At 42.4% G+C, this 72,089-nt stretch overlaps 1 long non-coding RNA gene across 2 annotated transcripts; it reads left to right on the top strand.

The window, feature by feature from the left end:
• The first annotated feature begins 39,066 nt into the window (after positions 1 to 39,066).
• On the top strand, positions 39,067 to 60,963 carry LOC100976243 (uncharacterized). 2 transcript variants are annotated; one of them, XR_003025665.3, is made up of 4 exons: positions 39,067 to 39,809; positions 48,345 to 48,619; positions 57,470 to 57,624; positions 58,067 to 60,963. It is a non-coding gene; the product is annotated as an uncharacterized LOC100976243 (long non-coding RNA). The 2 variants fall into 2 exon arrangements; XR_004666303.3 differs by lacking the exon at positions 58,067 to 60,963 and having other exon boundaries at positions 57,470 to 58,037.
• The last annotated feature ends 11,126 nt before the right edge of the window (positions 60,964 to 72,089 follow it).

Below are 72,089 nucleotides of genomic sequence, written 5' to 3'. Positions count from 1 at the left end.
CAGAAAAGGGTTAATTGCCGCTTACCTGGAGTTCTGAGTGAATTTTACTCTCTGGTGTCAAACTCCATTTCCATTCACCTCGCCCTTATTCTAATGACATAGAACTGGACAAATAGGAAAGAGCACCCATAGCACAATTTCTGCTGATGAATATTTCAGCAGGTACCTCTTGGCTAAAAGTCGAGATGAAAGCCTGGCTCCAGGCAAATTAAGAGGGGAAGAAAGACTTGTAAGTACATAAGGCTTTGGAGAAATGCCCCAGTGCTGAGACCTCGACAGGAATCCTGCAATTGAAAACCAAGAGATCACAGCCCAGAGTACTCTCCATGTCTCCTCCTGGGCTTGAGTGGGGGATCCGGAGGAGTCAAGCTGCTCTCAGAGGTGGAGCACCGGCCACTCCAAGAACACTCAGCATCAGCATGCGAGGCGCAGGGACCAGAGTGCCCATCCATCTGTAAATGTACAGCCCCTATTAAAGCATAGCTTCATGAGGAAAAGGTAGGGCTGGGTGACCTGTGGCCAGATCCTGATACAAGAACACTTTCACATTCTCTCCTCTTTTTCCCTTTCCTTTCCTTTTCCTTCCCTTCCTTCCTTCCTTCCTTCCTTCCTTCCTTCCTTCCTTCCTCCCTCCCTCGCTCCCTCCCCTCCCTTCCCCGCCTTCCTTCCTTCCTTCTCTCTTTTTCTTTCTTTCTTTCTTTCTTTCTTTCTTTCTTTCTTTCTTTCTTTCTTTCTTTCTTTCTTTCCTTCTTTCTTTCTTTCTTCTTTCTCTCTCTCTCTTTCTATCTCTTTCTCTTTCTTCTTTTATTGAGGGGGTGGTGGTGGGTGGCTGAACTGAATCAAGTCAGGCTGGGACCAGCTATGTGCACAACTACTTTCCCATCTTCCTACAAAGCCTATTGGGGAAGAATTTTAGGATGCTGTGTCTGGTTGGCCTTTGCCCTCTTGGGTGTAACAATAACTTATTGGGATTCTATGACCAGGAAAAAGATTATATAAACATTCTGAGCTAAACCCAGATGAAGCTAGATGCAACTATTTTAGACATCTTGGAATTGGATGGATTTTAAAAAAGCAATCAGGGAAGAAAATGGAGGCTTAGTGAATTGCACAAGGAAAAGCACTGACTGGTAGGTGCCTGGGCAAGCTTGGACAGGTGGGAAAGTGGGGAGAGGACTGGGAGTTAAGAGCATGGGCTTTGGTCCTAGCCCTGGCCCTGATCTTAGGTAGGTCACTTTTCTTTCCTGCTATGGGCCTCAGTTTCTTCAATTCTAAAAAAAAAAAAAAAAAGCAATTGTCTAAGATCAGGTAAAATGCCTTAAAGTCCTAATTGGTTGCATATTCATCTATTGATCTTTAGGAGACCTCCTGCAGCTCAGAAGTGATAAGAATAGAAAAAGGCCCTCTATAAACAAGACATCTTTTTGCAGATGAGGGTCTTGTCAGTTACACTACAGATATGCGATCTCATAGGAACCTAATGAAGCATTGGTTCTAATGGAAAAAATGACCTTTAATAGTGAAACTTGACAGGAAGCTGAGGTGGGAGGATTACTTGAGGCCAGGAGTTCAAGAGCAGCCTACACAACATAGCAAGGCCACATCTAAAAAAGTAAAAGAAAAAGGTTTCCTGGTGTGGTAGTGTGCACCTGTAGTCTCAACTGAGTCGGTCACATAGGAGAGATTAAGTAAATGCCTGCAAAACAAATAAATGGAAAAGCAAATTTGTGAATGAATGAAAGAATTACTAAGAATGCATGAAATCCTATGGTAGAAGACACTTGATTAGGGAAAATACAACAAAGCAGTGGCAGTGACAAGATTAGAATTCAGAACCAGCCTAAGAATTGTTGAGATAGTATTGCTAAGCTAAACCTTTCAAGAGAAGCTTTGAATTTAAGGCAAATGCTAACCAATGGAATTATACAGTGATAACTCACCTTGGGAAAAAAATTAATTTTCATGTGAGCTAATAAAGCTGATTGCATTTAGATGGACTTTTAATGGAGAAGCCTAAAGGGGTAAAACATCTCTGACTATTTATTCTTAACAAAAGTCAAAAATTAAAATACAATTTTCACTGGTACGTTGCTAAGGCCAAATCAACTGGAAGTAGGTATTTAAGGGTTTACTCTTTAATTTTAATGTGTTGAAGGCAGTCTAGTGGAGGTAGTTACACATTGGAGAGTGAAATTGGCAAACCCCATTAGTCACACAACAAAACAGCCGTGAATATGGTTTCTCCAAAGACTTTCTCCAAATGCCTCTCCCTCAAAACCGGGCCTCTATCCAACTTCAAACAGGGAGTCCCAGCTGCCTCTCTTTGTTTCCAGACAAGCACTGTCCATGAGTTTCTGATGGATACACCCTGACCTCCTTTCCCCAGGGCTAGGAAGAAAACACTTAATTCCTTAGTCCCAAAGCATCACCTTTCTCTTTAAAGTGTGCCATTGGAAACAGAGCCTGTGGCTCAAAGAAAACTTGCAAATCTTCCAAGGTAATATGGCTTGACAGTGGCAAGCCATAGTTCTTGATGATGGCTTGGAATATGGACTTGAATATTAGCTTTAGACAACTGTAGGGGAATTCAAAGCTTGCTCACAGCCATGCTTCCTCAAGATGGAATTTGAACAAAGGATGGTATTGAGCAATACTAGAGCAACCAACCAGTCTCTCTAGGAAGGGCTCACACCCTTAGTGAAATCATTGCTGGATCTTAGAGGCCTAGCACTGTCCCCTGGCTTCTGGCTTCTCAGTGGACAGGAGAGTCGCCTACAGTAGGTGGTCTGCCTCAAGAGGATCTTCCCCAGCAGAATGTGAAATTCAGTGAAGCAAGAGGAAGCCTGACTGGGTCATGTATGTATCATGAGGGTCCACTCAGAGCCTAGTAGCAGTGAGATGATGAGAAGATGGATAGGTGAGTGAATGGATACATTAATTCATTCATCTTTTCTTTAGAAATAAAGGGCATAATGGGCCGGGCATGGGGTGGCTCATGTCTGTAATCCCAGCACTTTGGGAGGCCGAGGCAAGCAGATTGCCTGGTCTCAGGAGTTTGAAACCAGCCTGGGCAACATGGTGAAACTCTGTCTCTACTAAAACACAAAAAATCAGCTGAGCGTGGTGGCACATGCCTGTAGTCCCAGCTACTTGGGAGGCTGGAGGCACAAGAATTGCTTGAACCTGGGATGTGGAGGTTTCAATGAGCTGAGATCAAGCCACTGCACTCTAGTCTGAAGGCTCTGTCTCCAATGAAACAAAACAAAACAAAACAAAATACCAAAAAAAAGAGAGAGAATACGCTTTTTTTTTGTCTGACAGACAAGGGTGCAAAACTAGTGTTTAAAACCATGCTCTGCTGAGTACCTGAGATTATTGATCTACAGATTTTCATCTGTAAAATGAAAATTGATGAAATGCTATGGTGTTACTCCCAAATTAATGCCTGTCACATATGAAAGAAAGAGAAGACAGAAGGAAAGAGAAGAGAAAGAAAGAAAGAAAGAAAGAAAGAAAGAAAGAAAGAAAGAAAGAAAGAAAGAGAAAGAAAGAAAAGAAGGAAGAAAGGAAGGAAGAAAGGAAGGAGGGAGGGAGGCAGGCAAGGAGGGAGGGAGGCAAGGAGGGAGGGAGAGAGGGAGGGAGGGAGGAAAGGAGGGAGGAAGAAAATCAGTTAGCTTTTTGCACCTCTTTTTAATTTTCCAGTCTTCACTGTCAGGACTCTATCACCTATTTACCTACCCAACAAGTCCCACCACTAACTATGGGATTTTGGGTGAGCCATTTAATATTTCTGAACTAAATTATTTTAAAATGAGGAAGGGAGCCAAGTATGGTGGTATATGCCCATTGTCCCAGCTACTAGGGAGGCTGAGGTGGGAGGATTGCTTGAACCCAGGAGTTTGAGGCTGTAATGTGCTATGATCTCACCAGTGAATAGCTACTGTACTCCATCCTGGGCAACATAGTGAGACCCTATCTCTTAATTTTTTTTTTTTTTTAATGAGAAAGGTGATGACTGTCTCCAGCGAATTTTAAGGAATACTTGAATTCTATAAAATTCTGTAAATTCAGTAAAATGCTATTTGACTCTGAACGATTGATTTGGTATTGATTTGTCTTGGTGTAACCTAAAACAAATCTGGGATTTCTATAGAGGCTTGAGGTCATGATAGAAGTTCTTAGTTTCCTTCAGGAAAGTTGAAATCTCTAATATGATAAGCTTATATTAATTAACTAGGGAAACCATTAGCAAACACAGTAAATAACCAAATACCAAATGCTAAGTTCAGGGTTTAATTGCCCCACCTGTATTCACAGAAAGAGCAATCCATAAAAATACAAAGGGGTGGAGTTTGAGTTTGGGTTTAGAAGAACCTGCCAGGCAGCTGGTAAAAATTGCCTTTCTAGGCTGCGCGCGGTGGCTCACGCCTGTAATCCCAGCACTTTGGGAGGCCGAGGCGGGCGGATCACGAGGTCAGGAGATCGAGACCATCCTGGCTAACACGGTGAAACCCCGTCTCTACTAAAAATACAAAAAATTAGCCGGGCGTGGTAGCGGGCGCCTGTAGTCCCAGCTACTCGGGAGGCTGAGGCAGGAGAATGGCGTGAACCCGGGAGGCGGAGCTTGCAGTGAGCCGAGATCGCGCCACTGCACTCCAGCCTGGGCGACAGAGCGAGACTCCGTCTCAAAAAAAAAAAAAAAAAAAAAAAAAAAAATTGCCTTTCTAGGTGAATAAATGAATTAAATAAATAAAAGAAGTTTTGGCACCCCAATGACAAATAAACCACGGGAGGGTTAACATAGTTGGAGAAGGAAAATATGAATGATTATAATGATTGTGTCAAATACAGCCATGAGATAAACAATTGCACAAACAAAAAAATGGATACCACATGAGTATCACCCCATGCCTGACTGCCATTTCTACTTCTGCAATTTCAAGTTGAAACATTTAACCTCCATTTAAGACTGAGAACACCAAAAGTGGGTGGGGAGAGGGGAACGTTGATTTGCATGAATTCTATGGCCAGTGAGTGCTGGGAGGCAGTCTAGAATTTGTATCTCCTGACTACCATTAAAATCTTCTCTCCCATTTATTATTACCTTTTATCTGCGCTCCTGAGCAATGCTATGCAAAAAACATGGGGTTTTACATGTAGGAAGGTTATGTTTGTGTCATGGGTCTGCTACTTACCAGGGTTGCAGAACATGGGCAAATCACATACTTCTCCTCTTCAACTAAAACATGGGGGTTGTGATAATGCCTATCTTTGTGTTATAAATGATTCCTCAGCTAAAAGGGGAATTCCTTGGCTTGCATAACCAAACACAAAGAGCAGAGACCACAACAGCCTGGATCCCAGAGTCAGATGGGAAAATCCCTGCCCATCTCTCATGCCACCTCTCTCTGTGTTTCAGCTTCGATTTTATCAAACTGGATTTCTCCAAAAGTCTGGAACTTTGGAGGCTGGCAGCTTTAGGCTTGCAGCTTTTTCAACTCTATTAGCATAAAGCATTTTTAATTATTTTTTTTTGCCCATTTTTAATTAAGAAACCCCAGGTCAGGGCACTGATTGACTTGACTGAGGTCAAATGCTCTCCACTGGGACCTAGAGATGAGGTAGTCTGATTAGACCACCATAGCAGATACTCCCGGATGCCTGCTCCAAGTCCATTCCCCTCCTGATTCTGACATCCTGACAAAGACTGCCTCTCATGAAATAAGATGGAAACGTCAGACTCTTGTTATCTCACATTCCCTTGTAGTTGGGGGTAGCTATGTGTCTCCCTCTGGGCAGTGATGAGTAAGCAGAGTCCAGTGGAAGAACTCCCTAGGGAGATTTTCTTTCCACATAAAAGGAGAGAGGCATTAGAGAGAGAGAGAGAAAGACAGAGAGAGTGAACCTATCTCTTGCTACTTTTGCACATTGTAAGAGGATGTGATACAAGGAACAACTGCAGCCTCCTTGAGAGCATGAGGGACCATCACGTCTACACGGTGCATACAGCCTACCAGAGAACAATGAAGTCCTCAGTGACCTTGATAAGCAGCTGAATCAGCCCTGGACCTGCCTACATCCGGATGTCTTGTCAGATGAGAAAATTCCTGTTAAAAGAGAAAACTAAATCCTATTGTAATCCCTTCTATTAGCTCGGACCCTCTCCCTCTTACAATCATTTCTCATTGGTCCCCTTTCTTCTTCTCCCACTGAGGTTGTACTACAGGGATCCTTGGCATGAGGGGCCTTAGGGGCATCATGGACAGAGAACAAAGCATCCCTGGTTTCCAGGCTGCAAAACAACACAGGGGGCGGGGCTGCACCTGGTTGGTGGGCGGAGCCTCTCAGTACCTGCCTGGAGGCCACAGGACCCTGTCCATGGGTTTGACTGGAGGTGACTCCCAAGGTGGACATCACTTTTTTCCTTTGACACTTTAAACCATCATCTGACTGTCCCCCAATTCCAACAGAACTGATACAGCTGGCATTTCAGTTCAGCACTTGGTATTTCTTGTCTCATTTAGAGTAACAAACTCTATTTGATATTATTCACCCAAAAGACAAAATGGGAAAATGAAGACGTGCCACACCTGGTGACATTGGAATAGAGATGTTGTGGAGTGATAGCAACAAGGCCACTAAGCTGGGGCTCTCTCTGCTCCTGGCTCTCGTCATTTTTGAATGGAAAATATTTAAAATTAGCTCAACTTCTAAATACACTTCATAATCTTTAAAATAAGGAGAACAGTTCCTACTTTATAGAATTTCTGCCAAAACAAAATTAGCTACATATAAAAAAATTTATAAACTAATTTATAAATCTAAATGTTCATAACAAGTACTATGACAAGAACAAAGGATAAGAGGACTTTTATCATCTATGTAAACTTCATGACTCAGTTTCTCCATCTTTCAGAAGGGGCCCTCTCTAAGAAGACTTTAAAATCTACCTGCTTCCTAAAAAAAATCACTTAGTGCATATAGTGTTTGCCCAGAAGGCCACTTCCTGTGACGTCTGTGTAATTTAAAAGAAAGAACTGCAAAAGCACTGTCTAAATATAAGGGGCTATTAATATTTCAGAATATAACAATAATAAGGAATGGCTCACAACAGTACAGATTTAACTCGCCAGTCCCCAGGAAATGAAAGGAGAAGAATGCCCATGTGTGTGTGTCTGTGTGTACTCACCCATCCATGTAAACATTTTTAAAACTCCAGTATCTAAAAAATAGAGTAGTAAATTTAGCAAATATTTCTCTTCTCTTCTTCTAGGTTTTTTTTTTTTTTTTTTTGAATTGAAATTGAGTCTTGCCCTGTCACCCAGGCTGGAGTGCAGTGGTGTGATCTTGGCTCACTGCAACCTCTGCCTCTTGAGTTCAAGTGATTCTCCAGCATCAGCCTCCTGAGTAACTGGGACTACAGGCGCGCACCACCACACCTGGCTAATTTTTGTATTTTTACTAGAGATGGGGTATCACCATGTTGGCCAGAGTGGTCTCGAACTCCTGACCTCAGGTGATCTGCCTGCCTCAGCCTCCCAAAGTGCTGGGATTACAGGTGTGAGCCACCACACCCGGCTTTTCTTCTAGTTTTAAACCTTCTTTTAGATTATTTTGACTTAAAAAAATTTTTTTTCCCTCCATTCCCAGGACCAGTGCATAAACATTTTGGTTTAACCCTAGATCTTGACTGTGAAAACAGCAGGAGGGAACGATCAACACTTTTAGTAAAAGATAGTGATGGTAAGTCCAGGCTTGAAATCATCATTAAATGACAAGACCCTGGGAGAAGGAGATAATTCAGTACCTTGCACGGAATAATCACTGTTTTTGTTTGTTGTTGCTATTGTTTATTATTATTATTATTGTTAACTCAAAAGTGACATAGGCGTGAATTATGGTGAAATATCTCACCCAGATAAAGCAAAAGAAGAATAAAGAAAATTTAAAAATGGAAGGCTAAAAATTCATTGAGTTGCTATTTTAAAAAATTGTTTCTTAAACAACTGCTTAATATTTGAAAAAAATAATGTGAATCAAAGCTGAAATTAGAAACCTGGATGTTCCCCTAGCAGAGGTTGCTGGATCACTTTCTCATGGTAAGACAAGGCTCATAAATGTGGAAAAGGGGGAATGACATTTGAGATTCACTCAACCTGGTCCCCTTTTCTTAGAGAGAAAGGGAGAGGAAAAATCAAAAGCCACCCTTAGAGGAGAAGAAAATTAGCAAAGTCCTTGCTAAATGTTAGTTATTGGAGCTGGACAAATTTCCCCTATTAGATAATGTAATTATTCCCCACACTATATTTAATTATCAGGTGTACAGATAAACTGACATTTTTATTCCTCTTTTAAATATTGAGAATTAATTGAAGGAAAATGCACTCTAAAATGTGGATAATTAAACAAATATGCTATGAAACAAGGCCATGTGAAATTTTATTTTATGTATAAATTAAATGTAGACCCAAAGGGGATGCAGTCTTATTATACCGTTGGCTCCTCTATTAGCATTTCAATAGAGAGCCTTTGCTTCCTGGTTTTGAGGAACACAAGTGGAGATAGGCAGCACCTGCCAGAGGTTCATACAAAAGAACACTTAAAAGTTGGCTGGGCATGATGGCTCATGCCTGTAATCCCAACACTTTGGCAGGCCGAGGCAGGCAGATCACCTGAGGTCAGGAGTTCGAGACCAGCCTGACTAACATGGTGAAAACCTGTCTCTACTAAAAATACATAAATTAGCAGGCATGGTGGTGGACACCTGTAATCCCAACTACTCAGGAGACTGAGATGGGAGAATCACTTGAACCCGGGAGGCAGAGGTTGCAGTGAGCCGAGATCGTGCCGTTGCACTCCAGCCTGGGCAACAAGAGTGAAACTCTGTCTCAACAAAAAAAAAAAAAAAAAAAAAGTTTGTATGCTTCCTGGATAGAAAAAAATATGTATTCCATGTATATTGGCACTTGTGTAGCTTTCTGCTAGCTAGGGAAAGTGAACCTCAGTTTGAGTTGGAGAATCAACACTATGTGGCATTACCTGATCCTTGAAGTGAGTCATTTTAGCTGAGACAGGATGTCGAGAACATTTGGTCTGCCACTCTTGCTCAACGGATGATGAAACTCTAGTCCAGGGAGCAATGATTGGCTTCTGGTCATAAAACTGAGCACTCTATGTGTCCTTTTTCATCTTTTGCCCATTATCTGTTTGACTGAATTTAGGTAGAGGCATAGAGTATGTCAATCAGGTGTGGTCAATAATAATTTAATCAACTTTACTAAGCACATATATTGTGCAAAGGCATGAACTAGGCAGAAAAAAAAACTAGGCGGAGGGATTTGTGCTGCCCCATAGTAGCCCATGACCACCCTAGGCCTAGGCAGCCTCTGCATTTCATATGAGAGTTCACTCTTGTCCACAACATAACCAGAAGAGCTCTAATGCTGGGACATTCCATCTTCAAAATTGATTCATTTTGAGTCTTTGAGGTTTCCTTGACATTCAGTTACCTGCTTTCACATGCAAATATTATTAAGGAGTAACACACTTAAAAATTCTTATATCTTAGTAGGGATTTGGTTGGAAAGAGAAACCAGAATGTCACCTACCATGGCCAAGAACTTTTCAACATTAGGTACTGCCCAAAGTTAGAATTGCCTAGTAAAAAGGCCAAGACTAGAATTAAAGACCCATGCTCCCTCATTTGGTCAGCAGTATTTGTTTATTTTCTGCTTTTCTCTGAAACCACCTTGCATTACCCCATTGTCTATATTAGACTGAGAAGAAGAACCTTTATATGGAAGGAAGGAAATTCTCCAAATTTTTAGCACTTACTAATGCCACATAAGATATTCTAAATAAACCTATTCTAAATCACTGTATTAAAATGAGATTCATTTTAATTTGAGCAATGCTATTCACCATTAAGACTGTTATTTAAAATAAGTTATTAATTGCTCTTTGGTTCACGCTGTCAGAACTCAAGATGAACCAAGATGACAGGGTCAGAATGCTTTGGGTGAATTTGGAAGGTTTTTGCCAGGTGGAATAAGGGGTGAGGATTTCCAGGTCAGCTAAGGCAGCTGTAAATTGATAACGGATTTGCACTGAAGACAAGGAGGGGAGCTAAAGTGGTGTTGAGATTTACCAGGATACTTGTAATTGAGAAGAGGAAAAAGATCAAATACCAAGCTAGCATCCTAAACAGGCCCACTGAGGATGTGTGGATTGGATGGAAACAAGAGGATCAGGGGCAGGGGAATGAGATGAGACTGTATCAGTCCCTAGCTACAGGCATGACGAGATGTGAGTTGGAGATGGATGTGGTGGTTTGAAAGATGTTCAGACAATTTAATCTACTGCTATAGGTGGCCCAGAGCTAGAAAGAAAGCATCTAAGCCTAAAATCAGGAGACCTGAATTGTCTACACTGGGTCCCTTGACTCAGCTGGACTATACTGTCCCTGAAGAGATGTATATAGCAAAAAAAAAAAAAAGAAAAGAAAAGAAAAAAAATGTAGTTTGGAAAGAAATAGCAACACAAGGCAATTGAAAAGGAATTGGGTTTCAAATATTTCAGGACAGCCATAAGCACTCTCATAAAAGATCAGGCTTCTACTGCATTTCCCACCGAGTTATTCAGACGGGAGACCTGCTTTGAAATTTCTCTGTGAATTCTCGGAACCCTAATGCACAGCTTGAACCCCAAAGCAGCAGATGTTTTGAAATAGTGTAAATGTGCAAAGAATGACTTTCAAGAATCCAATAAAATGTTGGTAGAGAGGTTAAGATGACTTTCAAGAATCCAATAAAATGTTGGTAGAGAGGTTAAGAATAACACTACTAAAAATGCAAACAACAAGCATGATTCGCATATAGACATCATTTATACACTCATGTACAAAAGGATCCATTTTTATTACTAAGTTATATCAGGCCCTTTTCCGAATTTTCTCATAATTTAACATTCAATTTATTTTACTACCCACATCACAGATAATTCATGGATAGAGTCTTGAAAATTTGATATGATTCGTTTCACTTCCAAGTAACATAAGGCCTTCTGCCTAATTTTCCCATATTTTTACATTCAATTTATTTTACTATCCACATCACGGATGGTGGTGGATAGAACCTTGAAAACTCAATTTGATTCAAAAAGTAGTGAACATGAAATTGGACATGAATGACAATGTCATTACACATTCATTCGACAAACATTTATGGACTATTACTCTTGTTTTCCATAACATGGTAGTATAGGAATTAGAAATGAATTTGAAATAGACTGCACAAAAGAGCCTATAATTTAGTAGAAATAATGCAATGTATATACAATGTAAATATGCAGGTAAAAACATAAATCTTCTTTGAAGCCTATGCTACATTAGGCACTTAATCTTAACAAGGTCTCTAGAAGCTAGATATTATCATGCCCATTTTCCTGATGAAAGCTCTACGTGTCCTTTAGCTCATTAGGTATCTGAGGTCAGATTAAGCAACAAGATCATTATTTAAACCAGATCAATGTGATACAATATCTGCAGTCTTTTAGTTGTACCACACTACTTTCCTTATTTTTTTTTTGACAACTAAAAATTGTATGTATTGACAAGGTACCACATGATGTTTTGACACACGTATACATTGTGGAATGATTAAATGAAGCTAATTAACAGATCCATCACCTCACTTACTTATCTTTTTGTGGTGAGAACATTTAGGATCTACTCTCTTAACAATTTTCAAGTATACAAAAAATTATTAGTAACTGTGGTCACTATGTTGTAGGTCTCCAGATCTGATTCATTCTGTCTAACTGAAATTTTGTACACGTTAACCGACCTCTCCCCTTAGTTACACCATACTACTTTCTTTTTCCTTTATTTCTTTTCTTTTTTTATTTTTTGAGATGGAGTCTTGCTCTGTTGCCCAGGGTGGAGTGCAATGGTGCAATCTTGGTCACTTCAAACTCCGCCTCCTAAGTTCAGGCGATTCTCCCGCCTCAGCCTCCCGAGTAGCTAGGATTACAGGAGTGTGCCACCCCACACGGCTAATGTATTTTTTTTTTCTTTTTAGTAGAGACTGGGTTTCCCCATGTTGGTCAAGCTGGTCTCGAACTCCCAACCTCAGGTGATCCACCTGCCTCGGCCTCCCAAAATGCTGGGATTGCAGGTGTGAGCCACCGCACCATACTACTTTCTAACGAATTATGGAACAAGTTAGAAATCCATCAGTGTTGGAGACAAAGGTACAGAACTGGGGAAGACAAAGCTTCTAGTTGGAGCAGCCCAGAAGGCAACTTAAAGGAGGTATTACTGGTATCTGATCCAGGCTTTGAAAGCTGATGAATTGGAAAGTGTGTGTGGAGGTATGCATCTGCCAATGCAAGTGTGTGTTATTTGTATACGTGTGTTACGACTAGTCATTCATTACAAAAACTGGACCAGACCAGGTGTGGTGGCTCATGCCGGTATTCCTAGCACTTTGGGAGGCTGAGGGGTGTATTGCCTGAGCTCAGGAGTTCAAGACCAGCCTGGGCAACATGGTGAAGCCCCTTCTCTACTAAAAATACAAAAAAATTAGCCTGGCATGGTGACACATGCCTGTAATTTCATCTACTCAGGAGGCCAAGGTATGAGATTCGCTTGAACGTGGGAGGCAGAAGTTGCAGTGAGCTGAGATTCTGCCACTGCACTCCAGCCTGGGTGACAGAACGAGGCCCTGTCTCAAAAAACAAACAAACAAAAACTGGACCAAAATTTTTTTTTTTTCCTTTTCAAAAAAAATTTTTTTATACTTTAAGTTGTAGGGTACATGTGCACAACATGCAGGTTTGTTACATATGTATACATGTGCCATGTTGGTGTGCTGCACCCACTAACTCGTCATTTACATTAGGTATATCTCCTAATGCTATCCCTCCCCCCTCCCCCCACCCCGCAACAGTCCCCGGTGTGTGATGTTCCCCTTCCTGTGTCCAAGTGTTCTCATTGTTCAATTCCCGCCTATGAGTGAGACCATGTGGTGTTTGGTTTTTTGTCCTTGCAATAGTTTGCTGAGAATGATGGTTTCCAGCTTCATCCATGTCCCTACAAAGGACATGAACTCATCCTTTATTTATGGCTGCATAGTATTCCATGGTGTATATGTGCGACATTTTCTTAATCCAGTCTATCACTGATGGACATTTGGATTGGTTCCAAGTCTTTGCTATTGTGAATAGTGCCGCAATGAACATACGTGTGCATGTGTCTTTATAGCAGCATGATTTATAATCCTTTGGGTATATACCCAGTAATGGGATGGCTGGGTCACATGGTATTTCTAGTTCAAGATCCCTGAGGAATCGCCACACTGTCTTCCACAATGGTTGAACTAGTTTACAGTCCCACCAACAGTGTAAAAGTGTTCCTATTTCTCCACATCCTCTCCAGCACCTGTTGTTTCCTGACTTTTTAATGATTGCCATTCTAAATGGTGTGATATGGTATCACATTGTGGTTTGATTTGCATATCTCTGATGGCCAGTGATGATGAGCATTTTTTCCTGCGTCTATTGGCTGCATAAATGTCTTCTTTTGAGAAGTGTCTGTTCATATCCTTTGCCCACTTTTTGATGGGGTTGTTTGTTTTTTTCTTGTAAGTTTGTTTGAGTTCTTTGTAGATTCTGGATATTAGCCCTTTGTCAGATGAGTAGATTGCAAAAATTTTCTCCCATTCTGTAGGTTGCCTGTTCACTCTGATGGTAGCTTCTTTTGCTGTGCAGAAGCTCTTTAGTTTAATTAGATCCCATTTGTCAATTTTGGCTTTTGTTGCCATTGCTTTTGGTGTTTTAGTCATGAAGTCCTTGCCCATGCCTATGTCCTGAATGGTATTGCCTAGGTTTTCTTCTAGGGTTTTTTTTTTTTTTTTTTTGGTTTTAGGTCTAACATTTAAGTCTTTAATCCATCTTGAATTAATTTTTGTATAAGATGTAAGGAAGGGATCCAGTTTCAGCTTTCTACATATGGATAGCCAGTTTTCCCAGCACCATTTATGAAATAGGGAATCCTTTCTCCATTTCTTATTTTTGTCAGGTTTGTCAAAGATCAGATGGTTGTAGATGTGTGGTATTATTTCTGAGGGCTCTGTTCTGTTCCATTGGTCTATATCTCTGTGTTAGTACCAGTACCATGCTGCTTTGGTTGCTCTAGCCTTGTAGTATAGTTTGAAGTCAGGTAGCGTGATGCCTCCAGCTTTGTTCTTTTGGCTTAGGATTGTCTTGGCAATGTGGGCTCTGTTTTGATTCCATATGAACTTTAAAGTAGTTTTTTACAATTCTGTGAAGAAAGTCATTGGTAGCTTGATGGGGATGGCATTGAATCTATAAATTACCTTGGGCAGTATGGCCATTTTCATGATATTGATTCTTCCTGTCCATGAGCATGGAATGTTCTTCCATTTGTTTGTATCCTCTTTTATTTCGTTGAGCAGTGGTTTGTAGTTCTCCTTGAAGAGGTCCTTCACATCCCTTGTAAGTTGGATTCCTAGGTATTTTATTCTCTTTGAAGCAATTGTGAATGGGAGTTCACTCATGATTTGGCTCTCTGTTTGTCTGTTATTGGTGTATAAGAATGCTTGTGATTTTTGCACATTGATTTTGTACCTTGAGACCTTGCTGAAGTTGCTTATCAGCTTAAGGAGATTTTGAGCTGAGACGATTGGGTTTTCTAAATATACAATCATGTCATCTGCAAACAGGGACAATTTAACTTCCTATTTTCCTAATTGAATACCCTTTATTTGTTTCTTCTGCCTGATTGCCCTGGCCAGAGCTTCCAACACTATGTTGAATAGGAGTGGTGAGAGAGGGCATCCCTGTCTTCAAAAGCTAGCAGAAGGCAAGAAACAGCTAAGATCAGAGCAGAAATGAAGGAGATAGAGACACAAAAAACCCTTCAAAAAAATCAATGAATCCAGGAGCTGGTTTTTTGAAATGATCAACAAAATTGATAGACTGTTAGCAAGACTAATAAAGAAGAAAAGAAAGAAGAATCAAATAGAAGCAATAAAAAATGATAACAGGGATATCACCACCGATCCCACAGAAATACAAACTACCATCAGAGAATAGTATAAACACCTCTACACAAATAAACTAGGAAATCTAGAAGAAATGGATAAATTCCTCACATACACCCTCCCAAGACTAAACCAGGAAGAAGTTGAATCCCCAAATAGACCAATAGCAGGCTCTGAAATTGAGAAAATAATTAATAGCTTACCAACCAAAAAAAATCCAGGACCAGATGGATTCAGAGCCAAATTCTACCAGAGGTACAAGTTGGAGCTGGTAAGATTCCTTCTGAAAATATTCCAATCAATAGAAAAAGAGAGATTCCTCCCTAACTCATTTTATGAGGCCAGCATCATCCTGATACCAAAGCCTGGCAGAGACACAACAAAAAAAGAGAATTTTAGACCAATGTCCCTGATGAATATCGATGCAAAAGTCCTCAATAAAATACTGGCAAACCGAATCCAGAAGCACATCAAAAAGCTTATCCACCATGATCAAGTGGGCTTCATCCCTGGGATGCGAGGCTGGTTCAACATATGCAAATCAATAAACGTAATCCAGCATATAAACAGAACCAAAAAAAAAAAAACCACATGATTATCTCAATAGATGCAGAAAAGGCCTTTGACAAAATTCAACCGCCCTTCATGCTAAAAACTCTCAATAAATTTGGTATTGATGGGACGTATCTCAAAATAATAAGAGCTATCTATGACAAATCCACAGCCAATATCATACTGAATGGGCAAAAACTGAAAGCATTCCCTTTGAAAACTGGACCAATATTTAACTCCTTCCACAGAAAATGTCATTCCTGGCCTTTAGGCTTTTTTTTCTCACACTACATGGTACCTTCCTGGAGCTTTTCTTGATATTCTAGATGCCCTGTATCTTCTTGGAGAGATAGGAAAAATAACTACACAGATGAGGAAGTTTGGAAGGAAAGCAGATGACTTTATCAAATGAAAATATCCCCATGTTTCTTATCTGGGTGGTGAACAACAAGGGTTTGATGGGAGGTCCACTTTGAGAGGTCATTTGGGTTACTGTGGTCGGAGGGGCTGTAACCCACATATTTCCCAAAAAATACAGAAAATGGTGGGAGAAATAATAATGCTTTAGCACTGTGGGAACTTTAAAACATCTCTTTTTGACCTGGAATGAGGTCATAGCTTTGCCCAGGTCCCACTTGATACAGGACTTTATCTATGTTACCTGTCAAGGCTGCAGGCCATTGAATTTCTACCTCCTATCATGAAGAGTCCTGGATATCTTCCCCAAATTGTGAATATGCTCTGGCCTAAAGCAATGAATGAGTCAATGAATAAATGAATGAATGAATATGACATTTCTATTAGCTCCTTTCTTGGGTATCTGTGGATGAGTCACGTTGCTCTGATTTGCCTGGGAAATAAGACTTTAATATCCTGAATATTGTACACTCTTATTATTAAAATGTCACCTAGATTTAAAAAAAAAATCTGCCCTTGCCATTTTCTTACCTTGCTATTTAAGTGTTGTTCTTATCAGGAAAGCATTTGGTGAATGTGAAAAACAATAATCATGGCACATGAATGACAACTTGACTTGATAATGATTAATACCCTCAGCATGCTTATCTTCCTTTTCTTCATATAACTGTGTTCTCCACATTGGGTTCCTGAGGTATGGGAGTCCCCTCAGTAGGAAAATATTTCCTAAAATCAACCTGATAATCCATTCCGTTTTTGGTTGCAGGATGGTAGCTTGTATATTTCAAGGTGGGGAGGGAGGGAGAGAGACTTCATCATGTCCACAGATTTTAGCAATAACTAAACATATGCATTTGCTTGTGATTCCTCAGAGCCTGGTTTTCTTCTACAAAGGATACAAATGCACAACTCTCTTTTCCAACTAAAGGAAGCTGTTTTAAGAAAAATACGTGTTGAGATGCTTAAATAAGTCCATGTTTTACTTCTGAATGTTCACGCCCAAGAACAAAAGAAAGAAGAAGAAAGGACAAGAATCACACCAAGCAGTATCACAACCCCTGCTTACAGATCCATAATTGAGACTGCTCTGCCAGGGAACAAAAATTTATCACCCGTCCCCAAGATGGTCACACACAGGATATTGAACACAGGGTAGAATTTCTGAAAAATCAATCCTGAGCCTGAATTCACAGCATATGTGAAGTTGAGAGAATTCCTGTTTTAGCCTTTTCTTTCCTCCCTCCTTCCTTTCCTTTCTTCTTTCTTTCCTTGTTTCTTTCTTTCTGGAAGACGAATGCTCTGTGGTCTTTAAATTTGTGCCTGTTTTTTCTCCAGTCCAGCAAAATTTGAGGATTGCCTGGGGCTCTCTGGGACAGGAAGATGTAATGTTGACTTTAATGAACAGATGGTATCCGGAGGAAAAAAATCTATCAGGGTTTTAAGTGTCAGAGTTTCATAGAGAATTTGCCTGTGAGGTGTCTAGGAACCTGGACAGGAGAACATGTCTTGACCTCATGGGAAGAGGGGTGGGATCTGGCTTGAGGAGTGGGCTCTAATTTGAGGGTATATATATATATATATATATATATATATATATTCAAATTATTTGAATAAAACAGTCATATTTTCAAAAAGGAGATATAGCACAGTACTCAGCAGTAGAGACAGGACCATCCTAGCCAAATATAAATTCTTATAATACTTTTGACATTTGTTTTCAGGGAGGTAAGGAATGGAAGCCCCTTTCCTATTGATAATTACACACACACACAATTTATTTCATCGTTATTGTTATCATCATTATCAGTAGCTTCTTAGCTGTTTGAACCCAGTTATGTAACCTCTGTTAGCCTCAGTTTCCTATTCTATAAAATTGGGATCGGGAACACCCACCCTACCCTTGCAGAGGTGCTGTGAGTATTAAATGAACAGAAGTACTGGGTCTACCTCTTGGAGGCTCTCAGTCCATTACAAGCTTACTTGCCAGGCTCTGAACAGATCTCTGAGCATGTTCGCTGCTATGACCTTGCCTCTGGTGCTCCAAGTAGAAGCACCATTTCAAGGGCATATTAAACACTCCGTGTGTGTTTGTTCAATAGTTCTCTGCCTTTGATTTCCACCCATAGACTTTCAGAAAGGCCCCATTTACTGACATTTAATTTTTCTGGAGTTTCTGCTTAAACTGAAGGTCCTCATTCCTTATTGATACACTCTAAGTCTTACTGGGGAGAGCTCCAAAACACTGTTGTTCCACAGTCAAAATGCTTCTAAATACAGCATCATCTACAGAATTTTTTTAGATATTCAATGAGTAAAGAAACATTCTCTTCAGCTGTGCTTTCTTTCTGTTTTAGTACATTCATTCTTTTATAACAAAAATATCAGGAACTGGGTGGATTATAAAGAACAATCATGTATTTCTCACAGTTATGAAGGCTGGGAAATCCAAAATCAAGGCATGAGCAGATTTGAGGCATGGGTCTGTTGAGGGCCCACTTCATCTCAGATGACAAATTCTCTCTTTGTCTTCACATAGTGGAGAAAACAAAGCCCCTCAGTCTTCTTTTATAAGAGCATTAATACTACTCAAGAGGGCTCCACCCTTGTGATCTATAGGTTGATGCAAAAACGATTGCAGTTTTTGCCATTAAAAATAATAAAAAGTAATGACAAAACCACAATTGCTTTTGCACCAACCTATAATTACCTCCCAAAAGCTCTACCTCCTAATATCATTTCTTAAGGGATTAGAATTTCAACATACACATTTTGGGGGCACAGAAACATCCAGACTATATTCCTCTCCTACCCCTATCATGCAGAGAGAGCATGCTCTTGTATCCTGAAACTTCACAAAAATCAAATACATCAATCAGCACAAGTTTAGGGAGACCCAGCTTTCTGGTCAACCCCATGGTAGTGACAAAGAAAGAGCCTTCTTAGAGTCAAAATTGCCCAGAATCACTTTGTCTGGAATTCTTGGGTGATGGGCTGTGATGTGCTGATTTTTTCTCGCATTCTTCGTGGATCCAGTTGTCACTGTTTGTTTGGAGTGTGTGCTATGTACCAGACACTTTGCTACAGAGCTTTCTTCCTTGGAGCCCCAAATATTTTATGTTATCATTTTTGATAAAAACAACTTTTTAGAACATTCCACTATGTCTTCTGTTTTTCGAAAATGAGTTTTCTGAATGTGATCTCATCTTTATGATTCAGGGATAGTCTTATTAACACAGTTAACAAACAGCACATCCTATAAGAAAAAAATGTCATGGGAACTTCTGTTTGTCCTAATTACTAAATGGTACAAGATTGCATTTCGTGAAAAATCTGTTTTTCATCGTTTTCTGCCTTATCCACTTCCTGACAAGGCCTTATGACCACCCATGTTTCTGCCTGCTTGTCTACCCATAATACTTTTTCTATTTTTCTATTTTTTTCCATAGGCTTGAGATTTAGAAAACCATGTAGGGAAGATGGTAGTCAAAAACACTGATGGAATAGAACTGGCATCCTTATTGGAAGACTTACTAGTTATGAGACTGGGCACATAATCTCACATCTCTGATCTTCATTGGGAAGATCACTTTAAATTGGGAAATTCATCAAACCCATCTTTTAGCATGGTTGGAAAGATTAGCTATGCTGTTTGCAAAACCCTGGACCAGCGGCCACAATGCTGCCTCTGTTGGAGTACCCAGGATCATTCCTCCCTTGCCTATGGTAGCCCCTGCCTTGGATGCCTAGGTTCATCTCCTGCTGTCCACACCATGATGATAATAATAATAGGGGAGTGTTACCGAAGCTATGTATGCTATATTCATTACATTCTTTAACCCTCACAGGGATGTAGCAATGTTGGCATTGCAGTGCTTGTTTTGCAGTTAAGAGCACCAGAACCAGAAGGTTAAATAACTTGCTGAGGTTACATAGATAGTAAGAGACTCAATCACATGCTTCTGACACCCAAACCATGAACCAATTCACTGCACTGAACTTCCTCTCTGGGAATAAGACAGGTTTGCAGAGCTCAAAGTAAGGGATCATCCAAATATAACTCTATCTGTCCCAGAAAGAAGCCAGCTCCTCGGGACATTGACTACCTTTGGCAGACTGTTGCATTTGAGGTGATCAAAGATTCAGGCATTGAGAGAAGACAGATTTGTTCTTTATTATATGTGAGCTGAGTGCTTAGGGACTGGGACCTGCCTCATGTTTCAGGGATCTAGCTTGCTGTCTTCCTGCAGAGTGCCAGAGATAATGTATTTAAGAGATGCCGGACTGATCAGGTGAGAATTTATGTAAGCTGAAACCATTAGGTGGCTTAATTAAATCAGGGCATTTAACTCATTAGCCTCCTGCTCCTGGGACTAATAAATTTGAATCCAGTGGTGCTAATCACAAAAGAAGCCAAGTCCAGCATGTCCCCTCTTAGTGGAGAGAGGAAACACAGCAGGAGAAAGGTAGTAGCAAATTCAGAAAAAGGATGACTGGCACCATCAGCAGAGTGTGTTGAGCATTCTGAGACCTAACTGGGAGTCAGGGAAACGTGGGAGAGAAAGATGAGTTTGGTGACTAAAAGGAACTCCAAATTTCACTTGGTTATCCCCCAAAATATTCACTTGGGATTACCACATGCAAGCCATCAGAAAAACCCATGTCTGGTGCATAACATCTTGTCATAATCCTTACTAATATACTTGGTATCTCACAGTTATGATAGCTGTGACAGAAACTTCTTGCGGCTGAGTCTCACTCTCCTGCTTACAAGTGAAATATGTGCATTGTCTTCCAATTGCCCAAGCTCACACATCTTACTTGCCAGGCTTTGGATGTGAATAGTGTCTCATTATTCTCCACCTGCATCACCAAAATAGCTTACAAACCCATGTCTCTTTCTTTCTTGTCACTATTTCTTCCCCAACATAATGGCCAGGTTTACATTTTAAAAATAGAGATTTTGATGCCATCTCTCAGCCTGAAATCCTTCAGTAGCTTCCCATTATCTTCAAGATCAAGTTCAAATTCGTTAACAGGCCCAACTAAGCCTTTCTCTAAGTTTCATTTCCCACCCCCATCATCTCTACTCCTTTTCTCCCAGGGAGGACAGGGTACTTATAAACAGTATGGAATGATTTGCATTTTCCCAAACATTCCACAAGCCTATACCTTGGCATATTCTATTACATTTAGAATGTCCTTTAGAATTTCACTTTGAATTTCTTTCCACCCAGGGAATACTTCTTCACATCTCTCAGTCGATGGTTGGGGCAGCTCTATCAAGCTCTCTTTGATACCTTTGGGCTTCAAAAGCCATGCCTTATTAGGGTTTATGATGCATGCTTCCAAAAACCTTTTCCTCTCTCCCAGGTACTCACCTCTTTATGTGTCTGTCTTCTCCTCTAGACACTCAATTTTTTGAGGTCAGGAATTATATATTCATAATCACAATAAGATGCTTGGCGTGTCGTGTTAGCATAGGCCTGGATGGTGTCCACAGCTTCCTGAAGGTGGGGTGACATTGGCTGGAATTGTGTGATTCTGAATGGGGACCAAGCTGTCAGCCTGAGCAGATGGGGAGCTTGCAGAGGCCATTGGAAAAGGAAAGAATGCTGAAGAGAAGTTAACACCAGGGCAGGAAACATGGGGTGAGGAGAACAGGTTCAAAGGAAGGTTTTATAGCCTTTTGCTACACAGTGTTTAATGAAAAACATTTCTGTATCTTCTGATGGCATTTTCAGTAAAATAAGCACTTCTTTCAAAATGTATAAGTTGGCTCTTCCGGGGAGGATGTGATAAGTATTTTCATATGGCTTCAAGGTCTACCTCAGGGCACTCACTGGAATCCCTATTGTTGTTATGACAATGGCCATGGTCTTTAGCGAGCTTTCATGAGCATTTCGCATGTGCCAGCACATGCTAGACACTAACTTGCACTGTTTCAGGGGCAGTAGCCCCTGGGAAGAGGTATTATTAGTAATATACTTTTATGGTGAGGAACGTGACAGGAAGATAGGATAAGAGATGTTCCCAGAGCCACATGCTACATGAGAAACTGGGACTTGAACCAGGTCAGTGTGGGAGGCGAGCCCATGCTTTAAGCTATTCTTCCCAGTCCTGCACTGGGACAGGACCTGGTGCATGGGCTTTTCTTGACATCAGCAGGCCAAGGCTGGCAGGAGAAGTGTTTATGATCTGCCTGGGGTGGAGTAGAGAGAGGGAGGATGGGCTGAATGTCTGGGTAGCTTCAGAATGCCTTAGAGGTGTACTCCTGCTTCCTGGTGGAGGACAGTGACTTAACAAAGCTCCCACTGAGATTTCTGATGCTGCAATAACAACCTGTCTGGTGTTTTGATATTTTTCCCCATTTCCTCTTTTTGGAAAATGTGAAGAAAATGACAGGGAGCTGTCTCTATGAATGCTCAAGAGCCCAAATCAACCTGAGTATAAGAAAGAGGTGGAAGAAATAAGCTATGTTTGAAATGTGCTTCTGTTTCAACCTAAGTAAGATGAAAGGCAGCCTGCAAAGTTTTTAATTGAGAAGGCAGGGGGTACCACAGAACAGAGGTCATCTACCTGGTGATGTAGTCATTCATATCAATTCAGCAAATCAAATCTGTTATGCATAGGCACAGTTCAGAGTTCCAATATCTTTTCCTAGAATAACAAGCAAAGTGCCCTTAACTATTTGCCACAAGCCAGTGAATTGACTCACAGGTGTAGGCTCCCACCTTGGCTCCGTGGCTTGTTGTGAATGTGACCTTCAATGTCATACCCAACATGAGGGCCAGTGTGACTTTTGAGTCTGACTTCTAGCTCTGGAGTGGTGGTGCGGGTTGGAGATGATGCATGCAGATACTTTTAAGAGACTATCATCATCTGGCCCAAACTATTATTTTGTAGGTGTTGATGCAGACCATTCATCAAGAAGGGAAGGGGCTCCTCTATAGGTGTTGATGCAGACCATTCATCAAGAAGGGAAGGGGCTCCTCTATGATCTCACAGCACCTCTTATGCTGGCCTTGGGACCACCAAAGTAGAAGTCTTTTGGTTGTGACATGTGGGCCACCTCAAGGTCTGCCTCTTGTCATTAAAAGCCCTTGTCCATATTTCCTCAAAGTCAGTTACACACGAGACACAGGGACCATGTAAAGACAGTGCTCAGCGTCCTATGCCCTCCAGGACAGAGTGACCAACACACTATGCTATGGAGCACTGGAACTGTGGCCAGCCTGAATTGAGATACTCCGTGGGTGGAAAACAAATTCAAGTTCTCATACTCAGCATACCAGAAAAAAGTAAAATGTCTCATTGATAATTTTGTATGGTTTGCTGATTGAAATAATATTTTGAATGAATTGGGTTAAGTCAAATACATCATTAAACTTCATTTCACCTGTTTAATTTTACATTTTTTTTAAATGTGGCTAACAGAACATTTAAACTTACACATGAGTCTCTCACTATGTTTTACTAGGCAGTGTCATAGTGGCTCAGAATTTTTTTTTTCTTTCTTACTCTACTATGAGGAAATGTACTCCATTTCTTCTTCTGCAACAGAGCCTGTGCTTGCCATCTCATTTTTACTCTGTGCACAGTTTCCTGTAGTAACAGTGGTAACGGTTCTCATAATGATGAAGGTTGTTTGTAAAACCCCACATCCTCGACGGTCTCTTCTTTACAAAATGTTCCCACAGAGATTCTTGCTTCACCATGTCTTTGCCTGCATGGCCAAGATGACTTGGCCCCACACAGGAGTTTCTGCCGGGCATGTCACCATCCCTAGGTCTAATTCAGTGGGGTGAATGGTCACATTCTCAGCCTCCTGCTCCCTCTGATCCTTCTAAAGAAGGAAGTGCCTGCCTCTCTCTCTCACCTTTCACCTGAGGTGATGTAGACACTGTTGATTCAAGGAGGTATTATTTCTTCCTGTTCTGTTCCCTCCAACTGTCCCCACACCACTTTCTTCTTTGTGACTCACTAAACCCATATAACCGACTGGGGTCCTATTTAACTTATGTGCATATTCATTTGGCAAACATTCATTCTACATCTCCTAAACACCTGATACTGAGCTAGTGGCTAGGGATGGAAAGAAGAGCTTGAACATGGCCTTTGGTTGGCCTCAAGGAATCATAGACAAGTTGATAAAACACAGTATTACAATACATAGAGGCATCAGCTGAGGTCACAAAGTAGGTTGCCTAACACATCTCATGATGAAAGAGAAGACTCTCTAAAGATGTGTTCAGTTGAGTGGAAAGGATGACTATAGCTCAGCTAGGGCTTACTGTATTATTAGTATTATTGTTATTTTTGCTATCATCATCATTATTTTAAAGTTAACTGCAAAGGAATGGACTTAAGGAAGACCATGTAAAATTTAGGGAATTAGAAACACAAGAGATGGAGAATGAGGAAGCTGCTCCTGAAGGCCCCAAAATCCGAGTTTAGGGATTCACGTTTCATCGTAAACTCAGTGAGAAGTCCCACGTGGTACTCATAAAGATGCATGAAACAGTCAGCCCAGCATTAGGAATCCATCACTTTGGTAGCCATGGGATAAGGAATAGAATTGTTCTTACCCTATGTGTGGAGAGAAGATCAGCCATGTGTCCAAAGAGTCCAACCGTTTTGTCTTAGAAGACACAGGCAAAAGGTATTTGCAATTGTGTCTGCCTTCCTGTCATCTGAAGAAGGCCCCTCCTGGGGGTCCAGTGTTTGTCTGTGATATTATTTCCCACAGTCCCACCAAGCATAAAGGATTACATCGATGCTTCCTCTCATTGATGATGAGGGCAAAGGTGCTGGGTCCAGCAGGCGCCTTGGGGAACTGTAGCAGATTTGGGGATCTGTCCTTCCTGGCCCCAGAGAGACTGGTTTGGTTCAGGGACCCCTGGGGCCCTGTTTGAAAAGTGGCTTTTCTCATTTCCCTTTGATCAGGCAGTTCATGGCATATTTGGAAGGACAAGGAGTGATTTGTCTTCCACATGTGTTTTCATTTATTCCTAAAAGGCAGAGCTAAAGCATTAAGCAAGAATACAATAAAGTCCAGTGGGCAGACAAGCTTCAAACAGTCTCAAAGAGTATGTCTAAGATAAGCTCATTTGTTTATAATCCATGTATTTTTTAATAGTTTATGAAAAATACAGGTGGTAAACTTACATCTGGGTGAATAGGGGTAGAAGTAAAATACAATAATGCCAGGCATAAGGTCAATTCTGAAAAAGTTTCCATAAATTCCTGTGTAATTCACCAATGGGAGCCATTATTTAGGCAGGAGCTTCCTAGTAGCCAGTAAAATAACGAACAGTGTTTCATAGGTAATGGGTAAAAGAACACTTACTTCTGATACATAGAGCTAAGGGAAATCACACTGGTAGTTCTTCACAAAGGGCACATTTTCTAATTAAGTAAATAATGTTTTTAGTAATATTCTGACTGCCATTGACTATGGGTTTCAGAAGGTTATTTAAAATGATGCAAATTGACTTGATTTTCTTAGCATTCCTTGACAGTCTCTGATGTACAAGGGTGGTAAACTGCAATAATGTGTTCAAATATTTTGCCGCCCTTCTCTGGATGATGCTACACCACTGCCTGTTGCTATGGGGTGTGTGGTGCAACATCCCAGGAAAGCATCTGCTCTCCCCAACCCAGTGGTACCAAGTTTGACCACATTATGTGACACACGCCACTCCCCAGAAGAGAATCTAAGGACCACTGCATCATTCTGCCATGAACTCATTTCCTTCTGCCTCAAGAAGGTCAAGTGCCAGAGAGGAGCTGTACATTTTCAGCCCAGATCTCAGTACAAAGGAGACACAAGGAGGAGAGCTCCCATTGACCCACGATTGACATATACGCAAGCAAACAAGAAACCTTTGTTGTAGTCAGCACCTGAGATTTGAGGATTGTTTGTTACTTCAGCATGACCTGGTAAAAGATCTCATCATACTGCTTTATCATGACGGATGCAGCTTTATCAGTGCCTTGGGGTGATAGAGAGATATAAAAGGCACAATTCTTACCCTCTGCAAACCTGCAATTTAGTAGAGTAAACTACATGTTTAAAAATAGGCTGAAGGCTGTAAGTGCCACCTTAGATTCTCAAAAAGTATCATGGGAATCAAGTCCAGATGCAAGAAAAAATATATACCTAAAAAGAAAATTACTTCCTTAAAGAGCAGATACTGAGAGAATGAGCAAGGTTAGAATGGAACAGGTAAACTTCTGGGAGTAGGCATGGCAGGGATTTTGGGGGGAAGACTCTATTTAGCAGAGTGTGTCCTGGGAAAGGAGAGAGAAACGTCTCAAATGGAGCACTCAATGCGAGGAAGATTATGATAGGAAATAAGTTTGGAGATCAGAGAGCTGACAGAGAAGATAATAATTTTTAGTGCAGTTTACACTTAAGGTAACAAAGTTTATTGAGGGCCTGCTTTGTGCTAGGCATCGTCCTCAGTATTTTAAAAGTCTCACTTTATTTAATCCAAACAACAGCACTAGGAGACAGAGGTTCTAATTGCCATTTTGTGTAGAGATGAGGAAACTGAGGCTCAGTCCTAAAGCAAAATAATTAGCAAATTGCAGAAATAAAATTTGAACCTCAGTCTTCCAGGCTCCAAAGCCCATGTGTCTTTGTTGTCCAGGCATTCAGATGGATGACTGAGGGTCTTCCATACCATGGTAATTATTGTGTACTTCACTTAATGTGCAATGGAAATCTACTGAAGCCTTCCGAGGTTGGGGAAAAGGGTGACACTGATTTGGCCTGTGTTTCAGGAAGATAATTTTATTAGCCATGTTGAGGCCAGCCTGGATGTGGTGACTGGGAGCAAGTAACAGGTAAAATGCAGCAACAATAATTCCATATATTGGTCACTAATTGTCCATTTAGCTATCATATGGAGGAAGTTGACTTTAACAGGTCTTACAAATGCCTTCAAAGAGGGTTCACAGGCCCTATATCCCAAGAGATTTTTCAATTTCTTAGAGGTGTTTCAAAGAACAACAACAGTAACAGTCAGTTTTACTAACCATCTTCCCTTCCTGTTCAGTGGAGTTTGTATGTAGATCTACCTGAGACAGAGGGTTGAATCCTATAGACTCACAAGGCCCTTCCCATCTTGTAACCATAACCCCTTCACCTTTATTAGTCAAATAGACAAAACCTAATTAAGCTTTTTTTCTCCAGATCTCTGAGCATCTATATAATGAGAGAAAAGTGTTGGAATTACAATGAGAAGTGTGAGTCTTAGCATTTAGTGGCTTTCTGTGATATGCTTTTAGGACTTTTCCAAGGGAAGATGAAATAAACATCCTATACCCTGTCCTGGGAATCTGGTCTGACCTGAGACTAGCCCTCATGAGGATGCTGGCAGGGCAGAATGTTCACCATAGTAACATAAGCAAGGGAGAGGAGAAAGGAAGAAAGAAACTTTTGGGCATTTGTAGGGGTGGGGGAGGAATTTAGTGAAGCTCAATGGAGTAGGATAAAGGGGAGATTTCATTAGTTGGTAGGCTTTGATAATGAATTATATGACTGATCGGCCACTGTTTCAGCAAAGACAGATTCTTTGGATGGCACGGCCATGGCAGGAAGAATAAATGGTCTTTTCTAGCATTAGGCAGCATTGATCCCTTGAATAAAGGGTTTTGAACACAGCTCCCGTGGAAGAACAGTGTGCTTGGCACACACAATGCTTAAAAAATATTTGTTGCTGGGCTGGGCAGAGTGGCTTATGCCTGTAATCCCAGCACTTCGGGAGGCCAAGGCGGGTGGATCACGGGATCAGGAGATCAAGATCATCCTGACTAACACGGTGAAACCCCGTCTCTACTAAAAATTAAAAAAAAATTAGCCGGGTGTGGTGGCGCACGCCTGTAGTCCCAGCTACTCGGGAGGCTGAGGCAGAAGAATCGCATGAACCTGGTAGAAGGAGGTTGCAGGGAGTCAAGATCACACCACCGCACTCCAGCCTGGGCAACAGAGCAAGACTCCATCTCAAAAAAAAAATACATATATATATAGATGTATATATTTAAGTATATATATATAGATGTATATATATATAAGTACATATATATAGATGTATATATATATATTTCCTGTTGAATGAATAAATGATCTAGGCTCAGGGAGGACCCTAGAAGCCAACTTATTGCAAGGGGGTGATGCTATCCAGTGGCATTTTAAAGACCACCTCTTGAGGGCCATTCTGGACAGCCTATAGCAGCAGTTCAATATTACAAGAGCACCAGTTCTCAAGAAAGCCAATTAGACTTCCCTTTGAACTTGGCTCAATTTCACCTCCAGGCACTTTCACAGCAAAGTGTCAGGCTTCTGACCTCTGAAACATATAATCACTCCTTCTGCCAGTGCCTTCTTTGACTGTACAATTTGAACTTTAGCTAAAAAAGGAATTAGAAAAAGTGGAAAATACCACACACATTAAAACACCACCTAATTATGCCTTCTTCCATCTTCTTCTGTCTACAAACATCAAAGAGATGCTTATGGCTGTCAACGATTGATATGGAAAGAAGACTGGCTTGTTATTTCAGATGTCTTATTTGGTTCAGGCTAAGGCATCAGTAATGGCAGAGATATTTAGCCAAGGACATGTGAAGAGGGTACCCAGAGAGAGAAGGACATAGGTAGCCTCAAGGATTCATGCTTGATGACTCTTAGGAGTCAAGATCAGAATGAAATTCTTTAGGAATTTCTCTACTCTAGCCGCTTGTGTGGGGGACTCTGAGAAATAACTGATATTTCTATTAGTGAAAGGGGAGGAAAGCATCAGTGTTATTTTTGAGTGTAAATTTTGGAGATTCTAAGGAAAAATGTGTTCTGTAATATTTTAAGAAGCTCTATTTTTGCAGAATAGGTAATAAACATTGCTGTTGGTGAAAAATCATCAATTACTCCATTCTAGTCTCAGTGCCTGTGTCAAGGAGGACTCAGCACCTTACCGGACAGAGTATTGAGACTTACCATAGGGTATGTGACCACTCCACTTAGTGTAGTGTTGGCTTTTCCTCAGCGTGAATTATTCCGAGGCACTGGACAGATGTAAGTGCTGAGTCTTCATGAGATAGTGACAGTCAAACATTTTATAATTTAGAGAGACAACTAGCCTGGGATTACATTCAAGTGGACACATTCAGTGATTTTTTTTTCCCTGAAAGATGCTCAGCAACTTGAGATGGCAGCAAAACTGATATGAACGCTCATGGGTCACAGTTGGATTCTTTGTGTTCGGGCAAGTAAGTGTGTTTTTGGTGTCTTCTTTAAAGATAAAACTATATAAGTCTCCCTTTGCCTCCTTTACATTCTGTACAGTGTTTTCTGAACAATTCCGTATTTCCAAAATTCAAAATGATTGTAAAAAAATCTATGCTAAAAAAACCAAAAATTTTCAATAAAGGCAGGAACTACAGGGAATATTATTATGAAGCCAGGGAGACAAGCATGTACAGTACTCAATCTTGACTTTATTTAAAATTTTGATGTTTCCTTTGTCTAGATGTTCATTATTAATTTTGATTTTTTAAATATTGTATTAAAATGCATTGAGTTTGGCTAAGGAGTCTTTTGTCACCCCTTATATCCTGCTTCTTTGGAGGGTACATCTCCTGAGTCCCCATCTGCTAGATATGTCTTTTCATGTGACTTTACTCAGAGGAGCAAATTGGGATGTACTAGAAGCCCGTTGTTTTTCTACTCGAGCTCAAGGTCATTTGCTGCGTCAGTTAAAAGAACTTTGTGGATCAGAGACGTCTGCCAATCAGATCCTTGGGGCTCTGGCTTGAGTTCCACCACCCTTCCAGTGTGGGGGTCTCACCTCCACGTAGGAAGGAGGTTTTTCCATTTGGTCTGTTGATGAGATGTGGAAGGTGTGTACCCAGAATCCTCTGGGGGCCTTGCTTGCCTCAAAGAACAATCTGGCAGTTGCCGGCACTGGCTTGCAAAGGTATTTTTGTTATCACTTAATCCAGAAATTTGTTTTCTATTTACTAAACGCCCAGCTATTTACAATAAGGAGATAGAGAACTGAAGGAGATCCCATGCGCTGGACAGAAACATGGAGGACCAGAAGGAGTGGGCTATTGATGGAGCCTGGCCATGATTTCGCCATCCGAATTTCCTCTTCCATTTTCCTTTTCAAGGTGAAAAGGAGGTGCTCTTAGATCAGGGCTCTGCAAACTACAGCCTGTGTGGCAAATTCAGCCATCTCCTCTTTTTGTATGGCCCTGGAGCTAAGAATAAACTTAAAAAAAAAAAAAGCAAAGGAAGAATAATATTTCATGACACATGGCAGAAACTATGTGAAACTCAAATTTCATTGTCCATAAATTAAATTTTATTGGAACACAGGCATGGTTATTCATTTGCATATTGTCTATGACTATTGATGCTCTACAGCAGAAAGATTTAGTAGTTATGATGAAGACTGTTTAAGGCCCACAAAGCCTGAAATACTCACTATCTGCCCCATTACAAAAAAGAAAAGAGGAAAAAGTTGTTGACATCTGGCCAAAATCATTCTGAATCTTGTTTCAGCTTCAAAATATAGAATCCAACACTATTTGTTGGCATCCATGTCGGGGACCCATTACTCATGCACTTCCTCAGTCTTCCCCAGTTGGCCATGCCTTTGGGGCAACATTTCAGGGGTCTCTCTTTCTTAATTGTTAAACAGAGGTAAAGTAACATCCATTTTGCTAAACTATAAAAATAAAAACAAAACAAACAACCCAGCAAGATTTTCTACTGTGAAGGACAGTAAATGATAAAAACATGATTGATTAATTGAGAGACTAATGGATTCTTATCTTTTCTACTTCTAAGAGGAAGCCAATATAGCTGGTAGAAATACATATGCAACATGTATAAAATTAAAACAGCAAGAAAATGGCTAAATATATCCCCTTGTGTATGTTTATGTTTATGCATCCAAGCAGAAAACTCTCTAGCAGTTTGTTATCAAATGAATAGTTCAGCCCACACATATTTATTAACTGCTTATTATGTTTAAAGCGCAGCTCCATTCCCTATATGCATACAAGGAAGGTGGAAGACACTCTCTGTCCTCAGGAAGCTTACTGCACTGATAGAAAGGTCAGATTTAATTGCCAAAAAAATTAGGGATCCACCAGATGGTCATATGTCTTGAAGGTGACTATTTGACTGGAGGCCAGTGGTCTGGGATCCAGAGTACAGCCACCAGCGTAGAGCACTGTGACTTTGGGCAAGCCATTCCCTCCTCCAAGCCTCAGTTTCAGCACATATGAAACGGTGGTAATGATGATGGTTTGAGTAGATGGTGTCTAATACATTAACATGAGCAACATAGAGTATTAACTACATAAGCTATGAAAAATTTGATAAGCTAGAACAGCGAGCACTATTCTCTACACAAGGACCATGGAGATGAGTGAGCTCTAGTCAGGGGCCTCAAGGAGAAAATGTCTCCTAAGGGGAATAGTGACACAGATGGACAATTACAGTTCCAAGGAGCAAATGCACCAACAAATAAACAAACAGAGGGGACTGTGGACCCTCAGAGAAGAGACAACTGCAGAAGTGGCTAGGAGAGCTTCTGAATAAGGCAGCATCTGATATCTAACCCAAAGTTTAAAATAAGGGACACATAGAAGAATAAACTTTTTTTATTTTTTTGGCAGAGGGTAATGATTTGAACAAATGCAAAGCAAGGAACCAACAACAACAAAACACAAAGGTAAAGAGATAAAATACAGCATAGTCTATGTGAGGAGGTGTTCATTCATTCCTTCATTCCTTCACTCATTCATTGGAGATCACAGTGAGCCAGGCCTGGTCCCAGGCTCTGGGGGCACTGTGAAGTTCCTGATCTCTGTGAGTTCATATCCTAGTAAAGAAGACAGCCAACAAACAAATGGCATAATTTCAAGTACAAATAACTGTTGAGGAGAAAACTAAAGTATGTGATGGGGCAGAGTGTGGTCTGCTGTTTTAGATAAATGGCCAGAAATAAATGGCCTCTTCAGAGAGGTGAATTGTTATATATGAATTCTAACTCCAAAATAACAATATACAGCAAACACCAGTTGCTGAAAGACAGAGGGAGAAGAAAGGAGTGGTCAGTGGAGCAGATCACAAAGGGTGTTGGTCCTGGAGTTGACTGGATGCCCATTAGTGGTGTTCCATGGTTGGTTTTGAATGTTGACAGCAGGGCTGGAGTAGCTGCCTGGAAGATGGAGGAAGGATTGTGTTTCAATAGTCCAGGAAGGCCATGTGGATCTCTGAACAGGAAAGGGGGAGGATGATGGGCAACCAGACAGACATACACTGTTCCTTAGACGGCGAATCATCCCCTTGAGGTGGGATAATAGTAGAACTGGTCGTCAAGAGCAGACTTACAAAAAAAGTTAAAAGCAAGACCCAGGGGTATGAGATAGGCAGTGAGCCTGGCAAAACAGCTTGTGTCAGACAGAGCTTGAGCTAAGTATACATGAATTATAGAATCAAACCTGATGCTCCAAAGACAGTAATTGTCCCAAGGACATGATCATTTTTGTTTCTTTGACAGGATGTAGTAGGAGTTTTTGCACAATCTTTTGGGGTCAGCTAACCTTGGCAAATCATGGGGCCACCACATGCTCTGGCTCACAAAGGCCAAAAACGGCAGAGGTGATGCTGGAAATGTTGATAGTCACCAGACATCTTCAAGGATGGGTGAAGTCCTTCAGGGTTTTGCCACCTAAGCTTCTCATTTCCTAGGAATTCAATTCAAAAACATTTACTGAGCATCTACTGAATACCACTGGCTATGCCTCAGATATTTGAATGACTAAGATGGTGGTCTATGGATAGCCATTGGATTCATTAATGGATTGATTGCCCAGTCAATTTTTGTATAATATACTTTTATACATATCATCCACTTGTCTGCTTTACAAACTGTGTAGGTTTTCCATCAGTTAGCAACACAGCTTACCATTTATCTAGGTGCCCACAAGAAAGCATAATCTCAGATCTTCTACTTTCCAACAAAACCCATCTTTAGAGAAATGATAAGACTGCGGGAGGCACCTGTTATTTATCCACTCATATAAGTTGCTATGCTGAGTTAAGTTCTTTTATCAAGTTAGATCCCTGGAAAGATATAGACTTCGACCATTTTATGTAGCCCCTTGACAAATCACCTACTTGGAAGTAATGTTTTGTTACATCTTTGAGTTTTATTGAGAGTCATTATGGAAAACAATCCTATGAAATTAGGTATGCATTTATTCTAAAAGCGAGTGTTTTGGACTTTATCCATGATGCTAACTAGATCTCCCAGAGGATTTGTTTTGTGTCCTCTTTCTTAAAAACAAAACAAAAATAAAAGCAAACATTTGCAATTGACCATATTTTTCCTTTGCTTTGGCTGCCAGGGAGCTCAAGAGCAAATTGGGGCACAGATAGAGTAAGTACAAAAAACCTGGTGGTTAGCTGATGCTACATGCTCTCCTGTTTATGTATTGAACTTCTATTCCTGGCCATTAGCTGTTTAAATGTATTGTATGTGAGTTCCTTAAACAGTGTCTCAAAAGGAAGTCCAAGGAGATGAACTCTGTTTAAAATGAAAATAAATAAAGTCAGTATTTTCTTGTCTTCTTTGCAATTTCTGCACAGGTGGTAATCCAATCTCTTGAGCTAGAGTTTAAATTCTGGAGAGGAGCAGCGAGACATTATATTTTATTCCTTCTCCCTGCATTTTCTAGGATAATGCTGAGCATGTAGAAGGAACAAAAAGAACGTGGTATTACTAATTGCTGCTCATTTAACAGACGTCTTGATGGCAGGATGCTTTCGGTGTATTTCCAGTGGGTATTTCCCATCCTTGACCCTCATTCCACAGATGGAAACAAGACCCCCATAGAATCGATCTTCCTTCCCCTCTGTTTGGGCAAAAAGAATGAGGCTTTTGGGATGCAGGCATCTTGCTTGTTTCAGTGTTGGTTCCTGTGGCTGGTTTAGTGCCTGGTGCAGAGTAGGAACTCAATAAATGTTGTTTGTTAAATGCTTTATTCTGGCTAAAGGTGCACACAATAGATAACATTACTGTCTTCTACTAATGTTAGAGAGGATCTATTTTTGATCCTGAAGTTCCTTTAGGGCCTTTCCCTTGTTATTTTTTTTTCTTTCCCCCTGCTTTTCTCTTGTTTTATCCCTTGGCCTAGAAGGGATAAGACAAATTAATTTCAGTCATTATTGTATATATGACTGTCTTCCTTGGATACCCAGTCACTGCCCATGTCTATAGCTTGCTTGTGCTTTTAGATGGTGTCCAGAGGGCAGGACTGCAGCAAAGTTTCTGGCTGCTATAGCACCAGTGGGGGAAATGAAAATAGCTTGCTCTGGAAATGCCAGCGAGTTTCTTGGCAAATCCCTTTGGTACAGTTTTAAAGTCTGCACTAAGAAGACCTACACACCCTAGAATTTTGTTGCTCGGCATTCATTTAGCCCCAACTTCAAGACCAGCCTGGAGAAAAGAAAATGGGATAGTGATGTGTCACCAAGATGGCTGAGCCCTCCCACCCCCTGCCAGAAAACAAGCTCTCTGTTAGATATTGATAGCTAGACCATCGCTATGAGGCCTGCAATGTTCCTGTGAGAACTATGTCATTTTCATAGGTGAAAAGTTCAGAGAAATTAGTGACTTGCCCAAGATTTTATGCATGTTTTTGGAAGAGCTGGCATTAAAACCCCCATATCTGCTTAATTCCAAATTACACGATCTTCTCTGCACACCATAAAATGGGCACATATTTTCTCCTGTGGCCTCCCAGCCCCTTGCACTTCTGCAGAACACCCACCCTTCCTTATACCATTGCTCTTACTTGACACGTCCCACCTTGGTGGTAGGAAAGCAGATAAACAGTAGATTCACTTGTCTATACTCTATCTGTCTATACCTCTTTACAACCCCACCATTCCATCTTCATCACTGGAGTGATACTAACACAAGGGGTGTCCGTTCTGCTACAACATTCAACATTTGGCCATATCTTCATCGGACATTTCCCATCCTTGGCTTTCATTTCCACAGATGAGGAATGAACCAGGATTGCAAGGAATAGAGTTAAACAAAATATTATATTTGCCCATAAGGGTTTTATTACCTGTTAGGTTGAACTGTATGGAATTGCCAACCCTTGATTATTTCTGACAGTTCCACAAGATTCAAGCTAATAGTAAAGCAAGAAGAGAGTAATCATTTAGTGGGTGCAGACTGTAAATTATAGGCCCTGTGTTGGCTGATTTCCACGCATCCAGTAGTTTACTGTTCACGGCAGCACCACAAGCAACCCCACTAAAGACCTGAGATTCAGGAGATCACGTCGTTGCCCAGGGCCACACTTTTGGGAAGCATCAGAGATATTATTTAAACTCCTAGCTCCTTCACTCTGAAACCTGTATCCACATCACAATTTCAGCAGTGCTAGGATCCTGTCTTGACAATTTTGGGGGTTCTGAGTGGAATTCATTGGTGCTGATATCGCAGGCCCTAGGAAGTTGGTGTTTGCTGGTATCATTGTAGATACTGACAATCGAGGGTGATAGTCAAGCTATTTTAAAGCTATTAAGTTTAGGGCACTACCAAGCAAAACTGACACTTGACCAGTCAGAATGGATGCTGGCTGTCAACCATTAGAGATGCCTTAAAGGGAATTAGCATTCTGCTGATAAAGAAGGTATGGTGGTTGCTGCTATTCTAGTTTTCTGTATGCTGTTGTTTGCAGGGTACTCAATAGTTTGGATTATTTTTCAGCTAAAACTCATTCCCCTCTTCCCCAATACTACCGTGCAGAATTTCCTTCCCTACTTCCTGAGGTTGGGCTTGGCCATGTGGCTTCACCTAACCACTGGAGTGCCTGTGGACACAATGCAATCAGAGACCTTAGATGTGCTTGCTTTTCTCTGCATTTAGGCTATAACGTGCCTGAGGTAGCTGTCACCCCTTAAGCTGGGATCCCAGAACAAATACACATTGAGTGAATGAGAACCCAATCTATAGCTTAAAACCATGCTCAGGAGACATGCAATCTGCAGCAGAGCTGATCAGCTGAGCCAAGTCTAGCTCAACAGAACCACAGTAAACCTAGAAACCAATGAGCGTGAGAAGAAATACTTAGTCTTTCAAGCATCTGAGCTGGGATGATTTGTTATACAGCATTATTGTTGCAATTGCTGACTCAGGCAGGATTGTGAAGCTCAGGGTATGGCCTTTGAAACTGCATAATTCCAATCTTTGGCTCCCTCAAGTTTAGGCTCCCCAAGTGTAATGCAGCTACATTTATGTTTTCTTGCAAGACTTTCGCTTTAACCAAGAGTTTCAAACCTGATTGTCATGACCATGCTAAATGCATTATGGTATCAACAACTAGTGCAAAATGCCCTAAACGTAAAGTGATATGAATATTTATACTCACTTTTCTGGAAGTGCACATGTTTGTTTCCTCTGGACCCCATGGAAGATATTATTACAGACGGTCACACTCCTTATGAGCTTCATTGACTCATGTCAGCATTGGTGATAAAGAGATGCAAACAGCAGTACAGAGAACATTTGGGATGCAAAGCTCTAAGCCAGTGTTTCAGGCAACACTCTCTGGGTGGTTTTAACAAATAATAATATCAAATAATAAATAATGGTATCAACTACCACGATGGCTGTTGCATTTTTTGAGTGTCTCCCTTGGCCGGGAACTGTGTATATATTACCTAACCTATTACTCACAATCACACTCTAGGGAAAGCATTTTTAACCCCTGTTTTTCAAAAGTGGAAAATAAGACTCAGAGTGGTTAGTAGATTTATACAAGGCCACACAGCTAGTGGGTGGCGGAGTGAGTAGAATTTCCATCTGACTCCATCTCCTTCCAAAAGTACAAAAGGCACAAAAGTACGAAAATGCTTTTATTATGGATTGAAAATTTCTATCCCTCCAAATATATATCCTGAGGCTCTAAACCCCAGTATGGCCATATTTGGAGATGGGGGCTCGAAGGAAGTAAGACTTACTGAGGTCATAAAAGTAGAGTCCTGATATGATATAATGAGTGTCTTTATAAGAGACACCAGAATGCTATTTCCCCAGGCACACACACCAAGGGAGGGCCATGTGGCTGTCTACAAGACAAGAGGTGAGCCCTCAGCAGAAACCAAGCCAGCCAGAAATGATCTTGGACTTGTCAGCCTCCAGAACACTGAGAAAATACATTTCTGGGATTTAAGTCACCCAGTCTGTGGTATTTTGTTATAGCAGCTCAAGCAGACTAATACATGTCAGTCCTGAGTTAATAATATTTCCCAGGAAGTCTCAGAGTACTATTAGGGAATGGCCCTTAAATACATGAAGTGCATGTATTAATTCCCAGCCCACCTCCTTCACCCTACATAAAGTGCAGAAAGGGTCAGGGTGTCACAGGGCCCGTTTCCTTCAATGCGTCTGTGGAAAGGACGTGTAGGGGCAGTCCATGATAGCTCAGAGAATGAGACCGGCTTCAGCTTGACCCTTTTTGCTCCAGGAAAGCATGATGTGGATCATATCTTACTTTACTCTCATAGAAATTTGCTGCTTCCTCCCGTATAAATAACTAATCATGAGCAGCAGTGTGCTCCCTGTCAGAGCCTGATCAGGACCATAGAGGCAAGTGGGACTCAGCCTGGGTCTTCATGGCTGTGGGAGCCATTACGGCTCTCTGCATTCCAAGTGGAACAGTCCTGGTGTAAGGGTCCTGTTTCAGTGTCTGTGAGCATGAATGGGTGTGCGTGTGTGCACACGTGCATAAGAAGCTTGTATCCTTTCTTCTTCTAGTGAAAGGAAATTCCCTGTACCTGGGGACTGGGGGAGATAGTGAGGTGTTGGGGAGCAAGAGAGACTACAGGAAAAGATGAGGTGCTGAGGCCCACCAACCTGTTTGTCCTCACCCTTTCCATCTGCTGAAAGGTGCCTATTGGGCGTAGAATTGTCTCCAGCCCACTTCATTGGACCAGGTCATCCCAGTTAGCCTGACTGTCCTGTTTGCAGGTCAAGTATAGAGGGAATTTTGCCACAGTAAAACATGCTCTATTTTCAAGTCATATGTGAAGAAAAAATAAATGAAGGAAGGATGGGGAAAAGACCAAATGCTGCCAAGTGTCCACTACAAGCTCTGGTTTTCTGTGGGGGCCACTGAAAGGTGTACAAATTGTTCACCATACGCCAAGGACACAAACATGTGTGTGCGTGTGTGTGTGTGTGTGTGTTTGATGTCTTAGCACAGCTCGTGTTTGATGCTCGTGGTGGTTCAATTTATAAACTTTGGGCTCTCAGATGGGACAACCAGAGGCACTTCTTTCCTGCATTTCAAGTGTTTCATTTCCTTTTTAACATGTCTTTCAAATTAAGGGCATGCACACCAATGCATGGGCTCACTCTTATCTTACGGCAAGTTGATCAGACTAGGGTTAGTTGTCTGAGAAGCATGGGTGGCCTTTGTCACAAACAAGAGGAGAAGCAGGTCAGGGAAGAAGAAGACTAAGGGCTAGCACTGTTGTTTTGGTGGAGTTGTTTGTTAGCTGACTGTCTACAAGGCACATGTTCTATCGAATATTCAGTGTTGGGTGCTGACTGTGTTACGAGCCTTGTACGTAGGATTTAAACCCCAGAGCCACTCTGTGAGGCCAGAATTGCTTTGGGATCTTTCAGATGAGGGAACCAACGTGAAGGCTTTGAAATCCTATGTCCAAAGCCACACAGCGAAACCAGAGTGAAACCCGGAGCATTTGAATCAAGAGTTGAATCTTCTTTCCTCCCCGGAGGGACAATCGCCCAGGGGCTGAGTGCAAGGGGAAAGGCTGGTTCTGAGGGGAAGAAGCTGAGCATGTTGCGGCACAGGACTTAGAAAAATTTAGAAGCATCTGCAATTGTTTTCCAGGGGAAGATACCCAAAAACAATCCAGAGAAGGAAATAAAACGAGAAGAATAGTAAGGCAACATGGAGTATAAAAGTTGCTGCATTTAGGGCGAAGGAGAGAACCTCTCTGCTCCGTGGCGATATTAAAGCTATCCCCAAGAACGGGAGGTGGGAGTGGCCTGAGGGATGACTCCTCCAGCACTGCTCCCTGCCAGCTCCGGGCTGCACAGGGCTGAGCCGGCGCCAAGAATGCCCTCTTCTGGTGATATTCTCGAAGCCCAGGAAGATAGCAAGGCAGCCGAGACCTGTGTTTTCCAGATCCTGGGTAGATTCCCTTGTCAGACGTGGTTCTACTTAAGCAAATATCACTACCTTCTGTTTTTCCTCCTCAGCCCTCAAACTAGTGATAGGGAAATTATTTCAATAAGGTAAGCTGTACCTTAGTAGAGTTTGCTTCCTTTTTTTTTTTTTTTTTTTTTAACCCCGAATAATACTCTCTATGTCATCTGTATATTTATGATAGCTCAAAGACATGGGTGTGTGGATCTAATTAAAAATGTGAAAGGGTTTAGCAGCCTGCTGCTTCCCTGCAACTCTCTGGTTGCCAAATCTTGGCAGCCGTGTTGAACTTGAGCCAAGCGTTTAGTCCTCAGCTGAACTGCTGCCAGCCTGCGCACGGCATTGTGGGGCGACAGCCGGAGGGGCTGCACTGCACCGAGCTTGCACAGGGCGAGGCGGGGGCAGGACCTGGGACCCAGCCACCCCGGAGGAAACCGGAGAGGAAGCCAGCTTGGTCTTGCTCTCTGCCTCGTCCCAATCCCCGGCTCTTACCAAATGCAGGTAGGACCAGCTAGGCCAATTTGGTGACCGGGTAGGGCTTCAAGCTACTAGGTGGGAAATTGTCCCTACAGTTTTGCTTTCATTTAGTCGAAATCGGGCCTTTTCAGAGGAGAAACAGTTCTCCACTCTCTTGCAGTAGTTTGGGCCTGAGTTTCAACAGTCGGATGGGGCATTTCTATTGAGTTCTCTGCTGTCAGTCTGAGCTTTCCTTGATAGCTTGGCAATTGTTCTGTGTCTTCTCTCTGAAGCAGCTGAGTCCAGCACAGGGTTTCTCAAACCCTGTCGTGCACACATGTCACTTGGGAAATCTTGTGAAAATGCAGGTTTCTGAGTCTCCCCGGGGAAAGGGGAGAATTCATGTTGCCAAGATCAGAACTGACTAGAACTGCTTACGTTCCACATTATGACTCCAGACTGGAACTTTTGTGAATTCAAGGATGTTAGGCTCTGGAAAAGTACATCTTGATGATTTGCTGTCAGAGGGAAAAACAATTCAAAGAACTCAGCATTCTCCACAATATGTTGACAAAAATAAGGGGGAAAAAAAACATCAAAGGCATGGGTCACTTTTTATTTTTTCGAAATGTACCAGCTATAAGCAAATTAAAGAGGAAGAAAGGGTCGTATTCTTTGCATACAGAACACCCTCCTGCAGAGTGAAAATTCAACCCTAAAAAGATCTTCTAATATACTTGAGGGGCTGAGAGAGAGGATGAGGGAGGACTTTGCCTTTTAACTTTATATCTTGTGTATTGTTGATTTTTCATGATGATGCATTTCTTTCATAATTGAAAGAAGAGGCAGCAGCTGCAAGACGGCCCAGGAGCCTTCTTGGCAGTGACCTTCCCCAGGGCAGGCCACCAGGGTGGGGAAAGTATGGACTTTGAAACCACTTTGTCCTGGAGTGGAAGCAGGCTCTGGCATTAAGCTTGGGGAAGTTGGCTAACATTGCTGGGCCTTTGCAATTTCATCTGTGCAATGGAGAAATGAGGCCTTCATTGCGGCACAGCTGTGGGTGCCGCAGACATGTTTGTGCGGGGCTCATACCCAGGGGTCCTTAACAGGCGTTTGAAAAATTCAGAGTCTCTCTCCGATGGGGTTAGGACACTATTCCAGATAGAATTTCACCCCGGCAGACTGCTTCTGAGCACAGATATGTTCCAAAACCTCCGGATAGGAGCTAATCACTTTAGAAGTCACAAAGCCTCTGTTCATGATGTTAGAGGAGCTCCCCAAAAACGAGGCCTTGGGGAATAGCAGTGAATTTTCTCTTTCTTTTCAAATGGCAAATTTATACATATGAAAAGTCTAAATGACATGGCAAATAAATCACAAGTAGTCATAATTTAGCCGGCCACTTTTATTATGAAACAATAAAAAGCATGCAGTCGGGACGATGGAGGGAGATGCAGGCTGTGTGGCCCCTGTGCAATTAGGGGGCTGATACTTCCTTCATATCCTAAGTTGGGATGGCATGTCGCTTGCTTTGTGGTTTGGAATAATGCAGAACTGGCTGTTTCTATCACAGAAAGAGGGAGAGGGTGTGTGCCGCTAAGAATCAGGATATATCCAGGAAAATTTCACTCCAAGAGGCTTTCTTGAATCTCATTCCTAACATGTGGGCAGATGATTGTCTAAACCACTGAGGGATGATGCTGGAGGTAAACATCTAATTAATTAAAGAAAATCTCCTTCTGCACCCCAACTCCGAAAATGCCCCGCAGTTGAGAAACACTGACACACACTCACCCACACTCACCCACACTCACCCACACACTCACCCACACTCACACACACACTCACCCACACACACGTACCCACACTCACACACACTCACACATACTGACACATACACTCACACATACTCATCACTCACACACTCACCCACACTTTCACACACACGCACCCACACTCACACACACACATACACATACACTCACACACTCACCCACACTCACACACACTCACCCACACTCACACACACACTCACCCACACTCACCTACACTCACACACACTCTTACACATGTATTTGTAAAAAAAACTCCCTGGTGACTGAGTCCTTCGGTCCATCTGCCTTTGTTAATTCCAGGTTACAAACACCTTAATCTCCATCACCCTTCTTCCAAGAATGTGTGACCACAACCCCTTCGCTCTTCCAAGCAACGTTTTCTCCAACTTAATATTCCGGTGCTTTCGGGAACATTTTAAAATAAACCATTTTGGCACCTTGTCAAAGTCTTGTCTAAATTCCTTCATGACAACCACTCTCAGTGAGATTTTTAAAACCAAAGGGAGTTGGGGGCAGGGAAAAGAGGAGTTCCCCGTTTAGAGTCCTAATTTTAAACAGTATCAAATAAGAATGTATTTATTTCTCCCGCCCCCTCTGTAGTTCCCTCCTGTTCCCACAGGGTATCCTCAGCCCACCTCTATCCTTCAGTCCATATCTTTATTGTCCCTTCCATGGGGTCTGGTCATCTGGGTCAGTGGGAAAGGGTCACTGGCCATTGGACAAAGAAAGGCTGGGCAGGGATGGGGCCTCGGGCAGGTGTTGAAATCTAGTTCCTGGTGTTTGGTAGTAATCACTGCAAAACAATCCTGTCTGCTCCATTCCTATCAACAACCTGCTCTCCTTGGTCTGTTGCTAAGAGACCAGCCTGTTGTTTACAAGATCCTTGGTGGCGTAGACTTCCATAATTTATAATTTATTATCTTAGTGTCAAAACTTGTGTTGGTTTTTATTTTATTTCACCGTAGATCTAATTATAGTTAGATACAACAAAGGTCATGCATCTGCCGGTGGCACAGTGACTGCACCAATAGTATCCCTCACCACCCCTAAGTTTAGGTGCTGCAGAAGAAAATGCTATTATTAACTGAAGATGAATATCATTTTTTGTCCATTAACTTCATGCATTATATGAGTGTTCAGGTCAATGGATTCCCTCAAGATTTGCTCACTACTGAAAACATGTTTCTGTCCAACCAAGAAGGAAATGAATTGAAATGATTTCAATTATCACAAGAAAGGAATTGAGTTTTCTTGCTGTACAGTTCAACATGTATTGACTCAACTCACCAATCCTCTCCCCGCAAACTTCAGGGCCATAGACATTTATCCAGCACTAGACATTACTCTGGAACCACCGTAGGGCTTTGTGGATCCACAAAACCACCTTGTGAGGACATTCTCTACTTAGAATAATTCAATGAATTCAGAAAGGAAGTGATGGCACAGAAGAAAGGGTCATTGAAGTAAAACAGTTCAGTCTCAACATATCAGCTAAGAGAAGAAGAGAAACAGTAAAAGTGTTAAGATCATTGCCAACATGTATTGTATCAGGCACAAGGCTAAGTGTTTAATCTGGAATAACTTATTAAAAGGTACTGACAGATCTATGAGGAAAATTCTAGTATTAGTCTCATTTTTACAGACAACAAAATCAGAGCTTTCTACCTTAAGTAAGGCACTCAACGATGCCTAGCTATTAAGTGACAGGATGGAACTCAGGCTGAGAGACTCTAGGGCCATTTTTTATTCTCATAGAAATTTTTAAAATATGTATCAGCCTGGGCTTTGGAGTTTTTTTGTCTGTTTAAGAAGAGTCCCACATACATTTGATGAAACAGGGCAATGAGCATAGATTCCAAAACCTTCCACATTATCCTCTACAGAGTCTTCATCATCTCGTAGAAAACACAGAGCATGAGAAATTTCTAGGAAGGGCATTTTATTTTCCCCGTCTGAGGGCCTGGAAAATTCTAATGCCATTTTACTGGGAATTAAGCTTGTTATTTTCCAGAAAGCAATTATGGCAATATTTCATACCAGCATTTTGCATCACTTAATTCCTGCCTGCTCCCTGGTGGGTCGTGGCCAGGACAGAATACTGTGCACAGATCTCCTGAACCCTCTCTGGTTGGGGTTGGCAGACTCATTTTTAGTACAGTGATGGAAAGAGATGAATAAACAAGCTAGGAACTATGGACCATCAAAGAAGCAGTCATGACATTGACGATGACTGAACCACTTCTCAGGCCTGTCTATTTGCTTTTCCTCCCCCAAGCAGGACATCGTTCTCATTCAGAAGAGCAAACCCTTAGACTGGAACCCACGGGCAGACCCCAGTGAATAAAGGAGTGGAGTGCACATCCCTCAGTTTATTTTCTGAGGCCACTTCTCTGAGACTAGAACCTTCCTGAGGGTGCAGATGGGGTCCTCTTCATCTTGGTAGCTGTGCACATCCATTTAAGATTCAGAATCAGTAGTTTGGGGTTCAAGTTCTTATCTACCACTTAGCAGCCTCGTGAACTAAGGCAGGTTTTAAACTCTTACGTTCCTAGTTACGACATTTGCAAAAATGGTGATGATAATACTGTCTTCTTCACAAGGAAGAGAGGATTAAAATGAACAACAAATGCAATGTGAAATTGGAGATGGAACTAGATAAAAGTGATTAACATCATTACTCAAATGCCAGGACCAGTAAAATGCCTGACAAACAATAGCCTCTCATTCAGCAGCATGTGTAGCTATGAGATCGTAGTCAGTCTATGTGTGCCAACACTATGAAGCATTGGGATCCAGAGTTGGAAGACAGACCATTTCTGCCAATTGTTCACAGCACATGGAGGAGAGGAATGTGTAAACAGTTACCCAGAAATATACATACACTTCTATGGAGACCAAGATTGAGACGTGACCTGTAACGCATTAACTTTTAACTCTTATGCCTCATTTTCTTCATCTGAGAAATGACTCAGTCATCATTAAGTCATGACAGCTTCTTTGATGGTCCATGGTTTCTAGCTCATTTATTCATCTGTTTCCATCACAGCAGTGAAAAGGAGGCTGCCAACCCCAAGCAGAGAGGATTCGGGAGATCCATGTATGGTACTCTGTCCTGGTCATGACCCTGCGAGGGACATAACTGCCTTGTCACCTGGATAATTGAGAGAAGAATATCACATGCCATGTTTCACTCAGGAAGCACTCAGTGCCTATGGGGGATGGGAAGTGAAGAATGTCTGGGGACGCTGTCCCAACTGATCCTTTTTCACTGGCTTTTAATGGGGGTTTCTAGAAAGAGAAGCACTTATTCATTGATAAAAATAAAACATAATTAGACACAGCCTCCTCTGCCCCTCACGTGATGGAGTTTTCAGCAATATCAAGAAGAACCACCATACTGATAATGCAAATCTTGATTCCCTCTGCTCCATTACACTCCCTTTTAGTCTCACTTTTGGTCCATAGCAATTTAGCAAGCTAAGGAGTCTGGAAGTAGTAAGGTCAGCCAACTGTTTCACCAGGGTGATGCCAGATAATACCAGACAGTGTGATCAATGGATAAAGGGAATGTGAATATAAAGAAGAAAAAAGCCCCTTGGCAACCAGAATGAGTTGGGCTAGAAATTGAACTCAGCAACTTTTAAAATCTGACCCACGGCAAGGCAAGCTTCCTAAAGGTGACTTCATAGTGTCGGCATTAGTGTTGATTATATCACGTGGGTTAAGGTCTTAGAACAGAGGAGATGTTCGGCAGAAGGCAGCTGCCCTCCCTACCAAAGACTCTGAAAGACATGATGCTGTCAGAGGTTGTGCCGTGGTCTATGATCATGGTCTCTGATTCAACTCCAGAAAGTCAAATCTAATCCATCGCCAAGATTTGGTTAGCCCTTCATCTCCTCTCAAATTCCTAATATCTGGCCAATGCCTCTACCCACTGCTTCTGGTTTTGTTTTTGTTTTTTTATGGAAATAATAGGCAACAATGATCAGGACTAGGTTCATTTTAATTCAACTATCCCTTGCTGGACTCTAAAACTGTCCTCCTCTTGTCTTCCTGGAAAAACAGAATTGTCCTCCCTGTTGCCCAAGACAAGCCCCAGAATACCCACCCCCTGAATCCCCTGCATTAATATCTAAAGCATACCCAGTCTCTTTCCTAAATATGTCTCCTCTCCACACAGTTCTATAGTCTCTAGGGTTATCACTACTAAAGATACCTTTCTGAACTAGAATGAAACATGCTCCTTATCTTCTTGTAAAGCTCTAAGGGTCCCCACATTTGATAAGACAAGACTCAGGCTTCTTAGCACAGACTTCCACTCCATTCCAAATCCCCATGTGCCCATATCCTCCCAGACACCCCTCCACCACAAACCCATTGAACCTGTGAAATGGAATTTCTTCTTGTTCTTCAAACACATCATGTTGGGCCATGACTTGGACTTCACATATTCAGGTTCTCATGCTTGGCATGACTTCTTTCCCAGAAAATTCCTTTTCAGCCTTCAAGACATAACCCTAGTGTTTCTTTTTCTAAATCCTCCTGGCTTCTCTGGGCAGTTAGGTCAGGTATGTTTCTCTTATTCATCTCTGTATCAAAAAAGCTGAACCCATAATAGACTCTTAGTACTTGTGCCCTGACCTATCCCATTATCTTGAAGAATATTCCTGGGTCCTGCCTGGGACTTCCTTAATAGCCCCTAGATCTGGGTTTCTTTTTTGCCTCTTTCAGTGTTCTTCTTATTCTCCTTTCCAGGATTGTCTTTCTCTCCTAGCCATTAGATGTTGATGTTCCTCAAGGTTTGCCATAGGCCATTTAACATATCATAAATAATTTTTATATTATCTCATTTACATTATCTCCTGGGATCCCTCTGCTTCCCAGACTGCATTAACCACTCATGGTGATGACTCTGGAGCTTCATTCTCAGCCCTGATTCTCCATAGACTCCAGACCTTTGCATTCATATATGTGATGACTGTCTTTAGACTTGGCCATATCACAGAGCCTTCAAACTAATATCTTTGGTTGGGCGTGGTGACTCATGCCTGTAATCCCAGCACTTTGGGAGGCTGAGGAGGGCGGATCACTTGAGGTCAGGAGTTCAAGACCAGCCTGGCCAACATGGTGAAACCCCATCTCTACTGAAAATACAAAAATTAGCCGGGTGTGGTGGCAGGTGTCTGTAATCCCAGCTACTCGGGAGGCTGAGGCAGGAGAATGGCTTGAACCCAGGAGGCAGAGGTTGCAGTGAGCCGAGATCTTGCCACTACACTCCAGTCTGGGTGACAGAGCAAGACTCCATCTTAAAACAAAGAAACAAACAAAAAAACCCCAATATGTTCAAGTTGACTTTACTTTAGTTTCCCTATAACATCTTCGTCCCCAAATCTTTACTCCATTGTCAGTGTCCCCTGATTAATGGCATTACCACATACTTGATGCCCAACTGAGAAATTTAGATGTCTTTACCTATCTTTCCTCAACACCAACCCACCCATCTCATTAAAAAACGAGGCCTATGGATTCTATCTTTTCAATAGTTTTCATTTTTTTTTCAATCTCTCCAACCCACTACCATTTTCCACCATTCTCTCAGTCCAGGCCTCATTATCTTTTTTTCTGGACTTCTACAACAAACTCCTGATTTATCTCCTACCTCTATTATTTCACCCTTCCTGTCTATTCTCTATTTCAGGGCCAGGACAATCTTTACAGATCTTTACAGGATGATCAAAACACAAACTTTATTGTTTCATTTTTATATGTGCGATTTCCCAGTGGCCCCCCTTGCTGACTTGAGGTAATTCTCAGAAACCTCTGCCTGAATCATAGAGATTTTGGTCTGGTTTCTAAATAGCCTGTAGTCTCTGTGCCTTGCACCTCTGAGCCTTGCAGCCATATTGGACTATTCTTAGTCTTTGCACTGGGCTCTTCTCTCTCTAAGTCTTTACCTTCCACCAAATACACTGAAATGTGTATTTTTGGACAGATTATTAATGTCCTCCTTTTTATTGAGATCAACTACAGGATTAACTTAGCAGTACTTGGCTTCAAAAAATGTTGTATCAGTCTCTTTCCCCATCAATCTGATTTTTCATCCTCTTTTCTTGGATTTCCCTGAGTTCACATCTTCTGAATTGTACTTGTTTCTTTTTGAGGCTTATGTAGGGGCTTGTTTCAAAGAGATACTCTATATTCTATCATGGCTGTAAGAAACTTAGGAGTCCTGTTCTATGCCCAAGGCTCTGCTTGTTGAATATACATGTAATTGAGCAACACAATTGGGGCTTCCTATTTGATGTCACGTTGCCATAGTAGGCAATGATGAACTATCCTAGCAGATCCTCTAAACTATTCTTTCACTGATTGCACATGATTCCTCTCTTCCCAATGTACTTTTGACAGTTTATGAGAGTAGATTTTGAATCACCCCCCAGATCTGAGTTCTTCCAAGGGAAGTAACTCCACTATGTTTTTGTTTAAGGTTTTCTGTCAGGCAAACTACATGTTAGCATCATACATTTGTTCTGTTTTTTTTTTGTTGTTGTTTGTTTTTTTTTTGTTTGTTTTTGCAATTCTAGACCCTTGTGTCAGAAAGAGCAAATCCTCTAGCCCTTTGATCTTCACAATCCTTCAATTATCTTTCTGGTTTCCTTCTGTTGTCATTTAGGGTAAATACATATATTTGGTCTTTGTGTCCATCCATGAAAGGTAATCTCACTCTTCTTTTAATTATTTTTAGATCCGTTGGCTGAATGCCTTTTAGTCTGCATACATGCATCTCATACCGCACAGCCCAAATTTCTACAACTTGTCCAGGTGCAGTCTCCTCAGAACTACAAAGCAAGAAAAGATCACCTTTGGGCTCAGGAACTCACAGTCGTTCTCCCTCTCCCGGAAGGCACAATGACCAGGACAGTACCGAGCTTTGCAGCCATATTGAACTCACCATCAACTCAGCACATTCAACTCAATCAGTCAAAATCGCCTTTTCCTGCTGGTAAATAACACTGAAATGTAAGTGCCAACTGTTAGTCTTTCTTATCGGCAGTCTTCTTCCCAAGTTTTTATTTTATGTGAAAGCATTGTGTTCTCAGCAGTTATTTTGGTCTCCATATTTTATAGCCAACCCCTTTGATTTAAAATATTACAGAAGGCTCTGTTCCATCCCTTTTTCTTCCTAAACTGATTTTTGCAAAACCCTTAATCTGGGCTTGAAGGAAATACAATATTTTCCTACACAATTTTACTTCTTTTTTTTTTTTTTTCAGATGAGTCTCACTCTGTTGCACAGGCTGGAGTGCAGTGGTGCAATCTCGGCTCGCGGCAACCTCCGTCTCCCGGATTCAAGCGATTCTCCTGCCTCAGCCTCCCGAGTAGCCAGGACTACAGAAACACACCACCACATCCAGCTAATTTTTGTATTTTTAGTAGAGACGGGGTTTGCCTGTGTTGGCCAGGCTGGTCTCGAACTCCTGACCTCAGGCGATCCACCCACCTCGGCCTCCCACAGTGCTGCGATTACGTGAAGAGGAAGAATGAGAAATGCATCTGAGCCTCACTCCACCAAAACAACACACTTTCCCACCTCTCACTCCACTCCAATGAATGTCTATGAGTTTTCAGACTCCCTGTCAATGGTCTTAGGTAAATGCAGTAGTATCTGCTTTTTAGAATTTATAAGACAAGGGCCATGCTGGGTGCAGTGGCTCATGCCTGTAATCCTAGCACTTTAGGAGGCTGAGGCAGGCAGATCACCTAAAGTCAGGGGTTTGAGACCAGCCCAAAATGGCAAAACCACGTCTATATTAAAAATACAAAAATTAGCCGGGCATGGTGGCATAAGCCTGTAATCCCAGCTACTCGGAAGGCTAAGACAGGAGAATCGCTTGAACCCAGGAGGCGGAGGTTGCAGTGAGCCAGGATTGCACCACTGCACTCCAGCCTTGGTGAAAGAGTCAGACTCTGTCTCAAAAAAAAAAAAAAAGAAGAAGAAGACAATGGCCAGTGCATTAAAATGAGCAGAAAATTTTCTGTCAGGTATCCTTGGATCCCCTTCCTCTCCTGCAGCATATTGGGCTTACTTTTGCTCATTCCCTCATGCCTTAGCTTCTTCATCTGTCAAATGGATAGAAAATACTCTTTCAGTCCTTTGTGTAGGAAAAAGTGATAATGGCTCCAGAAGTTTCCTGTCAACTCGGAAGCACTATATAAACAAATCAGACTGCCACCAGTAATCAAAAAAGGAAAGCCTAATACCTCAGACTTATAACTTGTATAGTAAATTTCTAGTTTAAGTTGTTCAACTAAAAAAGTAGAAGACATTTGGTTAAGAGAAAATGAGATTTCAAACACATTATGATCAAGTTTAAATGGTATTGTTTGTTTCATTTTGCTAATGGAAGAAGGTCTAGTATTTTTCAAAAGTCAGTCATTGGGAACCAGCCCTTAATTGCAGAGTGTTATGGAAAGATCCATGGTGTCTAGGGTCTGTTGGGGAATTTGAGGAATTCTACAGCAAGAGCATTGTGCTCCAAGAGTACACAGCAGAGCTGGGGCTATCGCAATCCCATAAAACAGATAAAATCGGACTCAGAACACAGCTGTATTAGTCCATTCTCACACTGCAATAAGGACATACCTGAGACTAGGTAATTTATAAAGAAGAGGTTTAAGTGACTCACAGTTCTGCAGGGCTGGGGAAGCCTCAGGAAACTTACAATCATGGCAGTAGGAGAAGGAAACACATCCTTCTTCACATAGTGGCAGCAAGGAGAAGTATGAGTGAAGTGGGGGAAAAGCCCCTAAAAAAAAATCAGATCTTGTGAGAATCACTATCATGAGAACAGCATGGGGGTAACTGCCCCCATGATTCAATTACCTCCAACCAGGTCCCTCCCATGACACAATATGTGGAGATTATGGGAACTATAGTTCATTATGAGATTTGGGTGGGGACACAGCCAAACCATCAACAGCTATCAACAGCTTTGTTAGCATCCAGAGAAGGCTGAAAGAGGAAGAAGAGAAAGATGTGGGGCCAGCACAGAAGACTTCCTGGAGTGACTGTGGCCCCACCTGGGTGCACAGGGGTCACAGCAGTCAGAGAGCATAGCAGAGAGAAGGCACTCCTGTGTGAGACCTCCAGGTGAAACTGGGGTGGGGGTGGAAAGAGTATTTATAAGAGATGAATAAACAGATTAACAAGGAATGAAATTTATTGGGCTTTGAAAGTCAAATGCCATAGCAGCTTGAATTTGATCATTTGATCTGTAGGGAAAATGGGGAGTAGGGGACATTGGAAGGTGGAAAGGCCTAAAAAGCTCACCTTGAAAATCCATCAAGACATTCTTTAAATTTAAATGTAAAACTGTTACTATACCAATACTTATGGCCCCTTTTCCGAGAAAGCCCTCCCCGTGTCTCTTCCCTGCTAATTCCTGGCCATCTTTCTGGCCTTAACAAGGTGCCGTTTTCTCCACCAGCCCCACCCAAACATCTCTCCTTCTCACAGAGGTGGGTCACCCAGAGTGGTCCAAACTTCCCTCATCAAAACAGCCTTTACACATCCTGTGGCTTACAATTTCTTCCTACCCTTGTGACCCTCCTCTTCTTTCCCTATTTAACATTATGAAAACTCTCATCAGTTTGCATTCAATGAATCCTCACCTACTCTGTGCACCTTGTCCCACAAGCCTCCTCTGATTGTAAACCCTCCACAGAGGTCTCGGATGACACCTTGTGAGCCACCAGGCTGTGGGGAGACTCCTCTCTTCCCTCATCAATGTCTTTACCCAGTGAGGTTAAGAAAGCCAGGGCAGGCTGAACTAGGAATTCCCTTGGTTCTAACAGAAAATATGGTCACTTTAAATGACCTAATTGTCCTGTCTAAATACTTCTCTCCTGGGATAATTGAAAATGCTCTTTTAGTCTAGCTCACAATTCCTTGCCTCCAGGCCCCCAGGGTTCCAGTGGGCGGGCGGTGGGAGTCCATTAGTCACTCACCTTCTGCCCTTTCTGGTCTCAGCTGGGCTCTTATCACCTGTACCTGGGCCTCCTGGTCTCAAGAGGTCCATGACTGCCTCTCTGTAAGCTCCAGCAAAAGATGGTGAGGTTCAAGCAATTGCCTTTCTTATTCTAATGAGCCTTGCTTCTAACAGAACATGAGAAGGGTTAGTGTGAGTACTCCAGAAGGAAAGAAATTAAAGGAGAGAAACAATAAATTAATGTAATAGAGTGGGCAGAAAAAAATGCTTAGATATGAGATATTCCTGGTTTAACTACATGACTTTCACATGTGATACGGTCTGTCACACCTTGAGCCTCCTTATCTGTAGAATGAAGATACCAGTTCACACTCTGCTGTGAGACTGGAATTTGTATGTGATGCACCTGGCATAGTGCCTCAGACACAGGCCCTAAAATTGGTACCTAGTCCAATGGTGGTTGTCATTATACCAAAGAGTACCAATGACTTTAAAAGCTGAGGTTTCTAGCCTTATCAGGACCCACATCTAGAGAGGGTAGAATTGTATTTTCCATACCTATTAGAAGTGGAGTCCTCCAATGTTTACCTCTTGGGCATTTTATAGAATTGAATGGTTTGAGGGGGCACTGAGACCCACCCCCTCTTCAGGTTACTCATACACTGTGTTGAAAATAAAGAAATCCATCTAAAAAAGGATAGGTGAGTCCTGCTTGCAATGGCCACTCTTAGAAAATATTAAGCCACTTCCCTGGATAATAAAGGAACAACAGAGAAGTGAACACATTCATGGTAGATTCTCATCCTAAGAGAGTAGCACTAAACCCTCTCCCTCCTGTTGTCAATGCCTCTTCAATTTAAAGAATGAACTGCACCTCATAAGAATTGAATTTGCTTATTGATTAATCCATATATATGCAGCACTTGATACCATAAGCCATCATGCTGGAATACAATGTGCTCTGAACTACAGGTGTCTAGTCATTTTAAGTATAAAAATTAGGTAATTATAGCCAGAAGTATTCATTAAAATTTGAAAGTAGATAAATAAAAGAGAACATTGATATCTAGTCATTAAACTTCTACAAATAAAATGTGAAATGAGAAATAAATGAAACAAAACAAAATCCTTCCTATTATCTTCCCCTCAAATCCCTTTTTTTTCCTTATGAATCAGATGCGGCATCTCCAGGGAATAGTTATTTCTTCCCTCTATGCATGAAGCAGAGCAGGTTGCGGGGGCGGCGGTGTCCACCCGGGAATGGGGGAGGTCCCTAAAGCAGAAGGTGGCTCCATCATCTGCAATTCCCATCAGAAACCTACCTCAAAGGCTATAGGTCAGACATTGTTTATGGGGTAGGGAGAAGGGCAGGGCTCGGGGGGAGCCCACAGTGTGTGATTCTCAAAATGTTGAAAAGGCCAGAGCACAAATACATCTCCACAATTACACTTTGACTTTCTATATGTGCTGTTTGGAGTCTGAGGAAGTCAGAGAGAGAGGGTGGGTGCTGAGCCTGTGCTGGCAAATTCTTCAGTGAAATGGGAAAAGACAAGTGAATGGTTAGTTGTCTCCATGTGGGTGGGTGCGGGTGGAAGGGCAGAGCTGGGAGATGGTAGGATTTCAACATCAGTTGAAAAAAACAGGCCACGCAGGCTCCCCCCAGACCAGCTGATCTTCCCCCAGTGAATTCACCAGGGAAAAGGGATTTGGAGGCAAGTTCTCATTACTAATTTTGTTAAAAACCCACCTGCGAACACAGTGAAATGAATAGTCCCTGGGACTTGGGGGTTTTGGCTGTGTGCTCAGGTGTAGACAGACCTTAACCTCATCAGCTGCTTGACTTCGGGGCTCTTGATAAAATATGAGGTGTTCTTCAATATAAGGGGAATATGGATGCAGCTAGAAACCCAGCCCTGAGCTTGTGGATGGTCACCCCAGGCCAGCTCACAGTACCGATGTGAATCATCTGTGAGCAAATGATAATGAATGACAAAAAAGGCTTGTATCCAGAGGCAAACAACCTCAGGAGGTTATTTTCACTACCTTGCCCATATTTATATGTGGGGTCATGCATCTGTTAGGACTTTCTGTCCGTGGCATTTATTATCTCACGTTATATCTGAACATTTCCGAGGTTTCTGGCTACAGAGGAGGCTGATCAAGAGGCTTAATCATGTCATCAAGGACCTGGTTCTTCTAAGTCTGTTCTTTCTGTATCCCTTGGTGTTGGCCCTGTCCTCAGGCTCCATGCCATGCCTTCCTCAAAATCCCCAGCTCTCCTTTCACTGCAGCAAAATGATTGCCATAGCTCTGTTCCTCACATCTTTCTATCACTCCACCCATAGACAAGGAGGGTCTACTTTTGTGGCTCTGTCTGGTGACCAGTCTCTAAGGTGATGCCCAGTGATCCTTGCTTCTTGGTATTCACACCCTTGTGTAATCTCTTCCTTTTGAGTGTGGGACAGGCTTGGTGGCTTAATGATTGAGATGTCAGGTCCCAGATTAGGTGATGGTAGATGGTGACATGCTTTTGTTTTTCCATCCCTTCTCTGACTGAGTGAGCAAGCTGCCCTGTGGAGGGCTCAGGTGACCAGACACTGAGAACAGTCTCTACCCAAAAACAAGCAAGTAACTGAAACCTTCAGTCTAACAGCCCAGGAAGAACCAAGCCCTCCAACAGCCCCATGAGTGGGCCTGGAAGCAGACCCTTTCCTGGCCAAGCCTTGGGATGGCTGCAGGTTTAGCTGATACCTTGATGGTAGCCTGGGGGTAACCTGGATGCAGAAGTCTCAGCTAAGCAACCTGGAATTGCTGACCCACAAAACCTCGGGGATAAAACATGCTTGTTGTTTTAGTCCAAAAAGTCTTGGGGTAGTTGTTATGCAGCAAGATATAATAAGCACACTCCCATAGAAAAGGAAAGGTGTTTCTTTTTTCAAGTTCCAAGGTGTTTCTTTTTCCAAGGACCGCATCCTTGATTCTCCTTGGCTCTGAATGCTGTATGTACGTCTCTAAACCAAAGGTTGCATTCAGAGATAATGACTTTGAGATCTAGAGACAGGAGGGGCCTGGATTTGTGATAGAAGGAGCTGGTCTTCTGTCTTAATGTTCCCTTACTTCCTAGCTGTGTGCTGGGATGAGTCACTGAGCCTCGCAAAAACTCCTCTTGCTCATCTATGCAGTAGCAGGTGAAATTATGTCCCCCAAAGAAACCAGGCCAAGTCCTGATCTCCACGCCTGTGAATGTGACTTTATTTGGAAATAGGGTCTTTGCAGAAGTAATTGCGGTCATCTGGATTTAGGATGGGACCCTAAGTCCAACAACTGGTGTCCTTGTAAGAGAAAGGAAAGGAAGATTGGACATACGCAGACATAGAAGAGACCACAAACAAGAAGGCCATGTGAGGATGGAGGCAGAAATGGGAGTGTGGCAGCCGCAAGCCAAGGAATACCAAGGACTGCCGGCAGACACCCAAAGCTAGGAGGGAGGCATGCGTGGGATTCTCCTTCACAGCCCCCAAAGGAAGTAACCCTGCTGCCACTTTGATTTCAGAGTTCTGCCTTCATACTATGACAGAGCAGGTTTCTATTGTTTTAAGCCACCGTGCTTTGGTACTTTGTTATAGCAGCCTTAGGAGGCTGTTAATAACACATATGGGTAACAATAATCGGTGCTGCTGTGAGATCATGGATGCACAAGTCAGAAGTCTATATATAATAATTGTAGTGACCTGATGGCCAGGGCACACCTATTCTATCCCTCTCCACAATGGGATTCAGTGTGCCAAGAAATGACCTCTTTGGCAGAGGCTGGAAGAGTTCAGATGTGATGAATAGAGGTGGATAGCAAGTTTGAAAGCAGTTCAAATAGAAAGCATTGGATTTGGGGCCCAATGACCTGGGCTCACTTTCTTCTGACATTAGGCAAAATTGCTTCATGGCAATCAGCCTCAGTTTTGTCAATGCATGTAATAATAAACCAAACTTAAAACATTGTTACGGGGGGGGCAGAAAGAAGAGTGAGAGGGTAGGAGAGAGAAAGGAGGGAGAGAGAGAGAGAGAGACAACGAGAGAATGTGCAGTTTTCTAGCACTTTGTAAATGTCCAGTAAATGCTTCTGTATTCACTGAGCTATACTTTTGGTCTGTCTTTATTGACTGTCATACCGTCTGGCTCAAGGCTGCCCCATCATTCCTGAACACTGTTGATGAACTATATTCACAGACTAGACATTAAAAAGTGCACTTGATCATGTTACTCCCCACTGACTGGGCTTGGAAGAGGAGTAAGGGAAGGAGGCAAAGATGAGGGTTTAAGTCCACAGCTTCTTGGTGGCAGTGACCAATAAATGTGACCATCGCATGCTTGTGCTTAAGTTATTTTAAACATTCCCCATTGTCATAAGGACAAAATTCAGGTTTCTGTGATCTGGTCCACTTGCTTACTGGCCTCATCCCCCTTATTCCTCTCTTGTATTTTAGTTTCTGCAACACAGCCTGACCTGTGCTGATTGAATCAGGTTCTGCATTTTCAATTATTATGCCTTGGCTTCTATTATTGCCACCAACTGGAATGTCCTTTCTCACTGACCACCTTTGTACTCTGCACACTGGTCTTCCCTCTCTCTTTCATGAGCTCTTTTTCTATCCCTTCCTCCTTGCCACCAAACCCCTAAGAACCACTAATGTTTTTTTTACTTTCTTGATATTTTAGCCTTTTCCAGAATGTCTTATGATTAGAATCAGAAAGCATATAGATTTTTAACCACCTTTTACTTAATAATATGCATGTAAGTCTCCTCCATATCAATATTATTGCTGAATAATATTCCATGGTACAGATGTACCACAGTTTGTTCATTCCTTTACCTATTGAAGAACATCTTGATTGCTTCTAAATTTTAGCAATTATCAATAAAACCTTCCATGAATATTTGTGTGCAACTTTCTATGTGGACATGAGTTTTCAACTGCCTGCCTTTTACAATTAAGCTCAAGTGCCACTTCCTCCAGGAAGCATTGCCTGATTCCCTGGGGTCTGCAACATTGATCTCCCTCCTGTTTCCAGTACTCCAATGCACCTGTTCCGCCATAGCACTTAGGGGACTGTACTACACTAACTGTTCCCTGTGTGTCACCCCAGTGAGACTGTGGGCTCTGGAATGAGAGTCCATGCATCTTGGCTTCCACAATACCTATATTAAGTGGTCAAACATATTTGTTCACCTAAGCTTTGACTGGGTTTTCTTTCCTTGAGCCAGGTCCATCATTTTTTACCCAGTGCCTTTAAAGAGGCAATTCCTGGAGTTAGGTATCAAATAAGAAGCAAGGTCCAAGTGGTCCTTTGTGGGTCGTGACTTCTGGATCACAATTTAAGTGTGATATTAACATTTGGTGAAAAAAGGCAGGACTATGAAGCCTTAATGGGTTCAGAAAGGGGGAAGTGGGGAGAATAGCAGTAGTCGTCTTCTGGGAATACTCACTGGTGTTAGTTACCCAGAGAGCAAGTCAGCCCACTAGGGTTCTGGGAAGGAACCAGGAGCAGCAGACAAGATAAAGTTACAAAGAACGAATCAAACATAAAAACATAAAAAAAATCAGAAAGGTTTGGTACAGATGTTAGAAATATAACACAAATTTGGCTCTGAGTTTCCTGGCAGCCCAAGCGCAGAAGGAAACATGATGAATTCCAATGCATGAAACTCGCCAGATTAAAAAGGGAAAATGTCCTCAAGAAGCCTTTCTGTCCCCTCTATTGAGCCTGGAGATTTATTTTTCCCCCCATGGGTGTTCATTAAAGGAACACTACGGCATGACATGGAATCCTTATCCTAACAACAACAGGCCATAGAACATTATTCTTTTCTTCTATTACTCCGTAGTGTGGGAAGATGGGATGGTAAGAACAAAGTCTGTCTCTGGAAGCACGGGTGCTGTCTCTGAAGACAAATTGATCGTAACACAAGCAGACCCGGTGGAACGACCTCCATGCTGAACCCTCAGCTCCCCCTGCATTTGGACCATGGCCTGATGGAAGGTGCGAGAAACCCTGTGACCACGTTACAGCACAGGGGCAGCTTGGCCAGGCCACCCCTTGGGCCTAATTTTTCTCCCTGGCCAAAGGGGTCAGACTATTCCAGTGCTGTCTGCTCCCTGGCCTCCAGAGTAATCAAACACACATGTTTGGCGCTCCACTAATCAGGGAATGAAATAAAGCTAGATGTTTCCATATGTTGATTCAATTTACAAGCAAATGTAAGTGTCAGGTAGGGGGCACAACAGTAAGGGGTGAGCAGTGAAGAAATGGTTCCACAATGACGTTTCTTAAGGAGCAAAAAGATGAGGAAGAAAAGGGGAGACACATCTTTGAAGGCCAGGCCCTGTGACAATTTATATTTGCCTATATATCTGTATCTCTCTCTGTCTTATCTAATGAAATACCAACAACAACCTGAGAACAGTTCTGTCTTCCGTCACAGATAAAGAGACTGATCTCAGAGTGGTACAGATCTACAACCACGTGAAGAATTGGATTTATATTCATCTGACTCCAGAAAGTTCCTGAGATTCCTCTGCTTCATCATCTTTCCCATGCCCTTTAAAACACGTTATCAAATAGCAACAGGTGGTGCAATAACTAGACAAATGATTCTCAGCCTTTTTCTTTGCCATTAGCACTCCCGGAAGGAGACGTGTTGGACACGTTTTCCTTGTCACCACCCCATGAACCTTCCATACCACAGGTATACTGTGTATTCGGTTATGTATCATCTGTACACCTGTTTCTAAAACACAGAAACAGTAAGAGCCCCCCATCCAAGAATCCATTTTAATCCTCTTGGGTGTGATGTCACCCCCCAAAAATGCATATGCTCTGGAGTCAGTCACAAACACATTACGAATGCATGATCACTTAAGAATGTTACCAAAGTTTATAAATTTGAGATGATAATTCTATGTTCATTTAGTTCATTTTAGAGATAAGTAAGAACCAGAGATTCCAGAGAGGTAGACCAAGCTGACAGAGCAAGGAAAGGCAGAGCCAGACATGCAGCTGAAGCATCTGAATTCCCACTCTAGTGCTCCAGCTTAACCTGGATGATCAGTAAATGGTTGCTTTTCAATGTGCTCTCAACACTTCCCACGCTGCCTCCTTCATTGATAAAGGAATGGTATTTTGGGAGAAACCAGAATCTGCCCTGGGCAATAGAAAGGCAGCAAAGCAACCTGCATTCAAGTCTTTGGGGGATTTTTTGGAAAGCAGAGTGTATTAGTCTGCTATTGCTGCTGTAACAAATTACCATATATTTAGTGGCTTAAAACAACACACATTTGTTGTCTTAAAGTTCTGGAGGTCAGAGCCCAAAATGGGTCTCATGGAGCTCAAATCAAGATGTCAGAAGGGCTGTGTTCCTTTGGAAGGCCCTTGGGGAGAATCTGTTCCATGCCTTCTCCAGTTCCTGGAAGTCACCTGCTTGCTTTGGCTGTGGGGCACTTCCAGCAACTGCATCACTCTAACCTCTGCAACCATAGCACGTCTCCCTTTTCTGACTCTCACCCTCTTCTTTCTTTCCCTTATAAGGATGATTGTAGTCCAGGATAATCTCCCCATTTCAAAATCCTTTACTTAATCACATCTGCAAAGTCCGTCTTGGCCTATAAGGTGACATACTTGCAGATTCCAGAAATTAGAATTTGGACGTCTTTGGGTGGCTGTTATTATGCCTGCCACACAGACCAATGCATACACAATGTGACCAATCCATCATGATTTGTCTGAGACTATATTGGCTTTAAAGCTGAAAGTTCTGCATCCCAGGAATCGCCTCAGTCCCAGGCAATTCAGGACAATTCGTTGTCACCCTATGTGCACCTCCTATGTGCTCCTTCAACTTAGAGAGTTGGTGTTTTCTCTCCTCTTCAAAGGTCTAACTCCTTTTCACCTAAAGAGTACACAGAGGCTGGGTGTAGTGGCTTAGGCCTGTAATCTCAGTGCATTTGGGACACTGAGGCAGGAGGTTCACTTGAGCCCAGGAGTTTGAGACCATTCAGGGCAACATAGTGAGATCCTTTCTCTACAAATTTTTTAAAAAATTAGTTGGGCATGGTGGCACATGCCTGTAGTCCCAGCTACTTGGCAGGCTAAGGAGGAAGGATCCCCTGAGCCCGGGATTCAAGGCTGCAGTGAGCTATGATAGTGCCACTGTACTGCAGCTGAGGCAACAAAACGAGGCCCTGTCTCTAAAAATAAAAAAAAGAAAAAAAGGCTGCACAGAATAGACTGATGGACTGAAGGCTCTGCCCTTATCAAATATTTACTAAGTAATAATTATAAGTTTGCCTCCTACACTGGGTGACTTCTCAAATTCCAGGTTGAGGTCATATTCATTTCTGCTGTCATAGGGTATTGTTGGGTCCCTGGTGCTTATATGTGATTTGGGAAATGCTTGCCGATGTGAATTGAAGAGAAGGATAGACAAATGCTTGGTTGGGAGGATGGCAGGAGATGGTAATGGGTAGATGGGTGGATGGATGAAAATATGAATGGATGGCTAAGAACGATCAGTAAGCTGGGAGAGCATCTCAGATCCCAACAGCATCTAGGCACAAAGCAATTTATATTTAATTTGCACCATTGTATGTCACCCCAGATGGGGAGTAAGACAAGGAAATGAAAAGAGAGAAGAGAAGGAAGGAAGGAAAAGAGAAGGGATGGGAAGAAATGGAAGAGAAGAGAAAAGAAGGCAAAAGAGAAGAAAGACAAAAGACAACCAATGAGATAAATAGAGAAAAATAAAGACTAGAAAAGGAAGAGGGGAAAGGAGAGGAGAGGAAAGGAAGGAAAACTCATGGGTGGTCCCCAGCTTAGACCACATGCCCACAACAAGCTCTGGATCCCAGAGTTGGGACTATGCTGGAATTCCAGAGGAAGAGGCATGCAAGCCAAGCACAGGCCATTCCATCAGTTCTTCTAAATTATTTCTCCAGTCCAGGCCCGCATCAGGGAGAGCATGTCTGTCGTGCATTTTAATCTCAGAGTTCTGGGCTGGTATTTGTCAGCCCCAGAGGAAAAACCACTTTTTTTTTGCCCTTCTCACATGCTGGGCAGGCGTGTTACATTTTTTTTGGCTGTGAAGGCACTAAGTGTTTCTTGGCAGCATGTACGTCTGGAACTCAGCCTCTTCCCAAGTCAGAACGACCAGAGATTCAAGATCAATGGGTGTAGCTTTCAGGTGGGTTCCCTCTCCAGTGCCATCTTGGGGAAAGTCAGGAGGACTTTTGATTTTCCACTTTTCCAGCTGAGACTCAGCTCTCTTTCCCGAATGCGCATACGTGAATACCTCGTCTATTTCCATGAGCTTTCTCTTTTCATTATCGCTTCACCACCAATGGAGAAAGATCAGTAGAATATAATGTTGAAGACTCAGAGTCCTTGGAACTCTTTGGCATTGACAAATCGTGTTACAACAACCTCCTTTGCGTCTTAAACAGCCTGGCATTCTCACATTCAGCTTGGCAGCCTCATCAATATTCTGGAGAGATCTGAGCTCAAGGCCATCAAATATGACACTTTGGTTGTTTAGTCGGGAGTGAATCTACTGACTGTGGCCTTAGTGACACCAAGGCTGGCATGTTGTGTTTTCTCTCAATTCATGGGCTTTTCTGATGTGTCTCTCAAATCCAGCCCTGGTGAGGGGAAGAAAAATCACCCAGACCCAGCTCTGTTCCGTAGGAGCTGCATGATTTTGAGAGAGTCTCTTCCCCTTTCTGAGCCTCAGTTTCTCCACTGGCATGGTAAGGTGCAGTTTGGACCAGGTAGTTTCTAAAGTCTGTTACATTCCGGCATGCCCAACTTCATTTAGGATTGCTCTGAATGAATGAGTGTCCAGCCATGGTCAGGCCGATAGCTAGGGTCAGAAAATACAGTTTGCCACATATGCAGTCAAGCGTTGATATAAATTGTCTGCCTGAATCCTGGCTTTGGTTGTTTGTGGATCAAACCATGCCCCCTGTGTGCACAGTAATGATTGGTTATGGCGACCATATGTCCTGGGTTTCCTCGGACAGCCTTGATTTCAAAATTCTGTCCCATCGTCAAACCTTGTGTCAGATCATGTATCTCGATTTTTGATTCAGAAAATATGGTCACCATATGGCAAATGCATCTCCACCACTGTGACATAGACGACTTGTCTTCATCCTCCTGCAAAGCTCTGTCTTATTCTCCCAGGCAGACAAGGATGCATCTCCTCTCTGTGCCCACTCCTGTCACCACAAAACCTTCAATCTATCACTTCCATGTCTGTGTCCTGTGCTGGACACCAGGCTCCCTAAGGGCAGGAAGAACATTTGGTTCATCTTCATATTCTTAGCACCAGCTCTGAATAAACTAAAAGCAATGAGTCTGTCACATTATACAGTAGAAATCTTCCTGAAAAGATGGGGGCGTACATTTTTAAATTATAATCTCTTCTAAATAGAACCAGGAAACTTAGTACTCAAGGAAGAAATCATACATTTATTTTTTTCTTTCCTTTCCTTTCCTTTTCTTTCTTTTCTCCAAATAATTATTTCAGATCTTCTAAAAGATCTGGACTTGCATATGCCATTTGCTAGGGGGGAGTAAATCTTGGAAGCAGATTCTCCTGGCTGTATAGGATTCAGTCCACTCATGGCCAACAAACTGAGACATCAGAAGAGAGAATTCACCATTTTAAATCTGCAGTCAGCTGAGACTCAGTCCTGCAATTATATAATTTCTTGTGAATTTGTTTCATGAACTAAAGAAGGCAAAGGCTTTTTCAGGGTTACGAGGGGGATAAAGTCCATCTTACGGCCCTTGGAGGAAAATCTTAGTCACCTTTCTTATAGTTCCTTTTTCTTGGCTGCTTTTGGTGCTAGCCCCTTTCTTTGAGTACTTTATCCTTCCTGAACTCTCTAGACATACGTATCTCCAAGCTCCTCTCTAACCCAGATTTCAGTCTGGCAGCCATGCTAAACTTTGATCCAATGTTGTCCATAACTTCTACTTATTTCCAGAGTAATAATAATACTTCACAGCATACCACTCAAGAGCTCTTATGGTTTGACCACCATCTATTATTTTACACCTTAGATCCTCAAAAGACCCATACACCAACACCTTTTATCCCAGAAAAATCAAGAAATCCAGTCATTTTTACTATTGCCAATCCCAGAAAATAGCCCAACTCACTCTCATAGCTCTGAGTCTTTGCACAAACTCTTTCTTTTCTCTGGGACGAGTTCCTGCCTTCAGGTACCTTGGCACACCCTAGCTGTCTTTCAAAATCTTTTTTGATTATCCCTTTTATTGTGAAGGCTTCTCTCATTCAGTAAATACAGATGATGATGATGATAGTAACAACAACAATAATAGTGATGATAATGACAAAACTCACATGTGTTCAGCAGGAATTATGTGCTGGGCTGGGAGCTAAGTGCTTTTCAGACTTTACCTGATCTTACATTTTATAGCAGAAAAGAAAATTCAAACCCAGAAATATTTGCATAGCCAAACTAAGTCCAAGGACACATAGTTAAAATAGGGCAGAGCTGAGGTTGGGACCCATTTTCTGTCTGACCTCAAAGTCAGTGTTCATAACTACTACATCCCACTTAGGCTCAGTCAGGTTCTAGTTTGGACCACTTCATACCCACAGAAGGTGCCTCTTGCTTGATCATCCTCATGTTGACCAGCCAGCCTCAAGGATCTTGAGGACAGAGGCTCTGCCCTATAAATCTATTCTTCATTAGTCCTTCCTATGGTCCCTGACACATGGTAAACATGCAATAGAGTTGGCTAAAGAAATGGACACAAAACCACTCTTCCATCTTGCTTCATTTTTGCCGAGAGGAACATCTCAAGGTGAATATATAGACACCTTCCACTAGATCTGTACATAGATTCAAGCTCACACTTCAAAAGGGCCACCATAATCAGCAAGCAGCAAATATACCCTAGGCTGCTTCTAGCTGGAGCATAAACAGAACCCACCGAGGCTCTTCACTGGCACAGCAACTCTGTGCTCCCTAGAGCCTAAAGCTGATGAAGAAGTCTGCAAACCTTACCTTTCCAAAGAGCCAATGCCTAGAGGATGACAATATTAAGTCTGAATTCAACGAAAACTAACAAAGAAACAAACAACCCCAAAAAGTAAACACAAAAGAAATAAAAACACTTTGGGAGGCCTAGGCAGGCAAATTGCCTGAGCTCAGGAGTTCGCGACCAGCCTGGGCAACACAGTGAAACCTCATCTCTACTAAAATACAAAAAATTAGCTGGGCGTGGCAGCACGTGCCTGTAGTCCCAGCTATTCAGGAGGCAGAGGCAGGAGAATTGCTTGAACCCGGGAGGCAGAGGTTGCAGTGAGCCGAGATCACACCACTGCACTCCAGCCTGGGCAACAGAGCAAGACTCTGTCTCAAAAAAAAGAAGAAAGAAGGAAAGAAAGAAAGGAAGGAAGGAAGGAAGGAAGGAAGAGAAAGAAAGAAAGAAAGAAAGAAAGAAAGAAAGAAAGAAAGAAAGAAAGAAAGAAAGAAAGAAAGAAAGAAAGGAAGGAGGGAGGGAGGGCGGGCGGGCGGGCGGGCAGGCAGGCAGGCAGACAAACAAAAGCCCAAGTCATGACTGATAGAAGCAGTTTCACTCTTTGACTTGATTTAAGGGACAGTTTCACTGACACAGAATCTTGTCTGGTCCTTTGCTTGAGATTGGCAGTCGAAAGTTCCCTAAGAGGCCAAACCGAGTGTACACGAAGCCTCATGCAGTGAGGGAATGGACAAAACACACACATCAATCAACAACTGGCAAAGTGGATCTGCCTTCAATCACTCCACATCGGCAAAGAAAATCCAATCATTTTGACCATCTAGACAGGGGAGATCGCAACTAACTTTCTGACTGGCTCAGTTTTGGCAGCACTGTCCCAGCTCCCTATGCTGATCTACTAATATAGAAAGGTCCCACTAATAGACATATTCTGTTCCTAATACGCTGCAACCTTTCTTTTGCCTCTCTCACATTTCTCCTGATGGAATAAGGTTCACCAAAAGTCCTGGAGGCTCTCTTGGATCTGATTCCGTTGTCCATCAGATTTCCGTGGTCCCTTGAGGGAAACAGGCCATTCAAGAACTACACATTGTGACTGGAGGAAATACTCCACACCAGCCCTGTCTCTCTGTGATTATGTGTATCTCCATCCTGTTCTACTCTGAGAAGATTTCAAAGTTGGCAAATCATAGCATTTCTGCTAACTGCCTACAGTGCACCTACTGTGTGCCTACTGTGCACCTACTGTGTGCCTACTTTGATGACGGAGCTGAGGAAAGTGAAAATTGTGAGCTTGTAGATCTTCAGCTAGAGGTAGAACCATAAATATAAGCCAAGATTAAGATAAGAAACAACAACAGGATCAAAGTGGCACTTGTACATCAAGTAATGGGCTATATAGGTCCTCCTTAGAATGTCAGAGAGAAGAAAGACCCCCAGCAGAGGGGCCTCAGTCAGTCATAAGTAAGCAGAGAAGCTGTGGGAAAAAGGTCAAAGTGGATATGGAAGTTCAAGGCTTTGTCCAAACAGAGATATTAGAGACAATCCAGACCAGGAGGAAAAATAAAAGTGGTTGGGGTGGAGAGGGAGAGAAAGGGGAAAGGGGAGGGGAGGTTGCATATTCAGCACTGTTCTCCTAATCTTTATTATACTGGCTGCATTTGCTTTCCATGTGGCCTTCACTCCTCTGGATATGAAATTCTTTGAAATAAGAAAGGAAAGGTCAATTCAGTTCAATACCCCAGCACCCACCATAGGTCCTGACTCATAGGAGTCCAGTAACCTTTAAAGGCAAGAATAAAGTAATGATGGATAGATACGTGAAGTATCTGATCCTGGCTCACATCATCCCCTGGAATCCTCTCCAGTCCCATGAGAGAAAGGATGAGCATGGAGAGGTGTGCACAGCACTTCCTCTGCCATGTGTGTAAGCCAGGGCAGGTCATTCCTTCAAACCCCAGCCATTATCCAATGGGTTGTTGAGTTAGAGGAGATGCATTTACACTGGCACATAGTAGGTATTCCATAAGCAGGTATGGCTATGTTTTCTCCTTTTCTGGCACCCCACCTGGACTGTGATAGCCACCACCTACGGGAGAAGTCACCAAAACCAATCCTAGGTTAGAATCAGATGTGTTAGTATCAAATGGAAACCTTTGTTGATTACAGTGAATGATAATAACTTTATCCTCTCTACAGTTGCTCTTCAGTGAGTACCTAATGTACGCAAGTACAATGCAGAGTGCTTTTGTCCATGATGACATTGATTTCTCACAATAGCCTCACCGGGCACAGAGACTTGGAGCCAACATTGGCCCCACTGTACAGATGACAACATGGAGGAGTTGAGAGAGGAAAGGCTTTGTCCAAGGCCACCCAGCTAAGAAACAACTCCAAAACCCATGCCTGTCTCTAACATTCTCTGATCTAATTACCATTCTTTAGGATAGATGAGGTTTTATTCTGATGTCCACATAGAAATAAGGACCCTCTGCCCTTTATAGTTCTGCTTTAGTTGCCTGTCACTTATAGTCACTTTTATTTTGTAACATCTATTAACATCATGGCAATTTCTCCCATTTTTTTCACTGATTCATGGCTACAGAGCTCCTGGATGCAGGTCTGGGGCATAACTTGTCTTTGGATTTGAGAATTGCTTCATCTGGCATGGTATGTTATGCAGAGGAGGAACTCACGGATAAAATGAACCGTTGTGTATCTCCACAAATATGGGCATATCTATAAATTGGCAAATTGAATGCCCAATTCAGCATTTTTTTTAAATTTATCCCTGCAAAATAAAATAAAGGTCAGATGCTATAGTAGGATTCAGTTTGCTTCTTACCCCACTATTTCACACCTCCTATACTCTCATATTCCAAAACTCACACCTATTGAACTAAAAAGGGGAAAAATATGCCTGTCTCCTTTTGGTCTGATCAGTTGAAATCTCACTAAACTTTTCATCCAGGTCTGGTCTGAATGTCTTTAATTTGGCTAAGAAACACCACGCTTACTTAAAGTTGGATAACATTATCTCTTACCTGAGGATTTCCTCTCCTGGAGTAAATCAATAAATGTAATAGTAAAATTGCTAATCAAAAGTAAAATACAAAATAAAAGTAAATCATTCAGGCAGCCTAGGTACTGAGTTGTCAGGAGCAGTGTCTTGAAGAAACTCTCTGTCCTGCTTCAGTCTCTGAGCTGGCTTTCGTGACTTTGTGACACTGGAATCTGTTGTCTCTCTGAGTGCTACATAGCTCTTTTGTAAGGGGGAATTCAACTATCTCTTAGCTTAGGGTGGTTCATTTTCTTTCACAGAGTTGCCCAGTATTTTGGGCATTGGTAGCAGATGATTTTATCCTTTTTGATGCAAACTACCAGTAGGCTGTAGAAATCCAGGGAATAAGCAAATATCAACAGCTCAAGTACCTAAAGTTAACTCAGGAATTCTGTTCTCTGCCACTCTATCAAATAAGATAAAAATTTATCTTGATTAGACAAAATCAAACCTAACCTAAAACAGAATTACCTTCCCGAGGAAGGGGGAATACTACTTATACTGCAAATTAATTGGAGAAAGCAGGATGCAAAATTGTTTATTCAGTGTGATCTCAAATGTGTAAAATAATATTTGCTGGAAGAATGAAGTACAGCAAGATGTTAACAGTTTTTACTTCTGGGTGATGCAATCATGTATGATTTGTATTTTCTTATCTATTCTGTGTTTGCCAAATTTTCTAAACTATCTTTTATGATTCTTAAATCTTTTATGATTTAAGAATTATATGTATCCACTATTTAATTTTTTAATTGATACGTAATAATTAGAGATATTTTTGTGGTACACCAGTGATGTTTTGATATATATAATGTATGGTGATCAGATCAGGGTAATTAGCATATCCATCATCTCAAACATTCATCATTTCTTTGTGTTGGGAACACTCAATATCCTCCTTCTAGCTATCTGAAGCTATATGATGTATTATTGTTAACTATGGCCACTCTTGACTTGTGCGCAAGCACAGAAACTGGCTAACATTCACAGTGGCAGACACTGTGAATGTTATCAGAAGTTCACTTGACAACCCTGCCTTAGGAATCACGCCAGCATTGTAAAAACAAAGTAAAAGACACAAATAGAAAAGTAGAAAAGTGAACTGCTGGTCAACCATCCACTTATCATGTATTTAGTGTCAAATGTATTGCCAGGCCCTGAAGACTCCCACCGTGCTCAGCCTCCACTCCCCTCACCTCCTGAGAACTAGTTATGATTTGGACATCACTGGGGTTTCCTTCTTGACCCCCACTCCCACCCCGCCCACTTTGACATCCCTTGACCAGAGCAGTGTCATTGGCTGGGGAAACACAGCTTTTCAATGGTGGCACCACAATCAGCAGTAATCACTGTGTGGGTGGAAGAGAGGCTGGACACTGTGCTTCCCAATGGCAGGGACCCTGAACCCCTTGGGATGTGGCAGCTCCAAGGTGGCATGCATGTGGGATGTAGCATGGAGCAGAGTGGAGCCTGATGGTATCTCATGCCTCTTAGCCAAAGTTGGAGCCAATGAGGGGGCATCAGGGCCACAGCCTTGCTAAAATCCATCTTCTCTGTTCCTTTGCTCTTCTGAGGCTCTCTGAGTTACCGCAGCAGATTGATGGCATCCAATTAACTTTCTGTGGGTGATTCAATTGGGTGACCACCCTGGAGGTCAGCGTCTATGCCTGCTTCCTTCTGGTCCATGAGTCGTGCCTGGAGGTCTGCAGCCCTTAGCACCCTGCATGGTAACACAGCCCAGTGCAGGAAGCATTTGCCCAGAGCCTGCTCTACCCCATTCAGGCCCCCTCCCCCAGCACAGCAGGACCTGCAAGCATGGGTCTGAAAAACAGATCGGAGACCTCCAATCCATGGCCAGATTCTAGCTGAGGCACATGAGGGTCTAGGGTTTCGCCAGGTTAACTCCCAGGAACCAGAGCAGGGAGGGGTTGGGTTTCTGGCAGTCAGTCACTTGGACAAAGGCACCCAGAAAGCACTGGAGCCTGAGTGCTTGCCACCCCCTTGCCAACCCCTCTGCCTGGAGCGCCCCGGGCCGAGCTGCCGCGATGCGTGACTTGCCCGGGCCTCACACGGCTGAGCAGAGCTGGAAGCCTCCCGACACATTCCTGGTCTCAACTTCACTTTCCCTGCCTGGTTCCTATTAATGCTGTGGGTTTCCAAGCCCTAATAGCAGAGCTCTGGCTTCAGAGGAGGGTTGCCTGGGGCTGCCGGCCGCCAACCAGGTCGCACACAAACGGGATCTTTTGGAGTCACCCTTTATGGCCCGGACACTGGATTATTTATAAACTTCTTGAAAACAAATAAACAAAAGCAAAACTGAAAACCTTGGAAGACACCAGGCTGGACATATGCTCCTTTCTTCAGGGACAGAAGTCAGGCAGATTGGAAGACGTGTTTGTTGGTAAACGCCGGCCTCCCTAACTCCATGCTGTTGATGTTGCATTCGGTGAAGCCCTTTCTTTGGAAGCTTCATCACTGGCATCGCCACTAGGCTGCTGGAGATGCCCTGCAAGTAATGAGATGCACACCTGGAGGGAGTGGGTCAGAGACGTTGCTCCCGGTCTCATGGAGCAGGATGGAAGGCAGAGGAATGTTCTGGAACTGCAGCCAAGGAGAAGTCAGCTCAGTACACTGAGGTCCTTGGCCAGGTAAGCTCTTGGCCAGCTCTGCTGGAAGAAAGGGCAGCCTGCCCTCCCTTTCTTGGGCCCTCCAGCCCCTTCCAGGGGTTAGCATTCTCATGACACACTCACTTCCTCTGAGGATCCCTCCAGCATCTTCAGGGTGAGGTCACCAGGTGCAGTGGCAGAGGCTTCTCTGCCTAGGTGGAAATGAAGGATAAAGTCTGAGGATGAGGGACCAATGCAATGAGGCTGCTTTAGGAAGACCCCTGGAGATCCCCCTCTCACCACTCATGGAGTCTGCAGCATTCTGTGATCTAACTGTTTGGCAGTAAGTTTAGATCACTTTGTGAGGGGTCTCCAGCAGGTAGAATAGTCTGACCCAGAGCCTTATGAGTGGGTACACACCTGTCCATTTTCATGATCTGATTCAGTCGTTTGTGTGTCCATTCGTTCATTTGAAAATCCCTATGCAGTATCTAACACATCCTGGGAACTGTGTTTGATGTTGTATAGAGAGGGGTAACAAAAACATGGTTCTAAAGGAGATAGTTTCGCAAACCCATGAAAGACACAGCCCACCTCTCATGACAACTCAATTTGAATGAGACAGACACTAGTTAAATAGGCAAACAATCACATAAAGTGGCAGTTGCTATGGTACGGAAGTGTAGGATGCTAAAGATATAGGGAAATAAGTCCTAACCCCCTCTTGGCGATTCACGAATGGTTTCCAGGAATGGAATCAGAGCTGGTTTTGAAGAATAAATAGGTGTTTTCCAGGTGGAAAAATGACAGCAGGATATCCCTGGTCAAGAGAATAGCATGTGCCAAAGTCATGGAGGGTGAGCAGAACAAACACACGCAGAACTTGGCTGGGGCATGTAGTGTGAGGTATGCTCACGGAGAGGAAGCTGGGAAAGAAAGCAGGGGCTTGACCATGAAAGACCTTCGAAGTCATGCTAAAGAGATGGCCCGTGGATCAGATGTTCAAGTTAGAAATTCTCTCTCTGGCAGCAATGGGGAACAGGGGATGGAATGGCAGGAGGCAGGGGGCAGTAAGATCACAGAGAAGCTGCTGTAGAAGCCCAAGTGCTCAGTGATGGGGTGGCCTGGATGTGGCTGGGCAAGGGGAGAGCACTCAAGAGACATGAAAGAGTCACCATCAGTGGCACCTGGGGACTGATATGGTGAAAGGTAAGAGAGACAGCTAGTTGAAGATGCCTCCTGGACTTGAATGCAGAGAGGGTGGCAGTGCCATCCAGGGAGTGATAGGAAGATGAATATCCAGGTTATGTCACAAATGAAACATGGCCTTCCTTCATGTGAGGATGCTCCTCTCCCCTTCATCTGCTCTGCCCCAGGAGTCGGCTGTCAGTCACACTGCCAGCGGGGCCCAAGAAGTCATTTGCACACTCCTTGGTAATCTGGATCACTTCCATTACTGCTTTCCCTTCACTTTGAGAATAAATGAAAAAATCGACTCCTCCGGATGCCAGATTTGTGTTCCTGTGTTAGGAGATTGTTTTTTCTTTTTTGCATCTGTGTGTACGTTAAACAGCAAGAAGAAAGTCGTGAAACTCAAGGAGTTTCCCCAAAAGTAAATCAATTTGCGGTTGAATGTGCTGTGGAATTTGTTTGCAAACCTACGAGAGCGAAGCGAGCTTAAAAAAGATGCAGTTGGATGAGACTGCAAAGTTTTGGAAAGTTCTTTGAACACATGTAAACATGATATGTGTAAGCAAATGTTTAACTTGCCTTTTTTACTTCTACAAATTATATTATGAAATCAGACGTCTGTGACTCCTTAAGAATGTCAAATCAGTGTATTCCTTCAAAACAGATAATTGCTTAGTGCTGCTCAGCTTCCAGGCTCCAGGCCTTGGGAAGGCTGGGTTTCCAGCCTGACAATGAATGGGGGCTTGTCTGAGAAGTTGATTTGCATCATGCAGGTGGCAGGGCAGGGGCGTTCCTTGGGCTCTCCACAAGGTGGGTCTGCCGGACACAGACCATCTGCCCTCCGGAGGAGGAGGCAAATCCACATCATTGTTTACTTCCTCTTCCTGGGGATGCCAGCATGATGTAATGATTTCATTCCCTGCTCTGCCTTGTGATGAGAGAGACCAGCACTTTAATCCATTCTAGGGAAAGATGGTGCAAAATGTATTAGATCTGATAGTCATATCAGCACTGCTTAATACTCTGCTCTCTGAGAACCAGGGTTGAAGCATCTAGAATTAAACTGCCCTTCTGGCGCCAAAGGAGATGGAATTGGCCAGATTAGTATTTATGAGCACCGTTAAAGTGGGGGGAGGTCATCTGATATGGAGACGCTCCTATTGTTCCTAGCAAAGGGCATCCCTGTGGTTTGGAGGCAAAGATGGGGAAGATATACTGTATAGGTCAATATTACATGCTCACACATATAATTAGGCTGTTATTACTAGACACATCTATTAACATTGCAGCCAGACCTGGAGAGATATCCTCTGGAACCATTACAGGGCTTTTCAAAGAACACACAGTCCCACTGAAATCAGCAGAATATTTCCTGGCCTCTCTACTGCACCCCAGCGTGGGTGTTCACACTCCTCAAAGCCCAGGCCAGACTCCTGTTAATGCTAATAGCAACACATGTGCACTTTCAAGGGAGAGAGGACCACACAGTGCTTAGTATGCTAGTAAGCATTAATTTGATTCCTTGGGTGCAAAACAATGTCAATGGGACCATTTTGATGCATATGCTACTGCTTACA

This window comes from Pan paniscus, chromosome 15 (genome assembly GCF_029289425.2).
Source record: "Pan paniscus chromosome 15, NHGRI_mPanPan1-v2.0_pri, whole genome shotgun sequence".
Classification (NCBI taxonomy): domain Eukaryota; kingdom Metazoa; phylum Chordata; class Mammalia; order Primates; family Hominidae; genus Pan; species Pan paniscus.
Note: the sequence above shows the minus strand (reverse complement) of the source record. Positions and strands in the feature narration are given on the sequence as shown.